Here is a 72,089-nt window from a genome sequence, read left to right on the forward strand (position 1 = left end):
AACTATAAAACATTGATAAAAGAAATTGAAGAGGACACAAATAAATGGAACAATGTCCTGTGTTCATGGATTGGAAAAATTAATATTGTCAAAATATCCATATTACGTAAAGCAATTTACAGACTCAATGCAACCCCTATCAAAATTTCAATACTATTTTTCACAGAGATAGAAAAAACAACCATAAAAGTCATGTGGAACCACAAAAGACCCTGAATAGACAAAGTAATCTTGAGGAAAAGGAGCAAAGCTGGAGGCATTACATTACTGAATATTAAAATATATTACAAACTATAATAATTAAAACAGCATGATACTCAAAACAGACACATCAAACAACAGAATAAGATAGACAGCCCAAAAGTACACCCAAATATCAATGGTCAATTAACTTCCAAAAAAGATGCACAATGTAGAAAGGACAGTCTTCTTTAAATGGTATCAGGAGAACTGGATATCAATATACAGAAAAATAAAAATGGACTCTTTTTCACCTGTTACAGAAGAATCAACTCAAAATTAATTAAATTCTTAAATTTAGGACTTGAAACTGTAAAACTACTAGTAAAAACAGGGGAAAAGCTCCATGACATTGGAATGGGCAGAGATTTCTTGCATATGACCCCAAAAGCACAGGCAATGAAAGCAAAAATAGACAAATGAGATCACATCAAATTAAAAAGCTTCTGCACAGCAGAGGAAACAACTGAGTGAAGAGACAACCCACACATTGACAGATATTTGCCAATCATATGTTAGATAAGGGGCCAATATCCAAAACATACAAGGAACTCGGTAACAAGAAAACAAATAATCCCAAACTTCTACCTGGACATCCAGGCATTTCTATATATCTTCTGAAATCTAGGCGGAGGTTCCCAAAACCTCAATTCTTGATTCCTGTGCTCCCACAAGCTCAACACCACGTGGAAGTTGCCAAGGCTTGGGGATTCCACCCTCTGAAGCCATGGCCAGAGCTGTACCTTGGCCCCCTTTAGCCATGGCTGGAACAGCTGGGATCCAGGGCACCAAGTCCCGAGACTGCACACAGAAGTGGGGTGCTGGACCTGGCCCAGGAAACCATTTTCCCTCCTAGGCCTCTGAGCCTGTGATGAGAGGGGCTGCCACAAAGTCTCGGACATGCCCTAGAGTCATTTTCCCCATTTGTTGGTGATTAGCATTGGGCTCCTCATTACTTATGCCAACTTCTGCTACCGGCTTGAATTTCTCCTCAGAAAATCGGTTTTTCTTTTCTACTACATCTTCAGGCTGCAAATTTTTCAAACTTTTATGCTCTGCTTCCTCTTGAACACTTTGCTGCTTAGAAATTTCTTCCACCAGATAGCCTAAATCATCTCTCTCAAGTTCAAAGTTCCACAGATCTCTAGTGCAGGGGCAAAATGCCACCAGTCTCTTTGCATAGCAAGGGTGACCTTTACTCCAGTTCCCAACAAGTTCCTCATCTCCATCTGAGACCACCTCAGCTTGGACTTTATTGTCCATATCACTATCAGCATTTTGGTCAATGCCATCCAACAGGTCTCTAGGAAGTACCAAACTTTCCCATCTTCTTCTGAGCCCTCCAAACTGTTCCAACCTCTGTCTATTACCTAGTTCCAATGTCACATCTACATTTTTACAGCAGCACCTCACTCTGTCAGTACCAATTGACTGTATTAGTCCATTCTCATGCTGCTATATGGACATACTTGAGACTGGTTAATTGATGAAGGAAAGAGGTTTAATTGACTCACAGTTCCACAGGGCTTGGGAGGCCTCAGGAAACTCACAATCATTCGCAAAAGGGGACGCAAACACATGCTTCTTCACATGGCAGCAGCAAAAAGTGCAGAGCAAAGGTGGGAAAGCCCCTTACAAAACCATCAAATCTTGTGAGAACTCACTCACTATCGGGAAAACAGCATAAAGATAACTGTCCCTATGATTAAATTAACTCCCACTGGGTCCCTCCCATGACTGGTGGGAATCATGGGAAGTACAATTCAAGATGAGATTTGGGTGGGGAACACAGCCAAACCATATAAGGCAATATGGTCATTTTAATTATAGTAACTTTCTGATCTATAGGCATGAGATGTTTTTACATTTGTTTGTGTCATCAAAAATTTATTTCATCAGCCTGTTGTAGTTTTCCTTGTAGAGATCTTTCACTTCTTTGGTCAAATATATTCCTAGGTATTTTGTATTTTTCATAGTTATTGTAACTGAAATTGCCTTTTTTATTTGGTTCTCACCTTGATCATTATAAGGGTATAGAAGTGATACTGATTTTTGTACATTTCTTTTCTATGCTGAAATTTTACTGAATTCTTTTATCAAATCTAAGGGTTTTTTTTTATCGAATCTTGAGGGTTTTCTAGATATGAGGTCATATCATCAACAGAGATATATTGACTTTCTCTTTTCCAATTTAGATGCCTTTTATTTCTTTACCTTGCTTAATTGCACTGGCTAAGACTTACAGTATTATGCTGAATATGAGTGCCAAAAGTGGGAATCCCTGTCTTGTTTCTAGTTCTTAAAGGGAATGCTTTCACATTTTCCTCATTCAGTATGATATTGGCTATTGGTTCGGCATACATGGCTTTTATTATTCTGAGGTATGTTCCTTCTATGCCTAATTGGTTGAGGCTTTTTATCATGAAGTGTGGATGTGAATTTTTTCAAATGCCTTTTCTGCGTCTATTGAGATGGATCATATGTTTTTTTCCTTAATTATGTTTATGTGATGAAGCCCATTAATTGGTTCGCATATGGTAAACCATCCTTGTATATGTGGTATAAAACCCACTTGATGATGCTGTACTATCTTTTTGATGTGCTGTTTGATTTGGCTTGCTAGTACATTGCTTAGGATTTTTGCATGTATGTTAATCAGGGATATTTATCTGTAGTTTTCTCTTTTTCTTGTGTCCTTATATGTTTTTGGTATCAGCATGATACTGGCTTCACAGAATGGGTTAGGAAGAATTCTCACCTCCTCAATTATTGTAAACTGCTACCACTGCAGATGGGTCTTACCTGCAAGGGTCACCTACTTACTGGCCTAGAGGGTGGAGTGCACAGTCCATTACAGCATTTGCTTACACAACTATAGAGCACTTGGGAACAATATAAGCTTCTTACAATCATTGCCTATACTACCCTGGCTACTCAGGAGATTGCTGCTACTAAAACTGGCATTTGAGAAAGCCACCACACTAAGACCATTTATGTCCAAGGAAACAATACTGTCTTTACCATTGAACACACCTAGAAGAAAAGCCAAAAGACCCTACCCAACATATACTACAGTCACATTCTAAGAAAAAGAAAAGGCCTGCCCCAATAAAAGTAAATTTAAAAATACGAAGTGGCAACTATATCTCCAGATGCACAGAAAGCAGCAAAATAGTACAGGAAGCATTAAAAGGCAAGGAATTATGACATCCCCAAATGAGTACAGTAATTTTCTGTTAATGAATCCAAACCGAAAATAAACCCTTACAGTGCCAGGTAAAGCATTTAGAATATTGGTTTTAAAGAAGCTCAATGAGATCCAAGAGAGTTCTGAAAACTAACACAAAGAAATCAGAAAATCATTCAGGATACGAACAAGAAATTTACTGAGAAGATAAACATCTTAAAAAATAACAGAACTTCTGGAAATGAAAAATTCATTAAAGAAAATACAGAATAAATTTGAAGGCATTAAAAGTAGACTGGACTAAGCAGAAGAATGAATCTCAGAACGTGAACACAAGTCTTTTGCATTAAGCCAGTCAGAGAAAAATAAAAAGAACAAAAAAGAATGCACAAGCCCTTTGAGACATATGAGACCACATAAATCAATCAAACTTGTATTCCTGAGGAAGAAGAAAAAGTAAAAAGTTGAGAAAACCTATATAAGGGAATAATTGACAAAACTTCCCTAGTCTAGCAAGAGATTTAGACGTTCAGATATCAAAGCCCCAGTGATCGTCAAGAAAATCAATTGCAGAACAGACTTCATGCCATATAATCAGACTGTGAAAAGGCACCATGAAAGAAATAATTCTAAAATCAGAAAGAGAAAAGCATCTAGTCACCTATAAAGGAATCCCCATCAGACTAAGACTTATCAGCAGAAACCTTACAACCCAAAAGAGAATGAGATGCTATTTTCTAAGTGCTAAAAGAAAATGTCAGCCAAGAATTTTATGTCCTGTCAGAATAAGCTTTATAAATGGAGAAGAAATAAAGCCTTTTACAGGCAAGCAAACACTGAGGGAATTTGTCACCACTAGGCCAGCCAAACAAGAATTGCTCAAAGGAGTCCTAAACATGGAAATGAAAGTATAAAACTCACAGACTTTATAAAACAATCACACAAGGGAGCAGGAGAAAGGAATCAAATAGCAACGTGACAGAATTCCACCAAACCAGAAAGACAAACAGAGAAAAAGACAGAAACAAAGAATTTATAAAAGAACTAGATAACAGTTAACAATATGACAGAAACAAAACCTCACATATCAATATTAACCTTGAGTGTAAATGGAATAAATGCTCCATTTAAAAGATTTAGATTGGCAGAATGGATTAAAAACATGATTTAATTATACGCTGCTTACAAGAAACTCACCTTACCCATAAAGACAAATATAGACTGAAAGTAAAGGGATGGAAAAAGATATTCCATACCAACAGAAACCAAAAGTAAGCAGGAATAACTATATTTAAATCAGATAAAACAGACATCAGATCAAAAACAGTAAAAAAACAAGTCAAAGAAGGCTAGTATATAGTGATAAAGTGATCAATTCAGGAAGAGAATGTAACGATCATGTAGATAGATATAAATCATATATATACATATATAAATATATATCTCAATCCTTGAGCACCCAAATTCATAAAATAATTACTGTTAGGTCTAAGGAAAGATATGGACAGCAATAAAATAATAGTGGAAGATTTCAACACCCCACTCACAGCACTAGACAGATCATCTGGACAGAAAATCAACAAAGAAACATTAGACTTAAACTATACTCTAGAACAAATGGACTCACCAAACATACAGAATATTCTATTGAACAACTGCAGAATATACATACTTCTCATCAGCACATCGAACATTCTCCAAGACAGACCATATGCTAGGCCACAGTACAAGTCTCAATAAATTTTAAAAAACTGGAATCATATCAAGTATCTTCTCAGATCACAGCAGAATAAAACCATAAATCAATACCAGGTGGAACTTTGTAAACTATACAAATACATGGAAATTAAACAACATGCTTCTGATGAATCTTTGGGTCAATGATGAAATGAAGATGGAAATTAAATTTTTTTTGAAGCGAATGAAAATGGAAGCACAACACATGAAACCTCTGGGATATAGTAAAGGCAGTGCTAAGAGTAAAGTTTACAGTGTTAAATGCCTGTATAATAAAAAAAGAAAGATCACAAATTAATAGCTTAACATCACACCTCAAGGTGTTGATTATATATAAAACAACAAACCAAGACCAAAGTTAGCAGAAGAAAAAAAGAAAGATTATAGCAGAACTAAATGAAACAGAGACACAAACAAACAGAAACAATAGGAAAGGTCAATGAAACAAAAGGGCTTTTCTTTTTTGTTTTGTTTTGTTTTGTTTTTGGAGACTAGGTCTCATTCTGTCACCCAGACTTGTGTGCAGTGGTGCAGTTATGGCTTACTATGGCCTTGAACTCCTAGACTCAAGCAATCTTCCCACTTCAGCCTCCTGAGTACCTGGGACTATAGGCACAAACCACCATGCTCAACAAATTTGTAAAAAATTAAAAAAAAAAAAGTTTTTCAGAGATTGGACCTTACTATATTACCCAGACTGGTCCTGAACTCCTCTGGTCTTGACCTCCCAAAGTGATGGGTTTACAGGTATGCGTGACTGCACCCAGCCAAAATACTGCTTTTGAAAAGATAAACTGTTTACAATAATTAAGGAGGTGAGAATTCTTCCTAACTCATTCTATGAAGCCAGTATCATGCTGATACCAAAAACATATAAGGACATAAGAAAAAGAGAAAACTACAGATAAATATCCCTGATTAACATACATGCAAAAATCCTAAGCAATGTACTAGCAAGCCAAATCAAACAGCACATCAAAAAGATAGTACAGCATCATCAAGTGGGTTTTATACCACATATACAAGGATGGTTTACCATATGTGAACCAATTAATGGGCTTCATCACATAAACATAATTAAGGAAAAAAACATATGATCCATCTCAATAGACGCAGAAAAGGCATTTGAAAAAATTCACATCCACACTTCATGATAAAAAGCCTCAACCAATTAGGCATAGAAGGAACATACCTCAAAATAATAAAAGCCATGTATGCCGAACCAATAGCCAATATCATACTGAATGAGGAAAATGTGAAAGCATTCCCTTTAAGAACAAGAAACAAGACAGGGATTCCCACTTTTGGCACTCATATTCAGCATAATACTGTAAGTCTTAGCCAGTGCAATTAAGCAAGGTAAAGAAATAAAAGGCATCTAAATTGGAAAAGAGAAAGTCAATATATCTCTGTTGATGATATGACCTCATATCTAGAAAACCCTCAAGATTCGATAAAAAAAAAAAAACCCTTAGATTTGATAAAATTCAGTAAAATTTCAGCATAGAAAAGAAACGTACAAAAATCAGTATCACTTCTATACCCTTTTAATGATCAAGGTGAGAACCAAATAAAAAAGGCAATTTCAGTTACAATAACTATGAAGAAATACATTCCCTATCACTTGGCTGTGGCATGGCACTGGGACCACCCCTCCATCCCTGTGCTGGGACCTCGGGGCAGCGGCATTGCACCACTCCTCACCTGGGCATTTCTCCAGGGACCTGGGGACTGCCCTCTGATCCCCATTGGGGCTGGAAGCCACCATTGAAGGAATTGAGTGCAAGCTTTACTGGTCCAGCTCTGCCCAGCTGTCCATCCCTCTCCCTCAGACAGCATGGTATCCAGACCACTAAGCATTTCATGGACCAACCAATCATCTGGGACATCTAAGCACTTCTCTGAGATAATGAAGGTTGAGCATAAACTGTACTCAACAGGTGAATGGTTAAAACACTGTGATACACTACACAATGGATACTATTCAGCAATAAAAAAAGAACCAAATACTAATTCTAAGCAACAATTTGGATGAATCTCAAGTTCATTATGCTGAGTGAACAAAGCCAATCTCAAAATATCATATACTTTATGATTCCATTAATGTAATAGAGTGAAAATAGATTAGTGATTAATGGGGATTAAGGATGGTGGGGGAGTTAGGGGGTGAGTGTGAAAGTAAAGAGTATAAATGAAATCTTTGTTGTGGTGGGATAGTTCTGTATCTTGACTGGGGTAGTGATACAGGAATCTACACGTGATAAGATGACACAGAACAATATACATATATTGGATGAATGCTATATTACTGGTTTTTATATTGTATTACAATTCTGTAAGATATAACCACTGGCGGGAACTGAATGAAGGATACATGAGACCTCTCTGTATTATCCTCGCAACATCCTATAAATTTGTAATTATCCTAAAAAGTATTTTTAAATTGTAGCTGAGTGTATTAGATTCCTGGGGCTGCCATAACAAAACTACACAGAGTGGTTTAAACAACAGAAATCTATTGTCTGGAAGCTAGAAGTCCAAAATCAAAGCACCAGCAGAGTTGGTTCCTTCTGATGACTATGAGGGAGAATCCATTCCATTCTTCTCATTTAGCTTCTGGTAGTCTAGTCTTTTCAATAGCTTGCAGATAGCGTTCTCTCTGTGTCTTCACAGTATCTTCCCTCTATGCGTGCTTGTCATGATGTACAACTTTCCCCTCATTATAAAGACACTGTCAGGATTAGGTCCCATCCTAATAACCCTATCCTAATTTGATCAGCCGTAAAGATTCTATTTCAAAATATGGTTGGTCAAATTCATCAGTATTGAGGGTTTGGACTTCAACATCTTTTTGGGAAACATGGTTCAACCAATAACACTGGGTCTAAAATAATCAATTGTACAAGTACAAGAGGGAAAACCTGTTTTAAAGGCACTTCATTAAGAGAAAAGGATGAAGAAAGAAGAGGAAGGGGTGAGAGGGAGGCGGAGAAGGAGAAGAAGGAAAAAAAGAAGGAGGAGGAGGAAATGGAGAAGAGAAAAGAAAGAAAGAAAAGACAGAAAGAAAAAAGAGAAAAAGAGAGAGAAAGAAAGAGAAGGAAAGACAAGAAAGAAAGAAAGAGAAAGAAAGAAAGAAAGAAAGAAAGAAAAAGAAAGAAAGAAAGAAAGAGAAAGAAAAGAAAGAGAAAAGAAAAGAAAAGAGAATTTAGGCCCAACCTAAATTAATAGTTTAGCAGGGCCATCTTCCATTGCATGAATAGATTCAGATCAAAGACAGGTATAGCCACAATCCCTCTCATCTGTCAGATTTCACACAAAATTTTCTAATCTATTGGGAGGCGAGGATATTGATGAATACAGGAGAACCACAGAGACTAAAAACCAAGTTGAAGTAAAAGAAGACTAAAGATGACATATCTATCTTCCAAGTATTTATCTTTTAAATCCCTCATACCACCTTAAAAGGGGTAGACCCTTTGTTTCAATTGTCTAGGTAGGGGAGTTAGACTTAATACAACAAAAGCCAGTAATATTAAGACCAGAAGAACTTCCTAAAATTTAGAATGTTAGAGAATTTTAACAAAAGAAATCTGTAACCAATGGAAAGGACTTGCTCAAAACGTAGTGATTTCCCTTTTGCCAGGGAATGTTCAAAAGAACTGGTCAACTCTTCATTAGATATTCTTGAATTAGGTGAGAGATTGTACTAGCTCAGTGTCTCCAACTGTTTTGTTTTGTTTTTACTTTTCAGCACTTTCAAAGAAATATATATTAACTTCACCTTCTTAGAATTTTTTAAAAAAATTTCACCTTTTTTCCAAATGGTAAGATTTAAATGTAACTTTAATTTGACAAATATTTGAGAAAAGTGTTATTAGTAAATATCACATTAAAAGGTTGATTTCCATGTAATGTTTGCTAATAATTCAAAAGATAAAAACATCATTTCACCAATCAATTTAAATATGACATGTTCAATTTTACGATTGAATACAGATGGCTAAATGAGAAACATGATTTTACTAGTTAGCTGCAAAAAGTATATTTTTCTATCTCCTCATAATAATAGACTCTATCATGAGATACATCATGTATTAAAAGTTTTGGGGGGGAAGGTATCAAATGTACCCTAAACATTAGTTTTCCCATGCAGTACATTTATTATTATGCAATTATAGAGACTTCCCTAGGATTTGTGTTTTTAAAACTTATTAGGTGCTTTTAGACCAAAAATTAGAAAAGTTTACAATACGAAATGTTTGAAATTCTTAAATTTGTAGTTTTTTAAGTAGTTTATTTTTCCATTTTTTGTCTCGTGTCTAATTGAAGAGATATGCAATTTCAAGGTTCAATTTCCAAAAATAATACATACAGGTATAAATAAACCTTATCTCATGGAAAAACAAATCTTGATGTAATTTTATAGAATTTTGAACAGATGAAATCAACATATAGATGTGATTCTTGTTTTTTAAGCCTACTTTGCGTAAATATTCTAATATTTTCTCTCTTGTTTAGTTGATGTATTTCAGCATCAATATCCCTTAAACTTTCTATCTTTAGCCAATTAATTGTGGGAATTGAACTATATGTATATGAAGAAATATATAATTTAATTAATTCTCATATATGACTAATAATATATGTTTTTAAAACTGTATACTGGTAAAACCTATCATGAAAGCTAAAGGTTTAAGGTTGTGATTAAAAAATATTTAGAAGGCTTGTGATAAAAAGAATCTTAGCATTTACATGAATTTAGAAGCACTGAACACTTCAGGAATCAGCAGACCAACAATGTACTATCCATCTCTAAAAGGAAGGAAAGTAAGTGTACAGAGAAATAGCTATTTTCATCATCTACAGGAAAAGAAAATTAGTATAACTTCAATGAAGCACAATTCAATGACATCAACCAAAGTTACAAACCAACATACTCTGATCCAGCAATTTGGCTTCTGGAATACGTAGATATATATGCATGAAATAACATAAGCAAAAATCAACTATTGTAGCATTATCTGTAATAGCATATGTGTGAAAACAAAGTAAATGCTCATCAATGGGGGATAAATTATGGTATATCCATCAGCCTTTAGAAAATAAAAAAGATAAGGGAGCTTTTTATGCATGCATATGGAAAGATACCCAAGATATATTAAGTGAAAAGCAAAGTGGAAGAGTATATAGTGTTATAATAATTACATAAAAGTGACAGATATTTTATATATATATAAAATATATAATTAAATGTAAACATGCACACATAATATATATTTATATATTTTTAAATATATGAATATATTTATATATTTTTAAATATATGAATATATTTATATATTTTTAAATATATGAATATATTTATATATTTTTAAATATATGAATATATTTATATATTTTTAAATATATGAATATATTTATATATTTTTAAATATATGAATATATTTATATATTTTTAAATATATGAATATATTTATATATTTTAAATATATTTATATATTTTTAAATATATATATTTTAAATATATAAATATATTTATATATAAATATAAACAGATAAAATAAATAATATATAATATATAAATCTATATTTATATATGCATATACAATATATGCCCATATATATGTGCATGTTTATTTTATATTTAAACCAATTAACTTTTTATTGAAGTACTATATTCAGTAAAGTGAATGTGAGTGTAATCTCCAAGAATTTTCATAAACTGAACACACCCATGCAACTGGCACCTACATCCTAGGTCCTGAATCAAAAAATAGAACATTACCACCATCCCAGATACCTCATGATTCCCTTCTAATCAATGCCTCTCCCCTACTAGAGAGAAGATTTCTATAAGCGTCAGTTAGTTTTATTTATTTTTGTACTTTATACAAATGGAATCATGCAATATGTACTCTACTGTATCTGGCTTGTTTCATCCAACATTATATTTGTACACTGTTTAATTTCATTCCCATTTAGTATTATATTGCATAAATGTACCAAAATTTATTTATCTATTCTACTATTTATGGATATCTGGGTAATTTCCAGTTTGAGACTATTATAAACACCACTGCTATGAACATTCTAGTAGATGCATACACATGTCCACATACCGAAGCAAGGAATTACTGGGTCATAGGGTCTGCATATCTACAATTTTAATAGATACTGACATACAATTTACAAAACTGATTGTACCAATCGACACTCCCATGAGCAGTGTATAAGAGTTCCTGTTGCTCCAAATCCTCACTCACACTTGGTATATTCTGTCTTTTTAATTTTATTCATTCTACTGTTTGGATAGTAGTGTTTCAATGTGAATAAAATTTGTGATTCCCTGATAATTAATGATGTTGAGAACCTTTTCACCTCTTTTTCAAGGTATCTAAGTCCTCTTCTCAATTTTTCTATTGCATTATGAGTCCTTATTGTTTTAAATTTTAAACCATGTGATATGGTTTTAAAAAGTAAATTTAAAAGTAATGTAATTAACAATACAAATAAATTCCATGAAGTTCTATGCTTCATGCTCTCTCCTTCTTAGAGATGCATATTAGCATTTCAAAGCTCTGAAAAGTTCCACATTTTTCACCACCACAAAACAGTTTAGAGAAATGTTGTTTCCCTTCTGATATAATTTTCATAGAATTAACAATTGTCTCCTTTTTTTACTTGTACTTTTTTTACAATTCATTCTCCAATTTTATCCCATATTTCATTATATCTATCAAACATCTATCAATATAATTTCTCAAATACTCAAAATTAGATAATCTATCATTTCAATTACTGTAACTACTGTTTTCTCTTGAAGTCTGCCATCTCCCTGTTCAGTGAAAATGGGTTGCTCTCCAATTCTGCCGTATTTCTCTCATCCTGGAGTTTCCCTTCTTAATTTCCTGGTCTGGTTTTCTGGATCTCATATCTTTCTTTTTCTTGGCCTACTCCCATGTTTTGCTGAACACATTCTCTAGGAGCTTTCTTTAAAAAAAAAAAAAAAAATGACAGGGAAAGAAAGAATTTCATCCTTGTATATGTGAAAATGTTTTTATTCTGCCCTTATATTTGATGGAAAGTTTGACTATAGAATTCTAAGTTGGAAGTTACCGTCCTTCAGAATATTGGAAAAATTTCACTTCATTATATTTCAGGATAACAATGACTTAGTAACATTGTTAAGAAATTCAATGCCATTCTAATTCCCATCCCTTTAATTTTTGTTTCTGCCGTCTGAAAACGTTTAGAATCTTCCCTTTAGTCTTAGTGTTCTCACCTTTTTAATGATGTGCCTTAATGTAGGTCTTTTTACTTGGTGGGCCCTTTAAATATGTAGACCCCTGCCCTAGTAAAATTTTTTAAATTATTATTTTGATCATTTCCTCCCTGTTTATTTTTGTTCTCTTTTTCTAGGACTCAGTTTTTAATTAATTGACTGGATAAATATGTCAGGCCTCTGAGCCCAAGCTAAGCCATCATATACCCTGTGACCTGCACGTATACATCCAGATGGCCTGAAGGCACTGAAGAAGCACAAAAGTGAAAATAGCCAGTTCCTGCCTTAACTGATGACATTCCACGATTGTGATTTGTTCCTGCCCCTCCCTAACTATCAATTGACCTTGTGACACTCCTTCTCCTGGACAATCAGTCTCAGGAGCTCCCCGCTGAGCACCTTGTGACCCCCACCCCTGCCTGCAAGAGAAAAACCCCCTTTAACTGTAATTTTCCACTACCTACCCAAATCCTATAAAGACTGCCCACCCCTATCTCCCTTTGCTGACTCCTTTTTCGAACTAAGTCGGCCTGCACCCACGTGATTAAAAGCTTTATTGCTCACCCAAAGCCTGTTTGGTGGTCTCTTCACACTGACGCGCATAACAAAATGAATGGATAGAAAAGTCTTCTGTGTACTTTTTAAGAAAAAAGCTCATTGGCTGGGCGCGGTGGCTCACGCCTGTAATCCCAGCACTTTGGGAGGACAAGGTGGGCGGGTCACGAGGTCAGGAGTTCGAGACCAGCTTGGCCAACACGGTGAACCCCCGTTTCTACTAAAAATACAAAAATTAGCTGGGTGTGGTGGCGGGAGCCTGTAATCCGAGCTACTTGGGAGGCTGAGGCAGGAGAATTGCTTGAACCAGGGAGGCAGAGGTTGCAATGAGCCGAGCAGAGATCGTGCCACTACACTCCAGCCTGGGTGACAGAGCATGACTCCCTCTAGAAAAGAAAAAAAAAAGCTTATTAAGCAATAAAGCACAGAGTATCAGACCATATGTTTAGTGCTGAACATTTTATTATAAATGATCAAAAATTTTTAACACATTATTGTTTACAACCTCCCACTACTGTAAAACCTAACATTGCTACTTTCATTTCAGGTAATGCAAAAATACAGGAAGCATTAGCTGCCAGTAGGCAGAAATCTGTTCGAGTCATTCCTTATTACTGAATCCCTAGAATTAATTAAACATCTAGTACGGACTTGGTATTGTATATAACATTTGCACTCATGTCTTACAAAATAGTCATCTAAGTAGAAAGGTGTTCAAGGCAGAAGGATGGAAAAACGTTTGCAGTCTTTTTTGGTTGGCATGAAACACTGACTGCATTCCTCCCAGATTTATAAGAAAGAAATATTTGCAGTCTTACCTGGAGTTAGATGGATGGACTCTCTCAAGGTTATTTTTCAATCTCTGCACATACATACTTATGGAAGTAAGAAAGAAGAGGGAGAAAAGGCAGATCCCCCATAACAGCGGTTAAACACCTGAACTTGCTCCACTATGACAGGGTTTATCATCCACCTCTCAGTCCTCAAGTGGCTGGAAATATGGAAATTGGAGTCCAGGTAGATAGGTGAGTGTACAACCTCTTAAGTGTGGAGCCCTCGGAATTCACAACACTCCCCAAATCGCTTCCTGCGCAGGCGCAGAGTCGGAAGGGAGTCGGAAAGCAGACCCTGGTGCCCCCTAATAAAGCCCCCAGCCTGACGCTGCCACTACCGGGGTTTGGCAACTTCCGGAAGACCTGTGGCCCAAAGGAGAATCCTGTTGGGGGCGACGGGGGCCGGTGGCCGCTAACCAATCCGACACCCGCCAGCAGGCTGAAGAGAGGGGCTTTCCCAAAAGGAAAACTTTCCCAAACCTGGGGGATGGGAAGAAAAGACAAAAGGAGCGCCTCTGGCTCCCTTTCCCACTTCCCGGCCGCCCGCCCCAGCCCTCGGCCTCGGCTGTGCGACCCGGGCGGAGGATCCCGGCCGCAGGCCGAGGCCCGCGAGCGGGCTGCCCCTCTCCCCGCCTTGCTGTCCGCCGCTGACGTAGCCTGCGAAGTTTGGGGAGGGAGGAGCTCGGGCGGCCGGAGCTGGTCGCGGCGCGCGCCGGGGAGGGCCGGGGCTGCCAGAGAGGAAGCTCTTTCGCGGCGCTACGGCGTTGTCACCAGTCTCTAGAAAAGAAGTCAGCTCTGGTTCGGAGAAGCAGCGGCTGGCGTGGGCCATCCGGGGAATGGGCGCCCTCGTGACCTAGTGTTGCGGGGCAAAAAGGGTCTTGCCGGCCTCGCTAGTGCAGGGCCGTATCTGGGCGCCTGAGCGCGGCGGGGGAGCCTTGGGAGCCGCCGCAGCAGGGGGCACACCCGGAACCGGCCTGAGCGCCCGGGACCATGAACGGGGAAGCCATCTGCAGCGCCCTGCCCACCATTCCCTACCACAAACTCGCCGACCTGCGCTACCTGAGCCGCGGCGCCTCTGGCACTGTGTCGTCCGCCCGCCACGCAGACTGGCGCGTCCAGGTGGCCGTGAAGCACCTGCACATCCACACTCCGCTGCTCGACAGGTAGGCAGCCACTGGGGTTCCCTGGAAGAGCCCCAAACTCCTGCATCCCCTCAAGCCCCCTGACAAGCGGGCTCTAGAGCCCAAATGGCAGTGACCGCTTGGGGCCGGCCTCACCTCGTCACCTCTAGGCAGCCCTTCAAGCTTGGGAGGTAGGGAGCACCGACCCTTCAAGCTCTGGCACGGTAGGAAGCATCGACTTCTCTGGAGATGCAGCAGTTGCATTCCTCCACACATCTCTCCATTGCCCTTTCTCTCCTTCCCTCTTACTCCTAGGCGTTCTGGCTCCGTACTCCAAAAATCAGCAATCACTGCCTAACTCTAAACGCCGGGTTTATTGAAATTGATGTGTGTTTATATATAGTGGGTGTGGGTTTTGTTTGCTTTGTTTTTTCCTTATTTTTGAAATCGGGCTGTAGGGCTGCACTGCCCAGTAGGTAGCTCTTAGCCACAGGTGGCTATTGAGCACTTGAAATGTGCCCGTCCGAATTGAAATGTGACCTAAGTGTAAAATACCAGAGTTCGAATGCTTAGTATTTATAAAAAAAGAACTTATAATATTTTATTGTTTATTGATTATATGCTGAAATGATAACATTTTTGATATCTTGGGTTAAATATAAGATTAAAATTCATTTTATGTGTTTCTTTTTACTTTATGTGGCCACGAGAAAATTTTAAATAGTAGGTGGTGGTGTTCACATTATATGTTTATTGGACCGCACTGCTTTAGAATCAAGGATGTTTTGCTTTTTATTGTTTTTATTTTGTTTGTGGTTTATTATGTGTTGTCAGGAACGTTTTATATCAAACTCAATACTAGCAGTTCAGTTTCTCCCAGTCTCAGTTTCTCTCACAGGGAAGATTAAGTAGAGGAAATGTGTGCTATTTTAGCCACGATAAATTGAACCAAAAGACTGTTAAATGGCCAGAAATTGTAAATGGCTTTCACTTATTGGTTTGTACAGGTTTTAAGGGAAGGTTAGCATTAGTTTCTGTTTTCAGAAGAACATTACAACCGCGTGCCATAGACCTGTGACTGTGTATTAGTCAATGGGTCTGGTCACTAGTCTTGTGTATTTTACTTCCTACAGGGATTTAACTAGGCCCAGCATTCAGTTCTTAGTGAGTTAACATCCATGATTACAACATTCTCTTCTCCTCCTCCTATATCTAATGTGAAAATATGTCATCACAGATGCCTGATTGGCCAGAAGCTGTGAGTATCCAGTATCAGATAAATTCCTCAGCTTCTGCCCTGCCAAAGTTACTGGATTTTCACCTGCCTGTGGCTTTTCTTCATTGTCTCTGTCAGGCTTCGATGGCCTAAATGGCACAGGAGATTTGGGACACCTCTAGAGCTTGTTTCCACTTCTTGTCTATCATAATCCAGATTCAGTGATATACAAGGTGTGGTGTCTGTTTACTCTGGGCCTCATATTCTGTGGAGCAAGTGCTGGACAAGTGTGTATATGTGTCTGTAGTCAACTTTTAAGGGTGGTGGTTGGTTAGAGAGGGTGGATATATGTTAGAACCAGTTATGCAAACACTATATGGAAATGTAGCACTGATGGACCCATTAGGTATTGAAAAGCCAATTGATCCTCCCATTTTGGGTGCTGCTTCTCAGGATTTTGATTTATCTAAGCTTTGTGCAGTTTGGGGACCAAGGAGTGAAGAAGGAGTTTCCTTCCCATGCTCATGAACAATTTTCATAGTCTAAAATTCTTCACTGAATTGGGTAGGATATTAATTCTGTCTTCGAGGAAGCCATAAGACCAGCGAAACACTCTGGCATTACTGCATCACATTCTTTTCTCCAATTTGTTACTTAAGATCTTATCATTGCAGTATTTACGTAGTCTGAGCATTAGATGAGGCTATGCAGTTGACTCACTGGTGTCTCTTTCCTCACTTATAAAATACGAATAATAAATACATGTGTTTCTCGGACTATGGAGAACAACGTTTGCATTGTTCTTTGGGATGACCTGAAAGCAAAATAAGTTTATGCAATGTTACATGCTCTTATTTTAATGATTGGTGAATCAGTCTCCATAACCTGACTTCTATCCGATGAGTGGACCTTCCCCAACAATCTTCCCACCCCTTATGAGTAATGAGTCCAATTGGTTGTTCAAATACCCTGTAGATGACATAACTTTTTTGATTAAATTTTTGAGTTAATTTTGGTGATGTGACTATAGAAGCTGTACTTTACACCTTTATTTTCAAAATGTAAAAATCAATTTTTAAAACCTTTTGGCTTTAAAAAAAAATTTCCCACTCTTCAAGAACTTTCCTACTATATTCTTTGATCCAGCAATAGGGTAGAAAGAATGCAAGCTTTAATGTCCCATGATTGCAATTCAAATCTGACGCCAACTCTGCCACTTATTAGTGTGACCATTAGAAAAGTATTAATTTTTCTGAGCCTCAGTGCCCTCATTTATAAAGTGGAGATAATGAAACTATGTTTAGAGGATGATCTTAGGATGCTGGTGCATATAAAGTGACTGACGTGTAATAGGGTCACAGTGGAAAGAAGAATGCCTCTTAATGGGAGGAGGAAAGAGTGTGTGAAGTGTCACTGAGACTTCTGCAGCATGCACTTTCTGTTGTTCTTAGTATTCAGGAATCTACAGGGCCATCCTCTGTTGTTGGCCTAAATCTCTTGGGGCAGATACAGAACTATTTCCATCTAGGGAATAAACGTTTAATTAAAATGGGTCTCACAAACTGATATTGGTTTCCTAGCAGTTGGAGTATTAAGTGATTGAAGGACAGAGAATGAGAGAAGCTTTTCACTTTATGCCTTCTTGTTACTCTTGAATTTTAAGACATATAAATATATGACCTATTCAAAAAATAAATGACGAAGATTCTTTTGCTTTGTTTTTTTGTTTGTTTTTAAAAGTAGTCCTCTTAGTCTGGTCTAGAATGTCTGTTGCTATTCATATTTCAACAGCCATTCATTCAGAGCTTGGGAGGTATAAGAACTAACTTATCATCATTACTTACCTAACAGGCTTCTCCTGGAAACATTTCTATTTCTGTCATTGCTGCAACCAACATCCAGTCACTCAGGGTAAAAAAAATAATGACATCTCCAATTCCTTTTCATTTTTTTTTTAACCCCCTACAGTCAGTCACTACAACCCGGGCATTCTATTCACTTAGTGTTTTTCTTTCCATTTCCACTGCTACCTTTGTAGTTTTAGGTTCATGTCTTAACTGGTATTAAAATCTCCTAACACCTGACTTTCAAACTCTACCACTTTCTACTAATCCTACATCTTGTTGCCAAATTAATCATCTTAAAATTTTATTCTACTGTCATTCCCCGACTCAAAAACTTTCAGTCACACCAGGTACATTGGCACACCCCTGTAGTCCCAGCTACTCGAGAGGCAGAGTAGGGAGGGCCAGTCTGGGCAACATAGCAAGATCTGGTCTGTTAAAAAAAAAAAAAAAGTTTCCAGTGTGTATTCTGTACGTAAAAAAAAAGCAAACAAACCATCAATCACAATTTAGTGACTGCTAAGTGAAGTTTCACCACCCTAACCAGGCTTTAAGACTGAGATATGGCCCTAACCTGTCTTATTCACCTTCACTCCTTTTATATTACATATCCTGAACTGCATTAAACAATTCACAATTTCCCAAATTTAGCCTTCCCTTTAACTTCCTTGAAATCATTTGATACCTACCTATTGGACATCTGATACATTGAGCCCAGGAGTTTGAGGCAAGCCTGAATAACATAGTGAGACCTTGTCTCTCCAAAAAAAAAAAAAAAAAAAAAAAATAGGCACGGTTGCATGCCTGTGGAGCTAGCTGGCTGCTGGGGAGGTTAAGGTGGGAGGATAGCTTGAATCCAGGAGTTTGAGGCTATAGTGAGCTGTGATCACACCACTGCACTCTAGCCTGGGTGACAAAGAAAAATAGAAAAAAAAATAGTTAAATATGTATTTGTTTTACATATGAATAAACAAATGAACCTGGGAGCTAGTTACCCCAGCAATCTATTAATATTATTGAGCATTTACCTGTTCTCAGTGTTCTTTTCCTGAGTTCTGGTATATAATTTATAAATATTGTTGACTTTTATGCAGCTATTAAGTCTATAACATTTAAAGATTTTAATATTCAGGATATTTGGAAAATGTTTATATGGTATGCAACCATAAAATTTAACATAATATTCTAATAAAACATGCTCATTTGAATACAATGTAAACTTAATCATGTAATTAGTTCAAGCACCAATTATTCTAACATAGATAGACTTTATAAATTTAATAATATGTTATTTCCCTTTCCTAGGATAAGTACAATAATAATAAACCTGTGTTTAGCACTTTTACCTGTCAGTGGCTTATAGAAGTTATTTTGGTCTCTAAACAGACCTGTGGAATATATAGGGTAGGTATTATTTCTGTTTTAAATATGATGAAACTAAGGTGCAGAGAAGTTGCATAATTTACATGAGGTCACATAGCTAATTAATGAAAAAAATCCAGGCTTAGTCTTATAGGCATGATAATTGTATATTTTTTATTACTTGAAGTAATTATGCATTTTTTTTTTCTTAGTGAAAGAAAGGATGTCTTAAGAGAAGCTGAAATTTTACACAAAGCTAGATTTAGTTACATTCTTCCAATTTTGGGAATTTGCAATGAGCCTGAATTTTTGGGAATAGTTACTGAATACATGCCAAATGGATCATTAAATGAACTCCTACATAGGGTAAGTATTACACATTTTTAGTGGCCATAATTGCCACTTTTACTATTCAAACTATATTTTACTTTGATTTTATATTTGATCAGATTATTTAGGGGTATATGGATGAATCAAAGAATAATGAAAAACTATCACAGGGATAAAATTTTAACTTTTGTGACATTTTTGTGTTGATTAAAACACTGTGGATTCAGGCCCTGTACTCTAGATTATTTTGCCTGGGTTACCATTCCTAACATTTATACCAAATTATAGTATTTATATGCATATTACATGGGTAGAAATGGAAGAGATAAACTCTGCACACTGTAAAATCCACTGTTAAGTGATATTTTATTTTATATTAATAGCAATTTCAAATTCAAATTTAATGTTACTAATACCAGTTCATAAAGTTCTGAATTAGCAGGCCAAATATTAATAAATTATCTCTGAATACCAGATACATTAGCTTTTCTAATAATAGACAGTGGTATGAGCCATTTACCTTTTTTCCCAAGGTACCAATCACTCTCTCTTTGATTATGAATCCCATGAGTAAACAAATTCAGGGGTCCTCATTCTCAAAATATATGTATTCATTATTAATATTATCATGAGCCTATAGATAGTTTCAATGGATCTTTTTAAGCCACTTGGTCCATTTTGTGAGGGTTGGCTTAATTAAAACTGTAATAATCTACAAAATCCAATCAATAGATATGCATAAATGATAGTGTAACACAATGCCCTGTAAGTGGCCAAGGGAAAGTGGGTGCCACTGTCAGTCAGTCATAGAGTAACTTCCTCTCTGTTTCAGAATACATCACATTCTATTCATGACTTGTGACCATTTGAAACAAGGATGGAATAAGTAACTGGTGTCAGTCTGTAAGATTTGTATAACTACCACAGAGCCAAGATACAAATATTAATAAATCACAATTTCTCTTTTATTTTTGTTGAGAAATGAGTGTAAGTAGAAATCTAACATTTTCTTCCCACACCCCAGCAGATACTCTGGCACCCAAATTTGCAGCTCACTGGAAATTCATTCTACAGCCTCCTCCAGGGGGATTGCTAACTCCTGGAAAAAAATCATAAAATATAGAGTGAGCACTTCTCTCCCTTGTCTCCGTGATCACAAGCCTCCGTATTACATTATGCTGCAGAGAGGCCTGGTAACTGCTTTAAACTGCATAATTTTCAGAAAAAGTTACCTTTTTTACAGATTAAAAGATTAAGTTTCTCTAGAGGACAGGCCTCTGTGTATGCCAGAGAAAGTAATGTTCCACATTAGCCTTTTGTGTTTCTTTTGGTTTCCTGTATTGCATTATTTAGGGTGGGATTTATCTTGAAGTGCCCTCCCCCAACCTCACAAAATTCACTGAGAAAACTCAAGATGTATCATAAACAGTCTAAAATATTTTGAACCACTCCCCCTACCAGATTGATCACTGAACTATAAGCTGACGCATTTGCAGAAAAACTTCTCAAGAGCAGTTTTGTACTTTCAGTAGAAGCAGTCTTTTTCATAGCATTTAGAAAAATGTGGTATGGTGCCTGGTGATTCATTGTGGATCTTCCCAAATTGCCTGATCTTCCAAAGTATGTTCATTCTCCTGGGAAGCCACATTAACTTTTATGTTCAGAAAACATTTATTTTAAAAAAACTCAGATGGATATTATTTGAGTACTATGAAAAATAAAACGTTATGTTTTAAATTATGTGTCTGTTCTGTATAGTTTTAGAAACAAAAATGACTGTCCCTTCCACAAAAACAAAACAAAAGGCTAATTTTATAAGCTGGAATGCAGATAAATTAATTATATGATTAAATGTATGATAAATTAATGCTTAGTCAATAAATACAATATGATCATAATTTGTAACTGATGCAGTGATTATAATAAAGTACGATTTTATATTAATAGAAAAATTAAAATACAAATTTTGAATGAATGGCTTGGTATTTACTAGAAACAAACTGTGTGTAATTTTGTGTGTATTTATGTGTACTCAAATTACCTGATTAAGACATAGAATGGGGAGGTGGATGTGGGTGTAAGTATATGACTCTGGCTATATACAGACACAAAATAATTGAGATCTGTGTCAGTTGAAGAAAGACCCAAAACCATGTAGTTGCATGACCAATATAAACTAAAAGGAAGTATTGGTGCTGTAAAATTATCATAATTTTCTCTATAAAGTGAGGAAAGTAAGACACAAAAATGTTAAACCCTATCAAATTGGTGCTATTTTATAAAAATGAGCATATGTTTTAACCTTAGTTTATACTGTATTTCCTCATGGAATATTTAACTTTCTAAGTGTGAAACAGTGAAATTTGGACTAATTTCATTTTCTTTCTTTTCACATATATATGAAGAAAACTGAATATCCTGATGTTGCTTGGCCATTGAGATTTCGCATCCTGCATGAAATTGCCCTTGGTGTAAATTACCTGCACAATATGACTCCTCCTTTACTTCATCATGACTTGAAGACTCAGAATATCTTATTGGACAATGAGTTTCATGTTAAGGTAATTACTTTTTTAAAAAGTTTATCTGTTTCCTTGTCCTTGTAGTTTTAAAAATACTTTTTAGTTATTTCTTCGACCTAGCCAATTTCATGTCTCTCCTTAGAGATAGGGACTAATGAATAGTAATTTCCATAGCCCCTAATTTGTATCTTCTATTCTCCTTCTTCCTACTGCAGTTAGGAAGTTATTCCTAGACAGAGATAGAATTATGGTACAAAATACAAAGCCATTATGTTTCTTAATTGAATTGTCAAGATCACCTTTTTTTTTTTTACTTTTTATTTTAAAATTATTATATGTTTATAGGAAGTTGCAAAGGTAATAAAGAGGTTTCATGTATCCTTCACCTGGTTTCCCACATTGTTATATCACACATAATTATAGTATAATTTCAAGACCAGGAATTTGACATTAGTACAATGTGTGTTCATAGTACTATTACTTTATCACATGTATAGATTTGTGTAACCACAACAATCAAGGTACAGCACTACTCATAACATCACCACAAAGATACCACTCATCCTACCTCACCCACTTCCTCCCTACCACAATCTGTACCCCTAACAACCACTAATCTGCTTTCCATCTCTTTAATTTTGTCATTTTGAAAATGCTATATAAGTGGAATCATATAGTATGTGATATTTTGAGATTGGCTTTGTTCACGTCACATAATGCTTTTGCGATCCATCTAAGTTGTGCTTGTAACAATAGTTGTTTTTTATTGATAAATAGTATTCCACAGTATAAATGTACCAAAGTTAGCCATTCAGGAACATTTTGGTTCTTTCCATTTTGGGGTAATTATTTACAAAGCTGCTGTGAACAAAGCTGTACAGGTTTATGAGTGAACATAAGTCTTCATTACTCTGTGATAAATGCCCAAGAATGCAAATGCTGGGTCATATGGTAAGGGTGTGTTTAGTTTTTAAAGAAAGTATCCAACTATTTTCCAGAGTGGCTGTACCATTTTACATTCCACCAGCAATGTGTGAGAGATCCAGCTATTCTGCATCATTTTCTAAAGGGATTCCTTGGTTTTCTTACTGTTGAGTTTTGAGAGTTCTGTGTATGTTACATTAGTAGTTCTTCATCAGATATGTAGTTTGCAAATATTTCCTCCCAGTTATAGTTTATCTTTTCATCCTTTTAACAGGGACTTTCACAAAGCAAAATGATAATACCAAATGCCCACCAGCATTTGGTATTATCACTGTTTTCTGTTTAGCTGTTCTAATAGATGCGTAGTGATATCTCATCTAGGTGTTAATTTGCATTTTCCTAACTGCTAATGATATTGAACCCCTTTTTATATGCTAATTTGCCACCCATACGCGGTTTTCAGTGAAATGTCTCTTCATGTCTTAAGCTCATTTTCTAAAGGGATTCCTTGGTTTTCTTACTGTTGAGTTTTGAGAGTTCTGTATATGTTACAGTAGTAGTTCTTCATCAGATATATAGTTTGCAAATATTTCCTCCCAGTTATAGTTTGTCTTTTCATCCTTTTAACAGGGACTTTCACAAAGCAAAAATTTTAATTTTGATGAAGTCCATTTTTTTCTTTTATGGATCATGCTTTTGCTGTCATCTCTAAGCACTTTTCACCAAGTTCTACTTACTGAAGATTTCCTTTTTTGTTATCTTCTATAAGTTTTATAGTTTTATGTTACATATGTAATCTGTGATCCACCTTGAATTCATTTTTTTATAAGATGCAGGACTTAAGTGCTGAAGACACTGGCTATTGTGATTTCACAGCTATTCTATATCTAACTGAGTATAAATAAAAAGTAGTTTTTGAGTAATTAATACTAAATGTAACTCACCATATTTTTATGTATCATTTTGCTATACTTCTTTTAATAACATATGTAATCAGAAAATTATTATAAATATAAAAAAAGTTCAAAGAAATCAGTAATAGAGAAGTTGAAACCACAGGGAAATTAAAACAAGAAATGTGAGAAAAAATGTGGGAAAAATGTTTATTGAAGACACTCCTCTCCCTAGAATAAAGTGGTAGGGGGAGGGAGAGAGAAGCAAGCTGCTGCCTCAGTATTGCTAAGTAAAAAAGAGACTAATCTATTCCATCAATTATAGAACCATCAAGTAGAAGTACCTTAATGGTCACCTAGTTCTCTGAGCCTTCACTGTAACAATCCCTGTCTCCCAAAGCAGTTATCCTGTAACAGGGAGTCTTAACATCCTTAATTGAATAATTGTGACATTTTCTTAAATGATCAACCAAAATTCCTTCCTGGTTGCTTCCACCCATTGATCCTACTTCAACTTTTTGTGATAAACAGAATAAATCCAATTTAGTTACTTTAGGAAGACAGCCCTTTCAATATTTGAAGATAGCTATGAGCTGTCTCCCAACCCCTCACATACAAGTGCATTTTATCCATCTCCCTGATAAATACCCTTTAGTTCCTTCAACTCGTTTTCTTATTACATGGATTTTAATCCTTGGTGCTATGTAGATGCATCTGTTTGTTTAAATCTCACTTAAATGTTGATCATCAGAACTGAACACAATACTATTTTTGGTGTGGTTTGATGAATGCAGACTTTAGTGAAAGTGTCATTTCCTTGGCCTTAAATACTTAATAGTTCCTTAATAATTCATCAGCTTTCCAGGGGTAGTCATATCACATGGTTCAAATTGGGCTTAGTGTCAACAAAAAACCCTTGGAGGTTCTTTTTGCCGCATATTGTTGCTTAAGCCACCTCTTCTTAAGGAACAAAGTACACAAAATAATGTACTTTGCAGAATACTTTCTAGATATGATCAAATTTTATCTTGTTAGATTGGAGCAATTGCTTCAGTCTCTTAAGACTGTTTTGAATGTTATTTCTATAATCCGAAGGTTTTAAGTTTCTCTCCAAGTTTTGTGTGATGCTCAAATTTAATTAGCTAGTTTTTTATATCTTTAAGTCATGATTAAATATGAACCAGTACAGAGCTTGAATCAGAGCTGTATCACATGGCCTTAAGAACCTTCATCTGGGTCAATATCAGTCCTTTTGTTAATCCGCGCTTTTGGAGAATACTCATTCGGTTTGTGTGGAATACTAAAAATGCTGTTATACAGCCCATATTTCTTCGTTCTGTCCTTAAAAATTTTATGAAAGTCTTTGCTTAACTGCTTTTCTCAGCTGTTCTCATGACTTAGTCATCTTGGTCCTTTTCTGTGAATTCAGTTTTAAAATTCTTGATTATTTTTATTTTTTTTCTTAAATTTACTCTTTTATTGTAACAAATGAATGAAAAATCCATTTATTCCACCCCTCCTTTTTGGGAATGGAGGCCATAATTTTTTTATCTCAAATTCATCTAAATGCTAATAAAAATTATGTATTTTGTTAAAATTGGTAAAAAATATAGGAGGTAAACAATGGAAACAAATGATGTGCTGCATGGAGCTCATTTCACTCTGCTGAATTCTAAAGTATGCAGGTAAAATGTTTTAAGTAATTTCAACGTCTTTTAGGATTTCCCATACTCCCTTGTCAATTAAATATTATTTCTGTTCTTATATTTAGTCTTACATTTTTAAAAAATAAAGTAAAAAATAAGGAAGCTTTTAAATATTTAGTTATAAGATACTGTATAATATGTGCATAAGATTTACAATTGAAGCAAAACTGTACAGGACATATCAAAGGCACAATATTGTCACTGATAATTCTTTAGGCACCCATTGTATTGGACATAAATATGTTTTCTATGCAATTATACTGTTTCCATGAAATACTTCTTTTAGTGATCAGCATAAAATTGTTTAATAATTATCTTTACAATTTTGAGATTTAGCATATTTCTTAATTTAAGGATGCTACCTTTAGGGCATTATTAATACAACTATATAGACCAGAATTGTAAACAATGACCAGTGACAATTGCATGAGATGTGAGTAGACTTGGCAGCTCTGTGAGATGTAGAAAGCACATGGTATCAAGCTATATGTCATGAAAAGTAAGGTGTGCAAGGTACACACTCATTGAGAATATCAGACAAAAAATGCCTCTGTTTAATTTTCAAAAATTAGTCTCTCTTTTGAAATTTGTAATGTTATATTAAACTTTAACTCAGTACGTATTGCTCTTAGAGTTATTTGGCTCAGCAGTATGGAATTTAATTTTGTAAGAAGTTGGAGGAATATATAGAAATAAAATATTAAAATATATTACATTTTCTCTGGTTTGATATCTAAATACAGTGAATATACACAAAGATAGTTGACTTTTGGACTTTTTAAAGAGGAAATTTCTTAATTCAATTATTTGCTCTTTTCCTTTACAGATTGCAGATTTTGGTTTATCAAAATGGCGCATGATGTCCCTCTCACAATCACGAAGTAGCAAATCTGCACCAGAAGGAGGGACAATTATCTATATGCCACCTGAAAACTATGAACCTGGACAAAAATCAAGGGCCAGTATCAAGCACGATATATATAGGTAGAGTAAAGTTGCTTCTGCTCAGAGTTAACCTTGTCTCAGACACAAAATTAGTCAACCAGAATTTTGAAGCTACATTTTAAACTGTGATTTTTATTCTTCTGTCATAATTGTGGTGAAAATAAACTTGAGGCCCCACGGTGATTAATATTTTTCAAATTAAGGAAATTTAATGATTTGCTTTAAGAAATTTTTACATCCTTTAAGAAATGTTAAAGCATCTCTTCTTATCCTATCAATTTATAATATAATAGTTAAGGATTTTTATCATATGTGACTTGGAAATGCAGAGGGAAACAGTAGTTCCTAACATTTTAGCTTTAAGATTCTCAACCTGTTCAACCTTTCAGCTTTTGATATCTATATATCTTTTTAGATAAATAGACAAACTCTTAATCATACTGGGGATATTTCTATTTAAAGAATCCCTAATATTTGTATATGTGTGAATTTTTTATACAACAAATCAATGGGTTTGATAAGATCATATTTTCATATTTCAGATGCATATTACTTATAATCTCATAATGCAGTAATAAGCATAACACATTGTTATTGACACTGGTTATTTAACCAGAATAAAAGGAAGATGATTATTTACACAGGTTTAGGAGATGGGGACATTCACCTCATGTATAAGTTACTCTTATCTCTTTTAATATACTAATGAATGCAAAAGCAGACTCTCTAAATTTGCTCTGAACACATTTTATAGTCCTTTAAATGGCTTTTTGCCATCTTTAGTAAATAACCTGTTAATGAATCATTTTAGGAATGAATGCTATATCTCTACCAGAAAATTATATATTTAATTAAATTGCATATTCCTTTTCTTCAAAAGCATTTTAATTTTTCTTATTTCTCATTAAAACCAAAGCCAGCCAATCCGTTTTAGTGGCTGCACTAAAACAATTCATATAGTGTCTTTTACATTCACATTGTATGAATATAAAAAACTGTCCTTTTATATTTTGTTTTCTGATATTTTTAATTCATTCTGAATGATGTACTGAGGGGAGGGAAAATGTATTTATAGCTTTCTAAGGTAGAGATCATGTTCTACCCAACAATTCTTGAAAGCTGGTTTGATTCTATAAAAATGGGCCAATAAATCTGCCAGTCATTCATTTTGTGAATTTTCCCTTTATGTTCAATTTCAATATTCTCTGTCAGGGAAAAATGAGGAAATATTATTCCTTTATTTGGGTAGGAATTCTCTCTGTACTCCTCGCTCTCCCTGTAACACAAGGTGTTGGTAGTAATAAATTCTATGTGTCCATTTTGAATGCATGGTTAATGTTGGGGTGTGGCAAAATTCTTACATCCTATTTAACCATTTATTCTAATTATAAACTCTATGCAGCTTAACCCTGTAATTGACATCTGAAGTTAACCCTGTATTGACATCTGAAATATCTGTAGGCAAGATATTTCCACTACCAAAGAAGATAGTGCTGAGAGCAGAAAAAAAAGCAGTAGAATAGAGCTCCATGAGACAATTTTTTCTTGTTCTTTGTTCTTTGTGAAAAATAATATCATTTAATTAAAGCGCATAGCTTATCTGGGTGTTCAAGAATTAATCCTAGTATTAAATCATCCACAAAAAGTTAATCTTGCATGTAACGTTAAGCTTTTATTACAGTAATTTCCTAATTTTTTAACTTAAAGTTGATTTTGTTTCCAAACTACATGAGCATTTATCATCTTCATTGTATACAGTAATTCTTCGCTGCCTTATCACTTTCAAAAATGGTATCTTCAGTCAGCTTTTAAAAATAGTGCTATTTTAGTTTATTATGCAGAGTTCATTTAAAATATGTAACATGTATGTTCTTATGTTAAACAGCTATGCAGTTATCACATGGGAAGTGTTATCCAGAAAACAGCCTTTTGAAGGTAAGTATGTTTTGACTTTTTTATGCTCAATAACATCATGTTAGTAGGTCACTCTCAGAACTATCTAAAAATCATGTTGTTTTAAATCTGCTTATTCATTTTGTGGAAAACACACTAAAACAACAATTTATCAGTTGTGAATGCATTAAATACTGCAAAATATACTGGGTTAAGGATCCAGTTGTGAGTCTACTATATACTGGAAAATGTACTGGATTAAGGATCAGAAAAACCCAGATTTTAATTCTTGTTCTGACAGTAATTAGCTCTGTGATCAAGTCACAAAATCTCTTGAGTCCTCATTTTTGTCACCTGCATAATAAGAATTTTAAATTACTATTTCCAAGTTCTAGTCTAGCTGTAAAATTATTTATATGATAATTTAATTACTACCCCCTCTATAAAGACTAGCAAATATTGAAGACTAATCTGTCCTTTTTATTCCCTGAAAATATTGTTTATTTCTTTATTTTGAGGTTTGTGTAGGTCAGCTTGTTGTGTAACAAAAAACAACCTCAGAATATCCATAGCTTATGAAATAAACATTTATTTCTCATTCACATTAAATATTAGTTGCTGTAGCCCTTCTTAGTTCTGCTAGGTTTCACTCAGCTCTGCTTTACAAATACTCTGTTGACCAAATCCAATCACATGGTCAAGCCCAAAATTAATGAGGTAAGGATATAAACTCCTTCCACAGGAATCAGACAAGTCTGGCAATGGTTTGGGGTATATATATTCCTTTTACAGAAAGGGGGGTAAGGCATCATTCCTAAAATTTTAATATTCACTTATTTTTTTTTAGTTAGTTTTAGATGTAAGTAATATGCTGAATCATAATATATTTCTAATGAATGCAATCTATTTGTTTTGACAGATGTCACCAATCCTTTGCAGATAATGTATAGTGTGTCACAAGGACATCGACCTGTTATTAATGAAGAAAGTTTGCCATATGATATACCTCACCGAGCACGTATGATCTCTCTAATAGAAAGTGGATGGGCACAAAATCCAGACGAAAGACCATCTTTCTTAAGTGAGTATATAGTTTTAACCTGGACTCTTTGAATTACAGAATTAGTTAATATACTGTGAATAAAACATTCCTTGAAAAATTGTGCAAATTAGATGACTAGCTAGAAGTTGTTTAAATTATTTTCTGTCTTATCATAGCATTTATATATGAGTAACTCCTTCTAGAGCAGAATTGAGAATTCCTAACAAAAAAGAGAAATCGTGTGATAGGGGTAACAATTTCCTTCATATATTTAACAAATATGTCTTGAACCCCTACCATGTGCTATGTACATACTGGAGTGAGCCCTGGGAACAGAGTAGTAAACAAGACAAACTTTCTGTAGCTAGTTCACATTCTAGTTGAGAAGGCAGAGTGAAAACAAATAAATAAGCAAGATACAGATTGTGACAGTCTTATAAGGAAATAAGCAAGGTAACAGACTAATTAAGGGAGGGAAACAAAGGCCTTTTTTTAGGGGCAAACATTTGAGCTGAGATTTGAAGCTTGAAAAAGAGCCAGTCATTCAAATGCTGAAGAAAGAGTATTCAGTCAAACAAAACAGCAGGCATAAAGGCTCTGAGCCTAGAAGAGGAAAAAGTTTTATATTCTCAAGAAACAATGAGAAGGCCTGTGTGGCTGGAATATAGTGAGCAAGGAAAGGAATTAGATGATATTGGAGAGGTAAGAGAGAGGCTATTGGCCATCATAAAAAGGTTAGATTTTTATTCCAAGTGCAATGGAAAGCCATTAAAGTATCTTTTGCAGGGAAGTGACATGATCTGATAGAAGTTTAGGTGAAATTCTTACTGCTGTGTGGAAAGTTGATTGGAGAAAGGCAAAAGTGGAAGCAAAGAGGCTAGAAAAGAAACTTTCAGGAATATTCTAATTAAGGTGGAAATTCTGAAGACAGAAGAGTTACAGAATTAAGATAGTATTTCAGAGGTAGAATGGATCAGATATCCAAATGTAAATGTAGGAGAAAATCTTCATGACCTAGGGTTAGGCAGAATCTTTAAATATGACATCAAAAATAAATAGGATTCATTAAAAAATTTATAATCAGACTCTGCAAACACTGGAAACTTTTCCACTTCGAAAGGTACTATTGAGAAAAGAGAAGGCCAGGCATTTAGTGTCCACGACTTTAGTCCCAGGTACTTAGGAGGCTGAGGCAGGAGGATCACTTGAGCCCAGGAGTTTGAGGATGTGTAATAGTGCACTGTGATCGTGCCTGTGAAAAGCTACTGCACTCCAACCTGGGCAACATAGCAAGACCTCATTTCCAAAAAAGAAAAAAAAAGCAGAGCCACAGACTGGGAGAACATATTTGCATAACATGTATCTGCTAAAGGGCTTGATTCTGGAATATATAAAAAACCCTGACAAGTCAATAATAGGACATATAGCCCTATTTTTAAATGAGTAAAAGATTTGAATTTCACCAAGAGAGATATACAAATAGCTAAAAAGCACATAAAATGATGCTTAATATTATTAGTCATTTGGAAATGCAAATTAAAACTGCAATGAGTTACCACTTCATACCCACAAAAATAGCTATAATTAAAGACAGAAAATAACAAGTGTTGACAGTGATGTGGCAAAACCAAAATCCGTATACATTGTTGGTGGGAATATAAAATGACGCTGCAGCTTTGGAAAACGGTTTGGCAGTTTCTTAAAAATGAAAGATGAATTTACCATACAACCAAGCAATCCACTAACAGGTAACCCAAGAGAAATGAAAACATATGTTCACAGAGTTGTATGTGATTAGTGATAGCAGCATTGTTTATACTAGCCAGCAAGTAGAAACAGTCATAATTACTGCTGCTATTACTACAACAATACATGAATCTGTTGTTCCAGGAAGAGTCCAGGATCCGAATATAAAATTGAACATCACTAACATATTGATAGTCTGGACTGGTTCATCTAAGAAGGGAATATACATAGCAAAGAGAGGACCCATAGTAGAGCTCTGAGGCATTCCAGTACTTAGAAATTGAGAAGAGGAAGAAGAAAAAGAGATTGAGGAAGAGAAGACAGTAGAGAGTGTAGTCTTTGTGTCTTGGAAGTCAAGGAGGGGTATAGTCAGACATGTCTAATCTGCCAGGAGGCCAGATGAGATAAGCAGGATTTTCCAACATTGTCATCACCGGTAATCCAAACAAATGGAGTTTTAATAGAGATATGTAAACAGAAGACTGATGTACATTTAAAAAAATAGAAAGAAGTGAAGGCAAATATGGACAATTCCAGCAAGATGCTTGGCTCTGAACAGAAGCAGAAAAAAATGAGGTGATAGCTAAAGGATGATATGGGGTCAAAATTTTTTCCTATGGCCAGGCACAGTGGCCCATGCCTGTAATCCCAGCACTTTGGGAGACCAAGGCAGAGGGATTACTTGAGTTCTGGAGTTCCAGACCAGCCTAGGCAACACAGCAAGACCTTGTCTCAACAAAAACAAAACAAAACAAAACAAAAAATTAAAAAATTAGCCAGACATGGTGCGTTGCCTGTAATCCCAGCTGCTTGGGAGGCTGAGGCAGGAGGATTGCTTGAGCCCAAAATGTTGAGGCTGCAGTGAGCTATGATTGTGCCACCGCACTTGCACTCCAGCCTAGCTGACAAAGCAAAATGCTGTTTCTTAAAAAAAAAAAAAAAAATCCTGGAGAAAGATAAGATTGCTAGTCAAATGATCCAGTAGAGAGTCAGAGATTGTCAGTGCAAGAACTGAGAGAGAGTATCAGAAACAGAATGCTGGAGAGGTGGAGGAAATGGTATTCAGAATGCAAGTGATACTGTTTACATTTGTATGAGTATACAAACACTTTTTTCTACTCTAAGAGAAATGAGGTTGGAGAGATGGATACAAGTACAAGAAGTTTGTAGATCTGGTTGTAGAACCCTGAAGGAATTCCCTCTCATGGCTTCTATTTTCTCAGTGTAGTATGAGAGCAGATGATCAGCTAGCTCAAAGGAAACATGGAGGATGGGATGTAAGAGGTTGAAAAAGGGAAGATAAAGTACAATGCCTATTACCCCTGCCTTCCTTTTCTAAGTTCAGAATATATTAAGAAAAAGCCGAGGAAGAAAGATAGTGGTGATCAGAATATCAGTTTCATTACTGATAAAGCTAATTGGAGAATGTACCTTTAGATCTGCAGCCAAATGGGCTTGGTAGCATTTTACCCCTACAGTTGATAGCTTTACCAGCCCACCAGAGGCCTCACCCTGCTTCTACATAGGGAAGCAGAAAATGTATGCATTCTTTAGGCAAGCTGACTTTTAAAAGAAGGAGAAAACTGCAAAGGGACCAAATAAGCATGCTCAGTTTTTCTCCAAGATTAACAAATGGAGTAAGTCTGAGGGGCAGAAAGGAGCTGCAAGAATTCCTCCTATACTTCTCCTTCCTGAGGATTGAACTGGAAATGTCATCTTCCTGTTGGAAACATGAAGAAAAGGACTTAACAGTACAAGATAATTATGTAAGACAGCAATTCTCAAACTTTTAGATCTCAAGACTCTTCAAAATTACTGAGGACTTCAAAGAGTTTTTGTATGTGTGGGTAATATCTATTAGCATTTACTGTATTAGAAATTAAAACCAAGGAATTTTAAAATGTAGGAATATACAAGAACACATTCCATTATCTGTTGAAGCAGTGATCTTATCACACCTTATTTATGGGCCTCTGGATAAATCCACTATATACTTGTTTGGGGATGACAGTGAACAGGGAAAATAATGTCTTAGTACTTGTTATTTGGAATATAGTTTTGACTTCGCGAACCCTCAGGAACCACCCCCGCCAGGGGTCCCTGGACCACACTTTAAGAACCACTTATCTATGAGAACAGAATAGTAGATGTATTTAGGAAGCAAAATAGGATTGCTGAGAAGCGGTATTTAGTGTCTAGTTTGGGCCGTTAATTTAGAGAAACCAGCGACCCCACTTCTGGTCAAGATGGAGTAACAGGGGCCAATTTACCCTCCTGCCTGAAACAACCAAAAAACCTAGACAAAATATGTGAAACAGTGGTTTTTAAGACACTAAATATCAGGAAACAAAGAGCAGCAATCTCTGATGGATGGGAAACAAATGAAGTGAGCCTTCCAATTGCCCAGCTTCCTGCCTTGAGAGTTTCTAGATGCAGCATGGGGAGAGGAGACAGGTGGAACCCAGTGGACACTCAGGGTCAAGGAGACAGGGATGACAGTGTGGGTAGACCAAGGCAGATAGACTTCATAGGACATTGCACCAGAAGGGAAAAGGTACACAGAGGGAGAACCCCAGAGATTTGCAGAGGGTTCCTCTCAAGTATTCTGTGGAGCACTGATCAGTACAGGGTGAAGTCAGTAAGTCAAAAGCCAAAATCTTCAGTGAGCATAGGAGAAAAGCAGAAGTTTGCAGAGAAGTAAGTATTGCCTAATGGCATGAACTTTAGAGGATCTAGAATTTTCACAGAAAGAAGAAATTACGATTTGGAAATGGCAAAGAGAGGATAACAGAGATATGTACCCTTCCTCATGGCTCTGGAAAGAAAGAAATAAAATGTGAACCCATTACCTTAGCAACTTTTGATTTGTAAATATAATGCTGATGAACAATGGATATAAGTATTGAATGAAAAATACAATGCATTTTTTTTAATAACAAGAACTCAGTTTATTTTTAAACTGTCTTAACTGAAATGGCCTATAAACATATCCAGCTTTATGTCTAATAGTACAGTGTGAGTGTGTGTGTGTGTGTGTGTGTGTGTGTTTAATTTATCACATTTCTTACAAAGTACTGTTGTCTGCCTTAGACATTTTTCATTTATAGCCGTTGGGATGCTACTGGTTTTGTTGTTATTGTTAGGTTTTGAACTTTGTTTTTAAATGGAAGTACAACTTTTTTTTCCTAAGATGACTGTTTCCCATTTTCAGTGGGAAGGTACCATCATTGATTTATAAACACACTACTGCCTATACAGCCTGTCAGTTTTATTTTAAGGCTCTGGTGTATATTGGAATGTTGAAAAGCAGGTTCTGGGAACCCAAAAGGGAAAGGAAGAATAAAAAATCAATAATAGGGAAAGTTGAAGTGTATTCAATAAACAAATTCTGTCAATATGACCAAATGGAAGAACATGAAATTACAAAGGGATCTCTAGATACCAGAGTAAGCACAAGATGCCTACTTTTGGTTAAACCTACTGAAAAGAAATGAAAAGTTCACAATGAAAGAAATTTTAATAAAAAAATAAAGGAAGCTTGAAAAACTAAAAGCAAGCAATATTTTTCCTTTTAAAAAAAAATAGGTTAACTGAATTAAGGAAAAGGAAGATCAGTAAACCTTTGTTGAAAAAGTGACTAGAGAGTATACATTCTGAAAATGGATTTAACTGTTCAATTAATGTACATATTAAATGGCAAAGTAACACAGTAGCAGAGAGGAATCATATAATAAAGATTCTTTTTTTCAAAAGCCTATCAAAGTATAATTTACTTACCATAAAATTTATTTATACATTCATTGGCTTTTTAGTATTAATAATTTTACAGTTTGCAACCATTACTATAATCCAGTTTTAAAGTATTTCCATCACCCCCTACAAAATCCCTCCTAACTATTTGCAGTCACTGCCTGTTCTCACCGCTAACCCTAGGTAACCAGTAATCTATTCTCTGTCTTTCTAGATTTGCCTTTTCTGGATATTTCATATAAATGGAATGATAACAATGTATGGTCCTTTTGCATCTGGCTCTTTTCACACTTAGCATAATGTTTTTCAGGTTCATCCAGGTTTCGGCATGAATCATAGTTCAGTAATTTATTGTTGAATAATACTTCATCATATGGATGTATCCAATTTTGTTGATCCATTGGCCAGTTGATGAACATTTTGATTGTTTCTACTTGTTGCCTATATGCATAATGCTGCTATGACTGTTCACATACAAGTCTGTGAACATATGTTTTCATTTCTTTTGGTTAATTATCTGTGAGTAGAATTGCTGGGTTATATGATAAATTTATCTTTAATTTTTAAGAAACTGCCAAACTGTTTTCCAAAGTAGCTGCATTATCTTATTCCCACCAGCAATGTATGAGGGTTTCATTTTCTCCACGTCACTGTCAACACTTCTTATTTTCCTTTTAATTATATTTTAGTGAGTATGGAGTGATATCTCATTGCAGTTTTAAAGTGCCTTTTCTTATGATGCTAAGCATCTTTTCATGTGCTTCTTGAAGACATTTGTATATCTCCTTTAGTGAAATTCAAATCTTTTCTTGTTTTTTAATTTTGCTATTTTTCCTATTATTGAGTGTCATGGGTCTGTATATATTGTAGATACAAACCCTTTAGCAGATACATGATGTGGAAATATAGTGGCAAGGCTGCAGCTTATCTTTTTATTTTTTCTTAATACTGTCTTGAAGTGCAAAAGTGTTCAAATTTTTTGAAGTCCAATTTTTAGGGGTTTTTTTTTTAATTTTTTTTTTTTTTTTGAGATGGAGTCTTGCTCTGTTGCCCAGGCTGGAGTGCAGTGGCACAATCTCGGCTCACTGCAAGCTCCACCTCCTGGGTTCACACCATTCTTCTGCCTCAGCCTCCCGAGTAGCTGGGACTGCAGGTGCCTGCCACCACGCCTAGCTAATTTTTTTTTTGTATTTTTAGTAGAGACGGGGTTTCACGGTGTTAGCCAGGATGGTCTCAATCTCCTGACCTTGTGATCTGCCCGCCTCGGCCTCCCAAAGTGCTGGGATAACAGGCGTGAGCCACCATGCCCGGCCCAATTTTCAAGTTTTTTAATGGATTTCATTTTTGATACCATATCTAAAAACTCTGCCTAACCCAAGATCATGAGGATTTTCTCCTATGTTTATATTTAGGTGTATGGTCCATTTCAAGTTAGTTTTTATGTGTAGTGTGATATAAGTATCTAAATTTATCTGTTTCCAGGTGTATATCCAACTGTTTTAGCATCATTTATTGAAAAGGCTATCCTATCCTTTCCCCATTGAATTGGCTTAGCACGTTTGTCCAAAAACAGGTGTTTTTAGATTCTCAACCCTATTCCATTGTTGCTTATGTCTATCTTTATGTCAGTAATAAAAGCTCGTAAAACAGCTGAATGTCATCACTTTGGGGAAAAACTGACTTGAGGCCTTGTACATTAAATGTTAGCATTTCACTTTAATAATTAGAAGCAATCTGAACTCAACCTGTATTTTTTTTCTCTTATGTAGAATGTTTAATAGAACTTGAACCAGTTTTGAGAACATTTGAAGAGATAACTCTTCTTGAAGCTGTTATTCAGCTAAAGAAAACAAAGGTAAGTTGCTAAATGAAATGCTGGAAATTAGAAATTTAAACAACTATATAATATTCATGGAGATTTTTAGTTAAGTGTAGTTTTTAATATATATACTTTACACAGATATAAGCTACAGATTTGGAGTGAGAAAATTTACCAGTGACTATGAATACTACTTTTCCTTTGTCACCAAAAGCTTTTCTATTTCATTCAAATGGCCACCTTCAGATTTTAAAGACATTTCCAGGACTGGGCGTGGTAACTCACACCTGTAATCCCAGCACTTTGAAGGCCAAGGCAAGTGAATCACTTGAGCCCAGGAGTTCGAGACCAGCTGGGCCACATAGCAGGACCCCACCTTTATTTAAAATGTTAAAAAAAAAAAAAAAAAAGACATTTCCAGAACCCTTATATATCAGACGTAAATTTAAAAATGTATAATCACAGCCAGTTGTGTGCAATGAATGCACTGAGCCATTAGAGGCGTTTGTTTGTTTTTTAATGTACATTTATTTTCCTAAAGTTGTAATGCCTAGAGAATAATAGCTGTCTGGGTTCTCACACTTCTCTTTTTATTTAATGTACATTTTTTTCTGAGATTCATTGCCAAGTTTAGCTGTAGAATTTTTATTATATTTGAGACCAAAGTGTGTTTGTGGTTTATTTTTTCATTTTTCCTCTCAAACACTTCATGTTTTATAGACCAAGGTAGCAGTAACAGTTGATATGAATTACCTAGGACAGTTGTATTAAATATTCAGTCTGATTCTTGTGGGTAGGAACAATTGAAGGGACCTATTACTACAGGGTTTGTTTTTTTTTAATATTACTCAAAATTGTTTAAAAAGCAACCACAGCTCATTAGGGCAAGTGCTAAACTATGCTTACTTTGCCCTAATGAACTGTGGTTTGTTAGGGGATATAGGTTTCATTAAATTGTACTTAATATACGATATAAAAACCAGCAGTTAGCCAAACTCTTGGGGTGTGAACAAGTAACATCTACAATTTTTATCACCAATGACATTGCTTGCCTGCCCCTTGTGGGTTGCTGGATCTAGTGACATAACCCTTGGTTTCAAAGGGAAATGCATAAAGGAAGGAACTAAAGAGGAACTGTGTTTTCATTCTTTTAATAACTTTTCACTGGCTCCACCACTTCTGAGTAGGTAGTGTTTTCCAGAGAATACCAATCTCTCTCTTCCTTAATAGATTCAATTTTTTGTTTTGTTTGTTTGTTTGTTTGTTTTTAGTTTTTAAAGACAGGTCTCCCTCTGTCACCCAGGCTGGAGTGCCATGACAGGATCATAGCTCACTGCAACCTCGAAGTGCTGGGCTCAAGCAGTCCTCCCACCTCAGCGTCTCCAATAGCTTGAAACTACAGGCGTGGGCTACCACACTCAGCTACTTTTTAAGTTGCCATATTTTTTCCACTTAGGATTGTTCTTTTTTTAAAAAAAATCTTGTATCAATTCTGTGATACTTATAGGGCAAGAATATCATCTGATTTTTGTAGATAAGATAACTAAGGTACAGTAGTCTCCCCTTATCCATGGGAGATACATTCCGAGACCCTGGTAAATGCCTGAAACCATGGGTAGCACTGAACCCTATGTACATATATACCTATCATACATACATACATACTTTTCCCATGCATATATACCTATGATAAGGTTTAATTTATAAGATAGGCACAGTAATACATTAACAATAACCGATAATAAAGTAGAACAATTCTAACAATATTCTGGCATCACTATTCTTGCACTTTGGGCCATTAGTAGTAAGAGTTGACTTAATTAGTAATAAGAGTTATTTGACCAGCCTAGGCAACATGGCAAAAAAACATAACAAAACAAAACAAAAAATATAGCTGGGTGTGGTGGCACATGCCTGTAGTCGTAGCTACTGAGGGCTGAGATAGGAGGATCACTTGAACCCAGGAGGTAGAGGCTATAGTGAGCTGCCACTCCAGCCAGGGTGACAGAGTAAGACCCTGTCTCAAAAAAAAAAGTTACTTGAGTACAAGCACTGTGATCCTGACAGTTGTTCTGATACTAACAGAGTGGTAGCTTATACAGCATGGATATGCTGGACAAAGGGATGATTCACATCCTGGATGGAATGGAGCTGTAGGTTCATCATACTACTTAGAACTGCATGTGATTTAAAACTTATGAATTATTTCCAGAATTTTACATTTAATATTTTCAAACCACAGTTGAGCAAGGGTAATGGAAACTGCGGAAAGTGAAACCAAGATAAGAGGGGGACTACCGTATAGAGAAGTTAGTCACTTATGTACACCTCACACAGTAAGCTAATGTCAGGGACAACGGTAGAACATGAATTAAATAAGATTCTTCATAAAGAAATTTCTGAGCTAGGTGTGATGGTACATGCCTATAGTCCCAGTTACTCTGAAAGCTGAAGCAGGAGGATCTCTTGAGCCCAGGAGTTCCAGTCCAACCTGGGCAACATACCAAGACCCTGTCTCTTAAGAAAAAAAAAAAAAAAAAAAATTCTGAAAGCCAAAATTAGTAGGGAAATTTGTTTTGAGTTTCCTACATTTTTTCAACTCTTGGAATCAGCTCCTGTAATTTATGTTTTCCTAGGTAATTGGCTTCTAAATCTTGAATAATAAACACTGAATAAACATAGTTTTTCTTCAATTGTTCATTTCTTCTTCGGGACTGATTCACTAGTTCACAAGTAATTTGAATTATCATAACTGATCAGTTATGAAAAACTGTTACTAATTCAAGGATATTGCATTATCAGAAATGTTTTGGCAAATTTTACAAGCAGAGGAAAACCTCACATAACAGAGATAAAACCAAAAACTCATTTTAAAGGGTCATATAACAATATATTTATAGATGTTTATTGAACTGCTGTGTATAAAGCCCTGTGCTAGGTACATTATATACACAGATGAATACGAGTAATTTCCTCCTGAAGTTCCTTAGCCATGTAAATGGAGTATGCAGTCATAAATGTGCATAATGGATGGCTGGGTGTGAATTCACCAGTTTCCAAATTCTGAAGAGTAGTTGACATTATGATGGTCTGGGGAAGAAAATGATTGATAGGTTTGTTTTTAAATCACTGAGTAGTGATGGAAACTAATCCAAGCCTAGCTTATATAGACAGGAATAAATCACTTAATTTTAACATAAAAGAATAGTATTTAAGTAAATCATCTACTCAGCAGCTACCATTTATTGAATGCTTACAATAATGTTTGGGCCTTTTTGCATATATTACTTTTCATTTTCCTCACAGTAGTCCTTCAAAACAGGAATTTTTCTCTCCAGTGTACAGATAAGTAAACTGAGATTAAATCTAATGTCTCACATCAAACAGATGTGGGACTCTAAATCACATCTGATTGGCTCCATGGCCCCGCCATTCCATTATTGACACTCTACCTCCTTTACTTAGTCCAAGCCTCAATCTCTTAACTATAAAATGAAAATAATAATAGTACTTACAGGCACAGTGCCTAAAATGTGGTAAATACTTAATTATAGATAGACATACAATCACACTCCCAAAAATTCCCAAAAATTTATTAAGTACCTAGTTTATACCAGATATTTCATATTTGTAAGCTCAATCTCTAGAACCATCCTGCATGTAGGTATTATTAGATTTCGAGGATGAAGTTCTGAGACACTGAGAGAAGGTAACCAATTAATATGAGCCAGGATTCAAAGTCTGTGTTTCTAAAGTTATTTCCGCTGTTCTACACTGTCTTTTCCTTCAGTTATATGTTATATTCTCAACTCTTTATATTTTCTTTCCATGTATTTTGTACAAACATATAAAATGTGTTAGATTGTATTTTACTTCTATAATTTCCTAATCATCTCCAGTTAAAGTGTATATATATTTATGTATTCATTACAGTTACAGAGTGTTTCAAGTGCCATTCACCTATGTGACAAGAAGAAAAAGGAATTATCTCTGAACATACCTGTAAATCATGGTCCACAAGAGGTAAAAAAAAAAAAAAAAGGTTATATTAAACTCAAAATGTGAGAAGAATTTGAAAAAATCATTTGGTCTAAGTCCTTCTTTTATAGAAGGAATACTAAAGCCCAGGGAACTTTTAGGGTTTGTTTGGTAGCTCATGTCAATCTCCAACTTGAAACCCAGCTCTACTGATTCTCAATTCATTGTTCATCCCATCAAATTACAATTATTGCTTCTTTGTTTGGCATTGAGTTCTGTCCCTGTCATTGTTTTATACAGTAAATGATATCCCAGGGTAGTATGTAGGCAAATCATTGATTACAGTTTTAACACTGTATTTATGCTACCTTGTTCTTACCTCTTATAATAATTAATGAGAGGAAAACATTGCTGCACAGGAAGAAAGATCTCTTTAGTAGCATTCAATCAGACTTATATTAGTCTGAATTAGTAATTTCTTTTAAGAATGTATATGTATGTTCATTTTACAGAATTAGAAAAGTAACATAGATTGAGCATCCCTAATCCAAAAATCCAAAGCACCCCACAGTCCAAAACTTTGAACACCAACATGATGCCACAAGTGGAAAATTCCACACCTGTGTTGGTCTGTTTAGTGTTGCTATAACGAAATACCTGAGGCTAGGTAATTTATAAAGAAAAGAGGTTTATTTGGCTCACAATTCTGGTAGCCAGAAAGTCCAGGACTGGGCAGCTGCATCTGATGAGGACCTTAGGCCGCTTGCACTCATGTTGGAAAGTGAAAGGGGAGCGAGCTATGCAGAGAAATCACATGGTGAGACAGGATGCAGGAGAGTGAAAATGAGGAAGTCAGGTTCTTTAACAGCTTGCTCTCTCAGGAATCCATTCACCACTTCCAGAATGGCACCAAGCTATTCATGAGGGATCTTCCCCCATGACCCCAACACCTCCCATTAAGCCCCACCTCCCAGCACCACTACATTGGGGATCAAATTTCAACGTGAGATTTAGTGGGGACAAACAAACCATATCAAACCATAGCAACATCTGACCTCATATGATGGGCCACAGTCAAAACATTGTTTCACGGGTGGACACGATGGCTCAAGTCTGTAATCCCAGAACTTTGGGAGGCCAAGGTGGGTGGATCACTTGAGGTCAGGAGTTCGAGACCAGCCTGGCCAACATGGCAAAACCCCATCTCTACTAAACATATAAAAATTAGCTGGGCATGGTGGCGTATGCCTGTAATCCCAGCTACTCGGGGGGTTGAGGCAGGAGAATTGCTTGAACGAGCCAAGATCGCACCACTGTAGTCCACCCTGGGAGACTCCACCTCAAAAAAAAAACTTTGTTTCAGGCACAAAATTATTTTAAAATATAGAATTAAGTTACCTTCAGGCTGTGTGTATAAGGTGTATATGAAACATAAATGAATTTTATATTTAGACTTGGGTCCCAACCCCAAGATATCTCATTATATATATACAAATATTCCAAAATCTGAAAAAAATCCAAAATTCCAAACACATCTGGTTCCAAGCATTTCAGATAAGGGATACTCAACCCTTATCTGAACCTTAAAGCATAGTATATCACATTTTTAATCACTTGATGTACAGTATTTCATTTGATCCTTGAGCCCATTCATGCATATTTTTAGATAGACAGTGCAGATAATAGAGCCAAAAACCCGAGAGCCAGAGAGGTTAAATACCTTATTGAAAGTTAGCTAGTGATTCCATGACAGAGCTAGGAGTAAAATTCTCCATTACTTTTTCCATGTTTTCCTGTGCCTCCATGTGGAAGGAACCTGAGGTGCTGAGAACAGGCATTTCTAAATCTGTAGGAGACCAGACTTGCAGATACCAAATTTCTTATTCACTATTCTAGCTACTGGCTGCAGCATCTGAGATCATGTAGAAAATACTGAAAAAATAATTATTTCTAATGTTTCATTATTCCCCTATTTCCCCCATTTGCATTAATTAAGAAAATAAGTTTATCTCTGTTGGTTATTTTATAGATGTATGTGTTTCTTTAATTTTGTAAAGTATAATTTTTAGTAGTTTTGTAGGTTGGCCACAATGGCTCACACCTATAATTCCAGCACTTTGTGTGGCCAAGGCTGGTGCATCACTTGATCACAGGAGTTTGAGACCAGCCTGGGCAACGTAGCGAAACCCCATTTCTACGAAAGATACAAAATTTAGCATGGTGTGGTGGTGTGCACCTATAATCCCAGCTATTCAGGAGGCTGAGATGGGAGGTTCACCTGAGTTCAGGAGGGCGGGGCTGCAGTGAGCCTAGGTTGTGCCACTGCACTCCAGACTGGGCAACAGAGTGAGACCCTGTCTGGAAAAAAAAAAAAAATAGTAGTTTTTATCTTCATTTGTGATAAGCCACAAACAAGAACTATTTAGAAATTAAAGCGCTATAATTTTTATTAACCTAAACCCTTTATTTTTTATTTACTTTAGGAATCATGTGGATCCTCTCAGCTCCATGAAAATAGTGGTTCTCCTGAAACTTCAAGGTCCCTGCCAGCTCCTCAAGACAATGAGTTTTTATCTAGTATGTAGATTTTCCAATCATTATTTACTTGCAAGTTTTCCATTTTCTTTCAAAATCATATTTCTGGCAAGCAGTCATGATTTCTATGGAACTTTAATTTGCATATATAACTCATTTTTTAAAGTGACAGAGTCTAAAGATATGAAAATAGTAGTGTCATATTCAACAAATACATTTAAGTTTTAAGGCATTATGTTTGGCCAGGCGCAGTGGTTCACACCTATAATCCCAGCATGTTGGATGGCCAAGGTGGGCAGATCACCTGAGGTCAGGAGTTTGAGACCAGCCTGGCCAACATGGTGAAACCCCATCTCTATTAAAAATACAAAAATTAGCCGGGCATGGTGGTCGGCACCTGTAGTCTCAGCTACTTCAGAGGCTGAGGCAGAAAGATCGCTTGAACCTGGGAGGGAGGTTGCAGTGAGCCGAGATTGCACCACCACACTCCATCCTGGGCGACAGAGTGAGACTCTGTGTCAAAAAATAAATTTTAAAAAACAGGCATTATGTTAGACACTGCCAGAAAATGTCTGCAAAAAAATCTCTTACAAGAAAAAGGAGAAATGTTTCTAAATAACTATTATATGAGATAGTGATATAAGAGAGACGTGGATCTAGAGCTATGGTAGTACAGTGGAAGAGTAACACTGTACAAAGGACTTTCACAACAACCTTGTGAGAGAAATGTCCTCATTTTACATATTTAAGGACTCTGGATCACATAGCTAGTAGCTGGCACATCTAAGACTTTTGATAAATATTATCATGTCACTCTACTCTACCATGTTGTCATCATGAAATTATTTCTGGCTGAAGGCTGGATCTGTAATTACAAAGGATAGGCATTCCAGGCAAAAGGAACAACATACAGGTACAGAAGCAAGAAAATACAGAGAACAGTGAGTAATTTGGTTTAGCTAGTAAAGAAGGTGAATGAAAGAAGATAAGAGCTAAGTAGATTGGAGTCATATCATCAGGAATTCTAACTTTTAGCTAAACTATTTGGACTTTTTTACTTGGGTAGGAAGCAACTATTGCAATTTTTTGAGCAAGGGAGTGACATAAAATTTTTTACTTTGAGAAGATTCATTCTGGCTGGAATGTGTAGGATATTTTGAAAGGAAAAGGAAACTTGAGATGGGGAGATCAGTTAGGAGACTATTACTGTAGTACCCATGAGAGATTATTAAGAACCGATACAGAGTGAAAGAAAGGAGGGGTGGTATGTGAGATGTTATAGACAACTAGATGATAGGACTTTGTAACTTTTCACTTAGAGGAGCGATGAGAGAAAAAAGAGGTAAAGCCAAATGAATTGTTAAGCCTGGGGACTGGGAGAACATTGGTGCCATTAAAATAAATAGAAGTTAAAACAAGCTGCATGTGGTGGCTCACACTTGTAATCCCAGCATTTTGCGAGGCCAAGGTGGGCAAATCACTTGAGGCCAGGAGTTCAAGACCAGCCTGGCCAACATGCCAGAACCCCATCTCTACTAAAAATACAAAAAAATTAGCGGGTATGGTGGTGCACACCTGTAATCCCAGCTCCTCGGGAGGCTGAGGCACAAGAATCGCTTGAACCCGGAAGGCAGGGCTTGCAGTGAGCTGAGATTGCGCCACTGCACTCCATCCTGAGTGACAGAGCAAGATTCTATCTCAATTAAAAAAAAAAAAAGTTAAAACAAGTTTTAGAGTTAAGACGAATAATTATACTTTTAATTTTTTTTTTTTTTTTTAATTTGAGGTACTAGGAGCACACAAAGGGTTGATGGCCAGAGGGCTTTTGAAAATATAACACTAAGGTTCCTGGCTGGGTGTGGTGGCTCACACCTGTAATCCTAGAACTTTGGGAGGCTGAGACAGGTGAATCACCTGAGGTCACGAGTTCAAGACCAGCCTGGCCAACATGGTGAAATCCCATCTCTACTAAAAATACAGAAATTAGCCAGCTGTGGTAGCATGCAACTGTAATCCCAGCTACTTAAGAGGCTGAGGCAGGAGAATTGCTTGAACCTGAGAGGTGGAGGTTGCAGTGAGCTGAGATCACAACCATTGCACTCCAGCCTGGGTGACAAAAGCAAAACTCCATCTAAGAAAGAGAGAGAGACAGAGAGAGAGAGAGAGGGAGGGAGGGAGGAAGGAAGGAAGGAAAGAAGGAAGGAAGGAAATATAAGACAAAAGTTCAGTGAAGACAGAAAATGTAATTATGTGGATTTGGGAATAGAGGGGATGATTAAGTCCCTGAGGCTGAGTGGGATTGCCAGAAGAGAAACTAGAAAGACAGACATCATATATAGATTTAGAGAACATACTTAAACTTCAGAAGGAGTAAGAAGACACACAGGAAAAATATGGGACTATGTGAAGAAGTAAAATTCTATGATTTATAATTTACATAGGACAGACAATTGCTGACAGAAATTGTAGTGAAAGCATTTCATATAAACCCTTTTTTGTTTTAAGAAATATCTACTTGAAGAATTAGGTTTCTGAACCAGCCTTAATATTAGTGGAAACTAAAGACATTGGAGCCTACCTTCTGTCTGCTCAGATGTTGACATGTTAACCAATAGGAATTTCTAAGGAGTATTCTAACTTGAAGATGTTGTATTTTGTAGGAAAAGCTCAGGACTGTTCTTTTATGAAGCTGCATCACTGTCCTGGAAATCACAGTTGGGATAGCACCATTTCTGCATCTCAAAGGGCTGCATTCTGTGATCACAAGACCACTCCATGCTCTTCAGCAATAATAAATCCACTCTCAACTGCAGGAAACTCAGGTAAATATTTACTGTGAAACACCTTGTAAGTGATGCCATTTACCTTACATATCTGTTTTCAGTGGATTTACCATACAATGAGGTTTATTTGTCTTTATTTCCTCAACATGATAAATACATACCTTCTTAAGTAGGAAAACAAATTCCAGGAGATGGGAATGATGACATGGCCCAAATGGTATTCTATGAACATCTAAATAGGGAGGCAGTGCTAAGAGGAAGTATTAACATATTACTAATGGTAAAGTTATTTTTGTTTATTTAACAGATTTGCAGGTATCTTTTATATTTGAAATAAAATGGACATCAAACAAAACTGAACAAATCCCAGAAGATAGGAATGATGACATAAAGTGGTTTTTGCCCCGTGATTTATACCATAGGAAAAGGCAGTGCCTTTTCTGGGGAGTGAGGGAGAGATGACCCAAATCTCTGAATGTTTCCTGAAAAATGACAGCATTCCCCAAAGTATTGGTGTTCCATATTGGCACAATCATAGGAAAATTAGGTTTTATGCTTTATTTGTTTTTCATGGAATTTTACTTATTGCTATGTATCTGTCCTCACCTTTTAAGTTATTCATTCCTTGTTCTTTTTCAGAACGTCTGCAGCCTGGTATAGCCCAGCAGTGGATCCAGAGCAAAAGGGAAGACATTGTGAACCAAATGACAGAAGCCTGCCTTAACCAGTCGCTAGATGCCCTTCTGTCCAGGGACTTGATCATGAAAGAGGACTATGAACTTGTTAGTACCAAGCCTACAAGGACCTCAAAAGTCAGACAATTACTAGACACTACTGACATCCAAGGAGAAGAATTTGCCAAAGTTATAGTACAAAAGTTGAAAGATAACAAACAAATGGGTCTTCAGCCTTACCCGGAAATACTTGTGGTTTCTAGATCACCATCTTTAAATTTACTTCAAAATAAAAGCATGTAAGTGACTGTTTTTCAAGAAGAAAAGTGTTTTATAAAAGGATATTTATATCTCTGTTGCTTTGACTTTTTTTATATAAAATCCGTGAGTATTAAAGCTTTACTGAAGGTTCTTCGGGTAAATATTAGTCTCCCTCCATGACACTGCAGTATTTTTTTAAACTAATACCAGTAAAAAGTTTGAATTTTGCTACATAGTTCAATTTTTATGTCTCTTTTGTTAACAGAAACCACTTTTAAAGGATAGTAATTATTCTTCTTGTTCATAACAGTGCCTTAAAGTATGATGTATTTCTGATGGAAGCCATTTTCACATTCATGTTCCTCATGGATTATTTGTTACTTGTCTAAGATGCAATTTGATTTTATGAAATATATACCCTTTACCCACCAGAAACAGTACAGAATCCCTGCCCTAAAATCCCAGGCTTAATTGCCCTACAAAGGGTTATTAATTTAAAACTCCATTATTAGGATTACATTTTAAAGTTTTATTTATGAATTCCCTTTAAAAAAGATATTTCAAAGGTAAAACAATACAATATAAAGAAAAAAATAAATATATTAATACCGGCTGTCTGTCCCCATTTTTAACCTCAGCCTTCCCTACTGTCATCAACAACCAAGCTAAATAAAGTCAACAGCCTGATGTGTATCCTTCTGTCCCTTTCTTCCTGCTTATATTTAGAACATATGCTCATTTGGGAAAGGATCTTTCTGCATATTATTATTATAATAATACATCATATGGCAACCTGCTTTTTGCATTTAATAGTACAGCCTTCCAGATCAGATATGGCTCTAACTTACTCTTTTTACTTGCTGCCTAATACCCACAGTTTTTATTTTCTTAATTTGTCCATATCAAATTTAGCCCAAACAATAAAAGTACGGTGTGAGCACTTTTTTGGTTAATGGGTTATATTACTATAGGAGAACTTACAAGGAATAATAGCCCTTCTCTGAAACTGCATAGCAAAGTCAGCAGAAAGTGAGATACAGAATAAATTTGAAAAGATGAACTTTCAAGAAGCAACAGACCCACAACCTGAAAAGTTTGAATAAAAGAAATTAGATGCCATTGAGGCAATTAAATATTAATTAGAAATATAAGTATTTTAATCTCCATTTTAGAGCTTGACATTAACTTGTAGTACCTCTTACTGTGCCTTTCAGAAATATGGAAATTAATAGGGAAAAATGAAAACTAAACATGAGTTATCTATTAAATTTTAAAAAGCATTAAGATGCAAATTTTATTTGTGAAGTAATAAATAGAGAAAAAAATTAGTTTGGAAGCTTTCCCTTTTCTCTATACATACTCTAAAAAGAAATTATTTTGAATATTGATGGCCTCAAATTGACTTTTATACTGATTTCATGAGGTATATCTGGATTGATAAAATGAACTTTGCCCTGTTTTTTATTCTCTGCAAAGATCTAAAAATTCATAGTTTGTGTGCTTTATGGCTATGTGCTTACAGTCACTTTCTCCCACAATTTTCTGTATGGAAGACACGTGTAGTCATCCATCATCACAGCTCTGCAAACTTTTTCTGCATAAATAATAACATGTTGATAAGTAAGAAGATGTTGTCAGGGATTAAGATGAATCTGCAATGAGCTCTCATCATCTCTTCATGGGATTGTTACAATCTCAGCAGTTGGTTTTTATTATAACCCCTATTTAGTAACAGCTACTTAGGGGAAGATGAGACAGATTATGCTGAGTATGACTAGTTAGTGTAGAACAGGGTCTGGCATAGAGTAGGCACTTTCTGAATAACTCTTTAATGAATAGTGTAATGGAATGAAAAAATAGAGAAGGGGAGATGTTTCCTTTAAATCTTATTTCCCAAAATGTAGTGCAAGCACAGCTAGTAGTAAGTGGGATTATTTTAGGTCATATATAGGCTCACCACTAAATGGCATTTGAGTCACTTAGTAAAGGACATTCTTTTCCGTTCTTTTTTGAGCCTTATAATTAAATACAGGAGAATATCTCAAATTTTTGCTAACATCTTTTATACCCCTTGTTAACAAAATGAGAATAGGCTTTAGGCTCAGAACTTCAGAGACTATTTAACAAGAATTTTATGGGTTTTTTTGTTGCATTCTATTTGAAATTTATACTTCTACATATGACAAGTTTTCTGTTTATACTAAAGTTTTATTTCATAATATTTAAATAAAGACAATTTAAGTACTATTAAGTAAATTATAATATAGATAGGACATGAATGTGCCAGCAATCATAGAAGTAGTAAGAAAATGACAGATTAAAATTCAGTCACTCCAGGAAGGGACCTAGTAATTTATTTTTTAACTAGCTAGTACTAGATAATGCTAGAGATGTCATTCCTTGCAGTGCATTTTAAGACAGTGCTACCCAGAAGTACAGTGCACAGACTGGCTACATTTAGCATCACCTATAGCATGTTAGAAATGAAACTTCATGGCTCCTATCTCAGACCGACTGATTCAGTCTCTGGGGGTGAGGTCTAGGAATCTGTTTTAACAAACTCTCCAAGCGATTTTTACTCATGGTAAAGTTCAAGACCCTTTATTTTAAGAAACGCTATAGATCTGTGCATAAAATAATTTCTCTCTAGGTTCACAGATGTGTTTTCATGAAATCTGATTGCCATGTGCCTTCAGAATGTACACTATCTGAGCTGACGTTTGATTACAAAGTTTTACTTTTGTTTTGCATCCAATTTGAATTCTCAAAACAATTTTAATCATGCTTTGAATTTTGGAAAGATAGCTTCATTTAAACATGAAAATCAGATCACTATATTAGAATCTACAACTCAGTTCTTTAGGGAAGAACTTCAGAAGGGGCAAACACTTGAATTATGACAGCAGTAGAGCTGAGCCAATATAAGAGGATTAATACAAGAAGCAAGACTAAATTGTGCTGAAAGTTATACTAAAGAAATTTGCATAACTGTGAAAGATTTGGGTGTTGGAGGAATTGTGTCAAGCAGTGGGGCTGTTTTTTATTTCTCTCTACCATTAAGCTGCCTACCCTCAGCCCCTTCAAATACTTAATTTATGAAGAAAAAAACATGGCCAACTGGGAGAGAAGGAAAATCAATAAACGTTCATATTTAGCCATTCTCACAAACATAAGTTTCGGCCGGGTGCGGCAGCTCACGCCTGTAATCCGAGCACTTTAGGAGGCCGAGGCAGGTGGATCACCTGAGGTCAGGAGTTTGAGACCAGCCTAGCCAACATGGCGAAACTCCTTCTCTACTAAAAATACAGAAATTAGCTGGGCATGGTGGCAGGCGCCTGTAATCTCAGCTACTCGGGAGGCTGAGGCAGGACAATCACTTGAACCTGGGAGGCAGAGGTTGCAGTGAGCCGTGATCGCACCACTGCACTCTAGCCTGGGAGACAAGAGCGAAATTCCATCTCAACAACAACAAAAAAAAGTTAGTAATGTGTTTCTTCAAAATTATACCTCCTTTCTCCCACACAGCCTAGTTCCCAAACTACCTGTTGCTTTTTCTCTCTCTCCACTGGATCATTTCTTTTCAAACACCTTTAAAAATAAAATTTCTTTACTTAACCTATCTATCCTTTTTCATCCTTTTCAAGGAGTTTATTCTACAGGACCTCTATTTTGTTATCTATTTCTTTGTTTAAAATTTGACGTCATGTAATTAATGAATGGGTTGAAAGGAACAAGTGTGCATCTGATGCTTCAAAATCCTCTACTGGAAAGATGTTAATAGACGTTTATCTCATGAGTAAACACTTCCATAGATAAAGGGGGAGCTTATTACCTTGTCAGGCAATTTATTTCATCTCCAGACAGTACTATCCATACTTTCATACACTAATTTAAAAATTGATTTCTGGCCACGCACGGTGGCTCACACCTGTAATCCCAGCACTTTGGGAGGCCGAGGCAGGCAGATCACAAGGTCAGGAGATCGAGACCATCCTGGCCAACATGGTGAAACCCCGTCTCTACTAAAAATACAAAAATTAGCCGGGCGTGGTGGCGTGCGTCTGTAGTCCCAGCTACTCGGGAGGCTGAGGCAGGAGAATCGCTTGAACCCGGAAGGCAGACATTGCAGTGAGCCGAGATCGTGCCACTGCAATCCAGCCTGGGCGACAGAGCAAGACTCCGTCTAAAAAAAAAAATAAAACAATAAAAAATAAAAATAAAAATCGATTTCCTTGTAGTATATATCAACTCATCCTGATTCCAAACCTTGGAATATTTTATAGGGTAAATCTAATCCCTCTTCTATGACAGCATCTTATATATTTCCAAGGAGCTCTTCTATTTCTGGTGATTTTTTTTTTCTGCTTCAGAATAATTCCTACTTTCTTCAGTGGTTATTTAAGTGGCATGGTCTATATTCCTCTCAAAGTATGGTAGCCACAACTAAACATGGTGCTCCTACTCAGGTCTTGCCATCACAGTTGGGATATCTGCTCCCTTATCCTTAAATAAAATGCTAAAGCACTGTTTTATAGTAGTCACATGTCATTGTCAAATTAATATTTAACTACCAGCTAACAAATTCTTCATCTGTACACCTGTGTTGTTTTGCCTTATTTCTCCACTTTTCAAATAGGTAAATTGGATTGTTAGGCCCATATATAACAATTTGCCTTTATCTCTTTTTTTCTTTTTTTTTGAGACGGAGTCTCGCTGTCGCCAGGCTGGAGTGCAGTGGCACGATCTCGGCTCACTGCAACTTCGGCCTCCTGGGTTCAAGCGATTCTCCTGCCTCAGCCTCCCGAGTAGCTGGGATTACAGACACGCGCCAACATGCCGAGCTAATTTTTGTATTTTTAGTAGAGACGGGGTTTCACCATGTTGGCCAGGATGGTCTCAATCTCTTGACCTCATGATCCTCCCTCCTCGACCTCCCAAAGTGCAAAGTGCTGGGATTACAGGCGTGAGCCACTGCACTGGCCTATCTCTATTTTTTTTTTAATTTATCCCTAGTTCCAGTCATTCAATACATTTTTTATCCCTAAATCTGGAATCTTCCAGCTTGTCATCCACAAATTTGACAAACTTGCTTTTTATACTTTCATCCAAGTTACTAATTAAAATGTCGATTGTGCTGAGCCATTCAAGCATGAAGTTTGCAAATTACCACAAGCCTTCTTCCCTTCAATTTGACAAAGCTCATCACTATTTAAGTACAATCATTCATCTAATCACTAATGAATATAATTGGAATATTTTAAAGAGTTTCCTTTTTTAACATAAAAAATATGGAATCTACAAATTTAGCCTACATGGTCTCTATATCTGGGCAGTTTTTTAAAGAATTGGCTTGGTGTTTTCATCGAAAATGTGTGTTTCAATATAAATCCACTTTTTTTGCTACAAGTACATTCAGTTATTAAAATGGGGCATGCCTCTTCTCTTAAAATATTAAATGGATATTGCTCAGGCTCTGCTTATAAAATCTGGTGCAAGACACTCTCTGTCCACCAAAATCCCATGATTTAAGGATGCCAGCCACATAAAGACACTCCAAATTCCACATCTGAAAAAAAAAATACTAAGAAAATTAAAGACTAGACAGAAGATAATTTTAAAATACTTATATAATACCCTTAGAGAGACTTGAGAAAGTTATCTTCAAAACTAGAAGAAATTGTTAAAAAATAGAAACAACTAATGTTCTAGAAATATTTAAACTATGATTCTCATAATAATAACCCAGAACCCATCCATTCTTGAAAACTGTCCTTTTTCTCACCAGCACTCCTAACTTAGGAGTTTGTTAGGGTAGATAACCAGTCCAAGCCTCTAGCTTCCATATCTTTGGTTGATTCCTTTTTGGATGTATTTAGCAACCCTGAGCAAACAGGGAAGCTACCAACAAAATAACTGCAAGTACTTTTCATTGCTAGTTTGAAGTCTCCTGCCCTCACTAAACACATGTTGCTGAGCTTTTGCCTTCTCACTTCTTCCTTCCCACTGTGACTGATGCACTCCTCATCATACTAAGAGATGCTTAGGACTGGCAGGGTGCCCATCACCTTTGTTTCCACCAGTGCCCCTTAGTGGAATGGTACAAAATCTAAAGGGGCAAGAAAAAAATTTTTTGAAAAATTAACTCTTTAGTGTTTTGGGCACAGCCTGATCACAAACACATGATATATATTTTGCATAGGCCTCCCGACAAAGTTAAAGGGACTCAAAATTCTGAATTAATTTCGACCCCAGAAGAGAGTTAATAGTTTTAGAATTTTAAGCTCATTAATCTAACTGAATTCATTCTAAGGAATATGAAAGCTAGTACTGGGAGCCTGGTCCCAAGAAAATGTTTTAATTTTAATTGTTTTTAAATTAGAAGAAAAAAATGAATATATAACAATGAGCAGTTTAGATTACATATATCTTTATAATAATGCAATTGTAAAAAATAATTTTAATATCTTTTATAGAGGACAGAGCCACAAAAGCATAAGTGCCTATGTCAGAGGTGTTTGAACCAGAGCAACTCCATTTTGAATAGGGGCTGAGTAAAATAAGGCTGAACACTACTGGGCTACATTCCCAGGAGGTTAGGCAGACTTAGTCAGGATGAGACAGGAGGTTGGCACAAGACACAGGTCATAAAAACCCTACTGATAAAACAGGATGCGGTAAGGAAGCCAGCCAAAACCAAGATGGTGACAAAAGTGACCTCTGTTCATCTTCACTGCTCATTATATGCTAATTATAATATAATTATAATGCATTAGATTGCTAAGAGATACCCCCACCAGGGCCATGACAGTTTACAAATGCCATGGCAACCTAGGGAAGTTACCTTATATGGTCTAAAAGGGAGAGGAATCCTCAGTTCTGGGAATTGCCCACCCCTTTCCTGGAAAACTCATGAATAATCCACTTCTTATTTAGCATATAATCAAGAAATAACTATAAGTATACTCAGTTGAGCAGCCCATGCCACTGCTCTGTAAATACAGTAGCCATTTTTTATTCCTTTGCCTTCTTAATAAACTTGCTTTCACTTTATGGACTCATCCTGAATTTTTTTCTTGCACAAAGTTCAAGAACCTCTCTTGGGGTCTGGATAAGGACACCTTTCCAGTAACACCTAGGGCCCACGAATGTCCTATTGCAGCTCTGATTGTGAAATGACTTACTTGATGGTAGTCTGAAAAGTTTGCTTGAGACTGTAGCCACAGCAAAAGTTGACCTTACAAACTGGGTCATTCTTGTCACACCCAACTAAAACAGAGCAGTCAGGCCACATACCATTGCTCCAAGAATGTAATTCTCTGCAAGCTTGGCTGCTGAGACTGCCTGCTATAATCTGAAACCAGTTTTATCTAAAGGCTACTGAAACAATCTACTGCACCTCTAAGACTAGTTTTACCCACCACCATCACTCACCAAGGAGCTTGCTAGCTCCCCAAAACCTTACTTGAGCCAATGAACTTTCTAGAGTAGTGGTATGTAATATTTCTCCTTTTTATAAAAGCTCTAACCCTCTCTTTGTTCTTTAGATATACCAAAGACCACCCGGTCTGTGTGGATGCCCCTAATTGCAATTCTTTCTTGCCAAATAAAATATTTTAATTTCAGAGATTCATCTTTATATTTTATGTGACATTGACAGCACTAATCAGACACAGTACTCCAGAAGTGCTAGGATAGGGGGCAAAGGGCAGGGAAACTGAATAGTGGCAGATTGGGCTTGTCCATGTCAGGAAGGACCAGTGGCCCACAACACTAGCATGTAGAGGAAAAAGCAAGTAGAAACACAATGAATACTGCAGGTTAAAGGCATGGCCCTCAGAACTTGAGCATTCTCACCTTTCCACTTGCAAAAAAGGATCCACCTGAAAAAAGGCTGAGATTCAGACTTCCCACCAACCCTTTCAGGTTAGAGCCTGGGCCACATTCAATTTAACTTAGAAACATAAATATATCTGTCTTGTTTCTCAGTGTTATAGGCAAAATCATGCCTGATATATTGACTGATATGGTCTTTTTTATTACTATTATTGCTTTAGGTTGTGTATTGACTGGTTGCCCCCAAAATGATCTGAAGTCCTAATCCCCAGAACCTGTGAGTGTGACTTATTTGCAAAGTGGGTTTTTACAAATGTCATTAAATTAAAGATCTCAAGATGACACCATCCTGGATTAACTGGGTATGCCGTAAATCCAGTGACAAGTGTCCTTATAAGAAGAGGGCAGGGCATGGTGGCTCACGCCCGTAATCCCAGCACTTTGGGACGCCAATGCAGCCAGGTCACTTGAGGCCAGGAGTTTGAGACCAACCTGGCCAACACGGAGAAATCCCATCTCTACTAAAAATACAAAAATTAGCCGGGCGTGGCGGCGGGCACCTGTAGTCTCAGCTACTCAGGAGGCTGAGGGAGGAGAATTGCTTGAACCCAAGAGGCAGAGGCTGCAGTGAGCTAAGATCACGCCACTGCACTCCAGTCTGGGCAACAGAGTGAGACACTGTCTCAAAAAAAAGAAAAAGAAAAAAAAGAGAGAAGACACAGACAAAAGAAAAGGCCATGGAAGGCAGAGGCAGAGATAGGAATGGCACAGCCACATGCCAAAGAATGCCTGGAATCACCAAAAGCTGGAAAAGGCAAAGGCAAAGGACTTTTACCCCTCTAGCCTTCAGAGGGAGTGTGGCCCTGCCAACACCTTGATTTTGGACTACAGACCTCCTGAACTGTGAGAGAATAAATTCCTATTATTTTAGGCCACCAAGTTTATGGTAATATGTTAATGATAGTTCCAGGACACTAAAATACTTCATTTTTAAAAATATACTTTATTTTTTAGAATAGTTCACGATTTCTTGAAAGATTGAAAAGCTAGTGTAGAAAGTTCCCATATACCATGCACCCAGTTTCCCCTACTATTAACATCTTCCATGAGTATAGTGTATTTGTTAAAATTAATGAACTAATATCAATAATATAAAAGAAAAATAAAATCTCAGAACCGTCTAAATTTATCATGCCAAGGGGGAAATTAAGCTCTGGAGACTGAGTCATGAAGCATGTTTGCAATTAGATTATAGATTAACTCTCTTCCCCATTGTTCTTGTTCTATAAATGACTAGAAGAGACTAGAGACCAGACCTTTCTCCACTTACAATTACTGATCTTTGTTATAGATTAACTGCCTCCTTTATTGTTCAATATCTAACTCAGACCAGGTGGTGCAAAAGACCCCATAACTATTAGGTTCTCAGTGTGAAATGTTAAATATACCTCTGAAAATAGGTGATTGTAAATCCAAGCTGTTGGAACTCTAAATTACTTTGAACCTTAAAGAAATGTGAGGTTATGGGGCCTGAGTCATGTGACAGGCAGCTGTAACCTTTTTTGCTCTGATTGTAGATTAGTCTTCCTCACCTACATTGTTTTCTAAAATGTTATATATTACTAAAGGGCACCAGGGAAGACCCCTTCCCTCTTCCCTGTTTATCGGGGGACCTGCCCCGATAATCACGTAGGTTCTTTTCTATTTTCCTAAGTGTCGGCTGGCTTGAGAAATAAAAGGACAGAATACAAAAGAGAGAAATTTTAAAGCTGGGCGTCCGGGGGAGACATCACACATTGGTAGGATCCGTGATGCCCCACAAGCCACAAAAACCAGCAAGTTTTTATTAGGGATTTAATTTACAAATTAATTACTCTTCCCCTGGTCCGTCCATTCTTCCTAATAGTCATTTACTGCCCTTCAAAGAATTGTCTATATCCCCCAGTGCTTCCCTCCCCTATGAAAAAGGGTATATAAGCTGTACCCCATTGGAAGATTGGGGGTAATCCCTTTGTGATTCCACCATATTAATATATTTATATGCCTTTTCTCCTATTAATCTGCCTTTCATCAATTGATTTTCAGCAAACCTTCAGAGGGCAAAGGGCAAGTTTTCCCCTGGACTCTATAATACCACATTACATTTGGTTGCCCTGTCTCCTCAAACCTTTGCACTTTTTGACCCATCAATGAAAACACCTTTGCAAATATTATGACAGTGAGAGAACACTAGCATGACTCATGCCCTCTTGCTTCTAGTCTCACAGGCTGGCTGTCTTCACTCATTCCTGGGCATAGACCAAGCTAATCATGGGAAAATCTTAGTATATAGTTAAATTTTGAAACAAGGATCATAATAGCCCTTCCCTAAAACTGATCCCTGCCTTGCTCAGAGACCAAAGCTGCCTTTGTAAAGCTAATGAAAGTTTATGACATTAGGATTGTGGGACGGATCTGAATTCTGCTAAAATGTAGGCATAGTTTCTATGTTCCCTTACTGCTCAGGAGTGGAGTCATGTGGCCAGAAGTCACAGATTTGTGACTTCCCCACTTGCTTCTAAAGATAGTGTCACTGTTGTAGAACCTGAGATTGGTCTTTTGAGATGTTTTTCAGATTTTTGCATTCTGGCAACTGACTGATCCCACCCAGACCCGTGACTCATGACTCAACCGGTTCTACTGCTCTCACTCAGAGGCAGACACAGCACACAAGCACCGTTTTCCACACCCCTATGATTTCATTCTCACCCAATCAGCAGCACCCATTCCCTATCCCCCTGCCCACCAAACTATCCATAAAAACCCTAGCCTCTGAGTTCTTCGTGAGACTGATATGAGTAATAACTACAGCCCTTCCATTTGGCTAGCTCCACGTTAATTAAACTTTTTCTCTACTGCAATACTGCAGTCTCAGTGAAATGGTTTTGTCTGTGCAACTGGCAGGAAGAACCCATCAGGGGGTCACACGAATTCAATATCCAAGAATTTATTCTAAGGAAATAATCATAGGTGTGTGTAAAGATTAAGCCATGATGATGGTCACTGAGGCATTGCTTAAAAACGATTGAGAAACCAAAAGAGAGATTTTGCTTTTGGGGGTTATATCAATCCTTATTTGCCACTAGAAATTAAAACTGAGAAGTCAAGAATATACTAATTCATTTAAAACAAAAATGAAAACTACATCTTTATGAAGTTTCATAAAGATGTATTTTTCATTTTTCATCCAAAGTGAAAAACAGTTGATGAGAAGATCCATGTTATTTTACATTTTTGCATATCTCTTTGAATGTTTAAAAAAGTAAGTAAATAGAAGAGAACTGGGTTTTCATATCTGCATTCAATCTGTTGCAAAATCACATGTCATGTAGCCTCTGGAAAACTCCACTGTTCACCTGTGACAGTATGAGAGTAATAAATGCAATAACATCTCAGAATTATTATGGAAATAGGTTTGACCTAGCAGACCCCCTGAAAGGTCACAGAGTCTCTGGGTGATACTTTGAGAAATGCTGGCTTAATACAACAAAAAGTTTAAAACAACATAAAAATTTCAAATAATCTAAGATATTATAAATGACCCTCAATACTATTAAACAAAGAATAAACACAATTCTTATTAACTAAATCATATTCATATTTTTGTCTTTTAATTATCTTATTATGCTGGCAGAGTTACCCCTTCTCCTGCCAAGAATAATCCTTTGTTTCTGCATTTCTCCTCTAGCTTGTTAGATGACTCTCCCTCTCACTTCACTCCAACCATTCCCTTAGAAAGTTTCCTTCTAGAAACACTTAAGCCTGCCGACAGTTTCTCATTAAAAAAAAAAAAAAAAATCAGCGCTTTCTGTCTACTTCTGTCTTTCTCTTTCCTCTTTCCATAATAGAGAGGATTTTTTCTCCTTTTTATCTCACTGCTTTCTAAATTCACAGTCTAGTGATTAGGTTTTCAGATTTTGTTTTTCTGTAAACTAATTACACATTCTGTTTTGGAATTTGCTTCTTACATATTTATATGTCATTACAGGTAACTTATATTATTTTTTAAACTATTATGTGGTGCTTCATTATATTTATGTTCCAATATTTAATCTATTTCCTCTTGATGAATGTTTTAATTTTCCTTTCTGCTATTAGAAAAAATATGAATAGGTATGGTGTATACATTATGTTATTCATTTATATGTAAATGAATTTATATAAAATATAAATTTAAATTAATTTATATAATTTAAAAAAATTTACTTTAAGTTCTGGGATACATGTGCAGAATGTGCAGGTTTGTTACATAGGTATACATGTGCCATGGTGGTTTTCTGCACCTATCAACCTGTCATCTGGATTTTAAGCCCCACATGCATTAGGTATTTGTTCTAATGCTTTCCCTCCCCTTGCCTTCCACCCCCGGACAGACCCTGGTGTGTGATGTTCCCTTCCCTGTGTCTGACTTCAAACTATACTGCAAGGCTACAGTAACCAAAACAGCATGGTACTGGTACCAAAACAGATATGTAGACCAATGGAACAGAACAGAGCCCTCAGAAATAACACCACACATCTACAACCACCCAATCTTTGACAAACCTGACAAAAACAAGAAATGGGGAAAGGATTCCCTATTTAATAAATGGTGCTGGAAAAACTGGCTAGCCATAAGCAGAAAACAGAAACTGGACCCCTTCCTTACACCTTATACAAAGATTAACATGAGATGGATTAAAGACTTAAATGTAAAACCCCAAACCATAAAAACCCTAGAAGAAAACCTAGGCAATACCATCCAGAACATAGTGTTAATTTTATATATATGTGCATACTTATTATTATTATTATTATTTTTGAGACAGGGTTTTGTTCTTGTTGCCCAGGCTGGTGTGCACTAGCACGATCTTGGCTCACTGCAACATTCACCTCCCAGGTTCAAGCAATTCTCCTGTTTCAGCCTCCTGAGTAGCTGGAATTACAGGCACGTGCCACCACACCCAGCTAATTTTTTGTATTTTTCGTAGAGACGGGGTTTCACTGTGTTGGCCAAGCTGGTCTCAAACTCCTGAGCTCAGATGATCCACCCACCTCGGCCTCCCAAAGTACTGGGATTACAGGCATGAGCCACCATGCCCAGCCCATACTTTTTAAGTATTATGGCACAGGTCTAGAAAGTGAACTACTGGGATCAAAGATTATGAACATTTTAAATGTTAGTGAATATTGGCAAATTCTCTCCTAAGAGTTGGTATCAATTTACATTCCCACCAATAACTTAATTATGGCCAGACTTCTTGAGAGAGCTGTCTATAGCAATTCTCACTTTTACACTTCCTCAGTCACTTGATTCACTCCTCAGTCCATTTAATCTGGCTTCTGTCTGAACCACTCCATTGAAATTGCTCTTCCCAAAAGTGATTAACACACCCTCCTAGTTTCTAAATCCAGGGGAAGCTTTTCAGTCCTCTTCTTATATGATGTGGCTGAGTGCCCTCTCCTTTTCTAATGGTTCTCTTCCCTTTTGTGACACCAGACGTTCCTGCTTTTCGTTCTATGTCTTGGTCTTCTGGTAAGGGGCTTTAGGTGTTTATTCTTCTTACTCAGGTTCAGTCTGGGCCTCACCTTCTTACTCCAAACGCTTTCCTGGATCTACCTCATTCCCCTGCGTGGTCTTATTGTCATCTAGACATCAGTACTCCCAAAGTCAGCCCTTTCTCTTAAACCTGAGATTCACTTCATACCAGACCTGCCAACTGGCATGCTCCACAGCAATCTCCACATTCAAAAGCTGACCATTTCATTCCTCACTGCAACATACATCCCAAACTTGATTTCTTTCTTATGTTTCCTTTCTCAGCAAATAATACCACCATCTGTCCAGATGAACTTCAATCTTCTGCCCCTCACTTCCTTCTCTCTCTATGCTCAAATCCCCCACTATCCATATCCAGTTAATCACAAGTCCTACTGATTCTACCTCCAAAATATTTTTGTTTTCAGTGTAGCAATGTCAGGGGCATGTGAACCAGAGCAACCGTATCTTTAATAGGAGCTGGGTAAAATGAGGCTGAGACCTACTGGGCTGCATTCCCAGATGGTTAAGGCATTCTAAGTCACAAGATTAGACAGGAGGTTGGCACAAAATACGGGTCATAAAGACCTTGCTGATAAAACAATTTGCAGTAAAGAAGCCGGCTAAAAACCACAAACCAAGATGATGATGAGAGTGACCTCTGGCTGCCCTCACAGCCACACTCCCACCAGCGCCATGACAGTTTACTGATGCCATAGCAACGTCAGGCAGTTGCCCTATATGGTCTAAAAGGTGAGGCATGAATAATCCACCCCTTGCTTAGCATATAATCAAAAATAACTATAAAAATGGGCAACCAGCAGCCCTCAGGGTGGTCTGTCTAGGAGTACCCATTCTCTTATTTCTTTACTTTCTTAATAAACTTGCTTTCACTTTACTCTATGGATTCTCCCTGAATTCTTTCTTGCATGAAATACAAGAACCCTCTCTTGGGGTCTGGATCCAGACGCCTTTCCTGTAACAACTTTTTCCATCCCCACTGCACTACCTTACTTCTGATCAACAGCATCTCTTTACCAGATAACTGCATGCACTTAAACATTCATCTAGTATTAAAAGCAAATCCATCCAAGTCACCCTCTGGCTTACCATACTTCGTGACTTCTCATTATACTTAGAAGAAAAGCCTGCAGGAGTCTGCTGATCTCTCTAATCTCATGTCACTTCACCCTCCTCTCTGGCTCCTCTGGGGCTCACTGGAATCCTTGCTCTGCCTTTCACAAATGGGATTTTGTGACAGGGATCTTCTACTGACTTCTTCAAATCCCAGTTCAGACCTCATTTTTTCAGATGACCTTCCCTAGGACCATATCTAAAGTAGGTGCCCAGTCACTCTCTCTAACATCACCAAAGTATTCCTTTTTTTTTTTTTTTTTTTTTACCATATCTCGAAGTGTAAATATTTGGCTTAAACATGTATTGTCTGTTTGCTTTATCTCCTTATAGAAAAAGTTCTATAAGGGTAAGTGGGAACCATGTCTGACTTATTCTAAATACTTTTAGGACCTAGCATTTTCTAGTAGTTTGAAAAAATATTTATTGAATTTGAATGAATGAATGACCACTTTTTTTTTCCAATACATTTTCCACTCTAGAATCAAGGATATCACTCTACAGCACAAGCTGGGTCTGTCCATCCTGCTTTTAAAAAACCCTTTGATAATTTTCTATTGCCCCAGGACACAAAGCCCTTCAAATTCTGACTTCTGCTTTCCCCCCCGCTTTTTTTTTTTTTGAGACAGAATTTCACTCTGTCACCCATGCTGGAGTGCAGTGGCATGATCTCAGCTCACTGCAACCTCCGCCCCCCAACAACCCCCCCGCCAAGTTCAAGCGATTCTCCTGCCCCAGCCTCCTGAGTAGCTGGGATTACAGGTGCCCTCTACCATGCCCAGCTAATTTTTGTTTTTAGTGGAGATGGGGTTTCACCATGTTGGCCGGGCTGGTGTCAAACTCCTGATCTCAAGTAATCCACCCACCTTGGCCTCCCAAAGTTTTGGGATTACAGGCATGAGCTACCGCACCCAGCCTCTGCTTTCCTTTTCTTTCTCTCCTTTCCCTAAATCCTTCTTATCGGATTTGACTCACTCAAGCTATCAGCAGTTCCCATAAACTCCAGCTGTCCTCTGGACCTCAGCTTTTTCTGGCTCCTACAACTTTAATAAGACCTTTCTTCCCTTTCCCTTTCCAACTAATCAAGACTTTTTCTGAAAGGTCACCTCTGATGTCTACCATTGCATCCAGGCTTCCTGACCCTGGGGTGTGGGTTTCTTTCCATGGGCCCTCTTGCTAGCTCTCTACCCCCCGCTAAGTAATAGCTGTCAAGGGTATCGAAATCCTAAACTCTGAAACCCGTGAATTTTACTTTATATGACAAAAGGGATTTTGCTTTTTGGCAAAATCTTGAAATAGGGAGATGATCCTGGCTTTTTCAAGTGCATTCTAAATGTAATGACAAGTGTTCTTAAGAGTGAGGGAGAGGGACATTTTATCACAGTTGAAAGAAAGCATACAATCAAGGAAACAAAGAAAAATTTAAAGATGCTATGCTGCTATCTTTAAGATGGAGAAAGGGTCCAGAAGCCAAAAATAATGCCAGGAATGCAGCTCTAGACGCTGAAAAGTCGAGGAAACTGGTTATCACCTCAGAACCTCCAAAAGGAACAACTAGCCCTGTCGACCTTGACTTTTGCCCAGTGAAACTGATTTTGGACTTTTGGTCTCCAGAACTGGAAGAGAAGAAATTTGTATTGTTTTAAGCCACTAAGTTTGTGGTAATTTGTTGTAGCAGCAACAGAAAACTAAAACACCCACTCCCTATCACAGTTTTAACTCCCTATCTTGCAACTGCCTGCTGCTTGTCCCTATCCCCCATGAGACTGTAAGCTCTTTTTAGAGACAGATTCTCACTGTGCCGCCCAGACTGGAATGAAGTGGTGCAATCATAGCTTATTGCAGCCTCAACCTCCTGGACTCAAGTGATGTCTTTTCACTCCCAAACCCAGCCTCAGCCCCCTAAAGTGCTAAGATTAAAATGTGAGCCACCATACCCAAACTTTCTATAAGCCTAGCAGAATACCTATCACAAATGTGCTCAATCGATATGTCTTGAATATTGTTAAATAAATTATGGCATACTTACTGATATGGTTTGACTGTCCCCACCAAAATCTCATCTTGAATTGTAGTTCCCATAATCCCCATGTGTCATGGGAGGGAACCGGTGGGAAATAATCGAATTGTGGGGCAGTTACTCCCGTGCTATTCTTGTGATAGTGAGTAAGCTCTTGTGATAGTGAGTAAGCTCTCACCTGATCTGATGGTTTTATAAGGAGCTTCCACGGAACTCGGCCGATTCCCTCTCCTGCCACCCTGTAAAGAGGTGTCTTATGCCATGATTGTAAGTTTCCTGAGGCCTCCCCAGCCATTCTTAATTGTCAATTAAACCTTTTTCTTTTGTAAATGACCCAGTCTCTGGTATGTCTTTATTAGCAGCATGAAAACAGACTAATGCGGTAAATTTGTACCAGGAGCAGGGCACTGCTATAAAGATACCTGCAAATGTGGAAGCAACTTTGGAACTCGGTAACAGGCAGAGGCTGAAACAGTTTTGAGGGCTCAGAAGAAGACAGGAGAATGTGAGAAACTTTAGAACTTTCCAGAGACTTGGAGGGCTCAGAAGACAAGATTTAGGAAAGTTTGGAACTTCCTAGAGATTTGTTGAACAGCTTCGACCAAAATGCTGATAGTGATAAGGACAAGTCCAGGCTGAGGTGGTCTCAGATGGAGATGAGGAACTTTTTAGGAACTGGAGCAAAGGTGACTCTTTTTATGCTTTAGCAAAAAGACTGACAGCATTTTGCCCGTGCCCTAGAGATCTGTGGAACTTTAAACTTTAGAGAGATGATTTAGAGTATATGGTAGAAGAAATTCCTAAGCAGCAAAGCATTCAAGAGGTGACAGAGCATAAAAGTTTGGAAAATTTGCAGCCTGAAGATGCAGTAGAAAAGAAAACCCATTTTGGGGGATAAATTCAAGCTGGCTGCAGAAATTTGCGTAAGTAATAAGAAGCCAAATGTTAATCACCAGGACAATATGGAAAATATCTCCAGGGCATGTCAGAGACCTTCATGGCAGCCCCTCCCATCACAGGCCCAGATGCCTAGGCAGGAAAAATGATTTCCTGAGCTGGGTTCAGGGCCCCCCTGCTGTGTGCAGCCTTGGGACTTGATGCCCTGAGTTCCAGTTTCTCTAGCCATGTCTAAGAGGGGCCAAGGCACAGCTCAAGCTGTGGCTTCAGAGGGTGCAAGCCCCAAGCCTTGGCAGCCTTCATGTGGCGTTGGGCCTGCAGGTGTGCAGAAGTCAGTAATTGAGGTTTGGGAACATCTGCCTAGATTTCACAGGATGTATGGAAAGGCCTGGATGTCCAGGCAGAAGTTTGCTGCAGTTGGGGAGCTCTCATGGAGAAGCTCTGCCAGGGCAGTGAGGAAGGGAAACATGGGATCGGCACCCCCACACAGAGTCCCCACTGGGGCACTGCCTAGAGGAAATGTGAGAAGAGGACCACTGTCCTCCAGACCCTAGAATGGTAGACCCACTGACAGCTTGCACCGTGCACCTGGAAAAGCCACAGACACTCAATGCCAGCCCACAAAAGCAGCCAGGAGTGGGCTGTACCTTGCAAAGCCACAGAGGCAGAGCCACCCAAGGCCATGGGAGCCCATCTCTTACATCAGCATGACCTGGATGTGAGACATAGAGTCAAAGGAGATTATTTTGGAGCTTTAAGATTTAATTACTGCCTCTTTGGATTTCAGACTTGCATGGGACCTGTAACTCCTTGGTTTTGGCCAATTTCTCCCATTTGGAGTGGATGCATTTACCCAAAGCCTGTACCTCCATTGTGTCTAGGAAGTAACTAACTGGTTTGTGAATTTACAGGCTCATAGGCGGAAGGGACTTGCCTTGTGTCAGATGAGACTTTGAATTTGGACTTTTGAGTTAATGCTAGAAAAAGTTAAGACTTTGAGGGACTGTTGGAAGGGCACAATTGTGTTTTGGAGTATGAGGACATGAGATCTGGGAGGGGCCAGGAGCAGAATGATATGGTTTGGTTGTGTCTCCACCGAAATCTCATATCGAATTGTAGTTCCCATATGCCCCATGTGTCGTGGGAGGGACCTGGTGGGAGATAATTCAATCATGGGGGCAGTTACCCCCATGCTATTGTCATGATAGTGAGTGAGTTCTCACGAGATCTAAGGGTTTTATAAGGGGCTTCCCCCTTCGCTCGATACTCTTTCTTCTCCTTCTTGCCACCATGTGAAGGACATGTTTGCTTCTCCTTCCATCATGATTGTAAGTTTCCTGAAGCCTCCCCAGCCATGCTGAATGGTGAGTCAATTAAACCTCTTTCCTTTATAAATTACCCAGTCTCAGATATGTCTTTATTAGCAGCGTGAGAATGGACTAATACACCTACATAATAACTATCTATACATCCTTAACATAGAATTATAGAAAAATATCTAATGTCATTAAAAAGTGAGCAGAATATATTTAGTGAAAAGTGGGAGTTTCCAAAAAACATATTCACTATGATTCAAAATTTATAAATTATATATGTACTATGTGTAGCATATACAAAAAATTTAGTAACAGTCTCTAGATGTTGAGACCGTGATCATTTCATCTTAACCTTTTAAACTATCTGTACTTAAATTTGTTTCTGCAATGAACAGATATTTGTTTTGTAATAGAAAAATACGATGCTTTGAAAAGAACGCTCTTCAACAATATTTAAGCTGGCCATGCATCAATAACACAATACTGCTCTTAAAATGGTAAACTCTTGCACAGGGATGAAATCAGTAGCTTCTTCATGGAGAGATATAATCAAACCTATTATTTCTAATGTTTTCAGATGAATTGTTTAATAGTCTTCCTAGGCAAAAACAAACAATAGGCAAAAAACAAAAGACTTCAACTGAAGTGATTTAAAGAGCCTCCCTTTCTTTGCTGATATCTCTTGTGCATGTGTAAAATAATCATTAGGGACTAGCACTAATGCACTTCAGAGTCCTCAAGTAACAACTCTATTTGGCAGCCATTAAAGGAGTTAGGCTTCTAGAAGTCCACCAATAGGACTAAGACTGAGCTGAAGCTCCAGAAAACAAGAAGGCCAGTGCATCATCCGCCAGGTAAGAGAAGAAGGCTTCAGATTCCTAAGGCAAGAATTTCACAGTTGCTGTTCTTCACACTGGTAAAACCCTTCACTAACCGTAACTATTTCCCATATGGAAAAATCAGATCTCCTTTTCTTTCTTTTTTACTTCCTGTCCCAAACCACAACCCCTCTGTCTCACTCCTTCTCCCTAAAATAGATGCAAGATTCCATGTACCCTGTTTTATTAAAAAAAAAAAAAAAGAGCAATTCGATACAATGTTCTGGGCTTTCCAATCATATCATGGGCAGAACCTGTGCTTTTCTCAGGTCAGCCTTCCAAAGAAAACTCCACTTCACTAATCAAAGAACTCTCTTGTGGACACAAGACTGCAATCTGACTCAGCTAATGCCCAACTCAAGCTAGATGAGGCAGAGGCAGCATGACTGGATTTTCCCCCAGGAGAAGGAAATTTGACTATTTCTATCAATTACCAATCATAGTAGCATAACTCTTTGATTGCTTGAACGGAGAGAAAAGTACAAATGGTACTTTTCTTTGGGGAATTTCTAATAGCTGTTCTTAAAAAACCAAGTGGCATATGTAATGTATTTACTCTGTGAAGTTTTCAGTTATCTTTCAAAAAATGCATAGTTCTTACTGATTTATGATGTGATTAGAGAGTAAACATGTGGCTTAAATGATCAGGTGTTCTGATTGTTCAGAAAGAATATAAATAGATTGATGTATCATGGATTCATTTTCCTGCACTTTACTAATCAGAAATAACGTTCCATCCTGTTGACGTTATATTTTTGCATGACTGATTGATTGATTGATTGATTTTGAGATAGAGTGTCGCTCTGCCACCCAGGTTGGAGTGCAGTGGCACAATTTGGGCCCACTGCAACCTCTGCCTCCTGGGTTCAACTGATTCTCATGCCTCAGTACCCCAAGTAACTGGGACCACAGGTACATGCCACCACACCTGGCTAATTCTTGTATCTTTAGTAGAGACAGGGTTTTGCCATGTTCGCCAGGCTGGTCTCGAACTCCTGACCTCAGGTGATCCGCCTTGGCCTCCCAAAGTGCTGGGATTACAGGCGTGAGCCACCTCGCCTGGCCAGATTTATTAAGATAAATCTGAGTAACCGTATGTTCTGGATTTTCAAAGAGAGAACTTATTCTTTGCATAGGATGTCAAACCTTAATTTTTGTCTTACTGAAATAGAGTAAGAACCATACCACTTTCTATACCATTTCTATATCATAGCCATAAATGTTTTGAAAGTTCTTTTTATGGCTGCAATTTCCTCCCCATTAACTTTTCATTCAATGAGTTTGCAGTGATTCATATGTCATGTCTGGTCTGGATGAAAGCATTTTTGAGCCTTAATACAGACTGTCCTCAGGGACTCAGAGAAAACCTTTTGTATGTTTGCATCCAGGTAAACTCAAATTTTGGCATAATTATATTTCAATTCAATGACAATATACAAAAATGCATCCTTAAATATTTTTGAATTTAAAAATAATAAAGTATTTGGTATGTTAATATAGAAAAATACAATACCAGTGAGTGAACTGTAGTGAATTTAGTACCTCTTACAGGAAAATTTTCCTTCAAGAAAAGCCAACCTATCCTTTGAGACTGTAAATTTTTCACTTGAAAACATTGCGGAAATTCCCAATGGGGTAGCAGAGAAATTAGGATGTAAAAGTAGTGGCTTAGCTGAAATCCTCAGCACATTCTGCTAAGACACACACACACACACACACACACACACACACACACTCACACAATTGCCTTACACAGCATTATCAACATTGTTATGTTTCGTGACTTCTTGCTGATGTACCCCTTCCCAACAAGAAATGTAATGATGATATTTACTATTTACTCATTCCAGAATTGATAGTGAACATTGAGCATATGTCAGGCACTGCTCTAGAGAGTAGAAATGCAATGAAAACAAAAAATTCCTATCTTCAAGGTGTTTATATTCTAGGGGGAGAGACCGACCATACACAAACATTGTCTTTTGTCAGAAAGGTTGGAATGTATGAGAATGTATCTAAGTGAGTAAGAGATTCTGTTAGATAGTGATTCATGTTATGAAGAAACCAACTTAGAATAATAAGTTTCAGATGGATTAGGGGAAGAAGGACTTACTTTAGGTTAAAAAAATTGTTAGAATACTTTATTTAAAAGCAATCCCTGAGAGATTCTCCTGATGAAGAGAAGGAGCATGCCAAGTAGAGATTTGGAGGAGGAGCTCTTAAGGTAAAACAACAGCCAGCGTTCTAATGGGGGATTAGCTTCCCATGTTTAAGGGACCGAAAGGAGGCCAGTGTGACTGGAAGGTAGTGAATGAAGGCAAGGGAGCTACGAACTGAAGCAGAATAGTGTGCAGAGGCCAAAATAGAATAGGGCCTTTGGCGAAGAGTTTGGATTTCATGTTATGTGTAATGGAAGCCATTGGTCAAGAGAAACGATATAGTGTTGTCTGATTTATGTGTTTGAAGATCACTAAGGTTGCTGTGTAGAGGATGAACAGTGAGGGACAAGAGCAGGGAGAGCCATTTAAGAGACTGTTCCATAAATGATGCCTCCTCCATCAGGGGAAGGAATGGTCACATTTCAAAAGAAAAACTAATAAGATTTGGGAAGTTTCTTAAATTACTTATTAATAAATGCCCAGCTATTCAATGCTAGGCTTCCTCCATCTTTCTAGGATAAAGCTTCTCATGCCACATCAGTTTAAACTTCAAGGTCCCAAATATTCATAGGATAGAGGCCAATATTCTTATTGCAAAACTCCTTAAAGTTAGAAGTTATATATAAATAAATATATAATATATTAATCATTATATAATATATAATATATTATATATTTTTATATATTATATATTATATATTATATAATATACAATATAATATAATATATAGAATATAAATATATTATATAGAATATAAATATAAATATTATATAGAATATAAATATTAATATTATATAATATAAATATTATATAGAATATTAATATTGTATAATATAAATGTTATATACAATATTAATATTATATAATATAAATATTATATACAATATAATTATATAATATAAATATTATATAATATAAATATTATATACAATATAATTATATAATATAAATATTATATAATATAAATATTATATACAATATAAATATTATATAATATAAATATTATATACAATATAAATATTATATACAATATAAATATTATATAATATAAATATTATATACAATATAAATATTATATAATATAAATATTATATACAATATAAATATTATATAATATAAATATTATATACAATATAAATATTATACAATATAAATATTATATACAATATAAATATTATACAATATAAATATTATACAATATAAATATTATATACAATATAAATATTATACAATATAAATCTTATATACAATATAAATCTTATATACAATATAAATCTTATATACAATATAAATCTTATATAATATAAATATTATATATAATATAAATATTTATATTTTATATAATATATTATATAAATAATATATTATATATAATATAATATATTATATATAATATATTATATATAATATAATATATTATATATAATATATTATATATAATATAATATATTATATATAATATAATATATAATATTATATAATATAAATATAATATATAATATTATATAAGTATAATATATAATATTATATAATATAAGTATAATATATAATATTATATAATATAAGTATAATATATAATATTATATAAGTATAATATATAATATTATATAATATAAGTATAATATATAATATTATATAATATAAATATAATATATAATATTATATAAGTATAATATATAATATTATATAATATAAGTATAATATAATATTATATAATATAAATATAATATATAATATTATATAATATAAATATAATATATAATATTATATAATATAAATATAATATATAATATTATATTATATAAATATAATATATAATATTATATTATATAAATATAATATGTAAAACATTAATAATAATTGATAATAATTAAAAATAAATAATTATAATATTAATTAAAAATAAATGATATATAATATATTATATATTATATAATGATTAATTATTATATAATATATAATATATTAAATATACACACTTTAATAATATATATTGTAAAGGCCAGGCATGGTGGCTTACACATGTGATCCCAGCCCTTTGGGAGGCCGAGGCAAGCAGATCACTTGAGGTCAGGAGTTTGAGACCAATCTGGCCAACATGATGAAACCCCGTCTCTACTAAAAATGCAAAAATTAGCCAGGCATGGTAGTGCACGCCTATAATCCCACCTACACAGGAAACTGAGGCACAAGAATCACTTGAACCTGGGAGGCAGAGGTAGCAGTGAGCCATAATCGCACCACTGCACTCCAGCCTGGGCAACAGAGCAAGACTCCATCTCAAAATAATAACATAAATTATATTAATATATAATATGTATATACACATTAATTAATAAATATATAATATATATACACACACATTTTCAGGTTCCACTCCTAATACCACCCTCTCTGCGTCCTGAACTTCAGCTGCACCAGATTACTAGGTCTTTCTTATGTCATTGTCTTGCACATGCTGTAAACTTTTCCTGCAATGCCACTTTTTCCTCCTCTTTCATGTACCTGAGGAACTCTGAGTCATCATTCCAAACCCAAAAGACACTCCCATAATCCCAGAGACAAGTTACTTGCTGCTTCCTCCAGGAGCTCTTTGAAGCTCAACTAATCTTTTACATTGCATTCTAATTTTTCTCAATAGGCTAAGATCCCTGGAGCAAGGATTATGTTTTATTTGCATTCCTAGAACCTATGTCTCTTGAGTCCTTTAACTGCTTGTTGAAATGGATAAATGAATGAGTAAATCATGCTAAAAATAAAGTCAATCATTGTATTCATTTGGTGACAGCATATTAGAACCTTCTAGAGAATTATTTAACTACTCTTCACATTGACTGCTGGTTTGAGAGTTGCCAAGAAATGTTTTCACCACTTCTTGTATGGTCTTATTAATAGCATTTCCTTTCTTCTCACAACCCACAGGTGTATTTCAACACAAGACGGCTGGTCCTTTTTCTATGATGCCGTGGTGAACATGCCACATCCAGTGATGGAGAACCACCAGAAGGCAAGCAAGACGAAGACCAAGAAGAAAAAGTCCAAATGAAGCAGAACACCACTTTACTGAATGGTATCTGTCTCACATGGGGCATACGGTTGGCTCAGGTGTATTTGTG

The 72,089-nt window shown here is 36.5% G+C and overlaps 1 protein-coding gene across 2 annotated transcripts; it reads left to right on the plus strand.

Annotated features, from left to right (window-relative positions):
- The first annotated feature begins 14,321 nt into the window (after positions 1–14,321).
- RIPK2 (receptor interacting serine/threonine kinase 2) lies at positions 14,322–47,871 on the plus strand. 2 transcript variants are annotated; one of them, XM_002819250.5, is made up of 11 exons: positions 14,322–14,997; positions 19,590–19,743; positions 22,113–22,268; positions 26,579–26,736; positions 28,583–28,632; positions 29,510–29,671; positions 36,898–36,983; positions 40,881–40,970; positions 43,409–43,502; positions 46,121–46,282; positions 46,883–47,871. In XM_002819250.5, exons 1-11 carry the CDS (start codon positions 14,825–14,827, stop codon positions 47,218–47,220), a joined length of 1,623 nt encoding a protein of 540 aa, XP_002819296.3. In that variant the 5' UTR covers positions 14,322–14,824; the 3' UTR covers positions 47,221–47,871. The 2 variants fall into 2 exon arrangements, with proteins under 2 accessions (XP_002819296.3, XP_054375162.1); XM_054519187.2 differs by lacking the exons at positions 14,322–14,997; positions 19,590–19,743 and adding an exon at positions 20,588–20,694.
- The last annotated feature ends 24,218 nt before the right edge of the window (positions 47,872–72,089 follow it).

The sequence above is a fragment of the Pongo abelii genome, chromosome 7 (assembly GCF_028885655.2).
Source record: "Pongo abelii isolate AG06213 chromosome 7, NHGRI_mPonAbe1-v2.0_pri, whole genome shotgun sequence".
In the NCBI taxonomy this organism is placed as follows: Eukaryota; Metazoa; Chordata; class Mammalia; order Primates; family Hominidae; genus Pongo; species Pongo abelii.

What these genes read in the sequence shown, in the direction of transcription:
- RIPK2 (XM_002819250.5), top strand. Translation starts at nt 14,825, where the DNA reads ATGAACGGGGAAGCCATCTGCAGCGCCCTGCCCACCATTCCCTACCAC. An exon ending in ACAATGAGTTTCATGTTAAG is followed by an intron (nt 22,269 to 26,578) that starts GTAATTACTTTT and finishes TTTCCTTTACAG; the next exon opens with ATTGCAGATTTTGGTTTATC. An exon ending in TAAATCATGGTCCACAAGAG is followed by an intron (nt 40,971 to 43,408) that starts GTAAAAAAAAAA and finishes TATTTACTTTAG; the next exon opens with GAATCATGTGGATCCTCTCA.